Source organism: Ipomoea nil, unplaced genomic scaffold (genome assembly GCF_001879475.1).
Source record: "Ipomoea nil cultivar Tokyo-kokei standard unplaced genomic scaffold, Asagao_1.1 scaffold1250, whole genome shotgun sequence".
NCBI lineage: Eukaryota > Viridiplantae > Streptophyta > Magnoliopsida > Solanales > Convolvulaceae > Ipomoea > Ipomoea nil.
Window position 1 is genome coordinate 1878870 of NW_017617678.1, and position 72089 is coordinate 1950958.

A 72089-nucleotide genomic window follows, 5' to 3' on the forward strand; every position below is an offset into this window, starting at 1 on the left:
AGTTTTGGACATATCATTTGTGATTAATTGTATGTAATATGATTAAATTTAGCCCACAGGCAATTTCGTTATATTTGTATGATTAATCAGGATGAAATACTGGACTACGGTCATAATTTAGCCCACAGGCAATTATGTATCGGAATGTAGTTTAGTAGTTTTATCAGTGATGATAGAAATAAATAAATTTATTTACTTTATGGTTATTTGTAAATAATTTTCAATTATATCATGAAGTTTAGTTTTATGATGTAAACTTTAGATCATATTTCTTAATTTGCCCACAGTGATTAAGAAAAGGAACATGATCTCTTAAGTTTTTTATCATAATGATAGCAATGAATCTTATTGACTAAAACTTTAGCCTACAGGCAAGTTTTATGTCATTTGATTCTTCAACTCATTTGATAATGGTTTCATCATAAATAAATTTTTCAGTTGGATTTAATTGAGTAAAACTTTAGCCCACAGGCAAGTTTTATGTCTCTAGATTCTTCTGGCTATTTAGTAATTGAGATAAAATATTATCATAGGGTTTCTTAATTGGATATAATAGAATTAAAACTTTAGTCCAAAGGCAAGTTTTATGTCAATAAATCCCATCACCCATTAGATGATAATTTTATCACAATTTCTTAGAGTTATAAATTCAATTCAATTATAATTCTAAGTTTCATGGTTTGCATTGGCAAAACATGTATTCAGTCACTTCCCAAAATTTAGCAACTTTTTATTAATTGATCCACGAATCTTGCTTGGTTCTTCAGACTAACTGTAGTAAGTTACGTGATTTGACATACCTCTTTTGGATTCCATTAATAAAAAATGTATCTTTTGAGCCAAATTCTAACTTGGTTTTGGAAGATGTATTTTGTTTTTGTTTTAGTATGTCCAACTATGGTGGGGAAATATATCTTCATTATTTAGTTGGACTTTAATTGGAACCAAAAATTGATTATTTAGTATGCCCAACTAATGGTGGAGAATTATGTCTTCATTTGTTAGTTGGTCAATAAATCAATTATGAGTATGTATGTTATTAAGTTCATTTTATAAATTTCGCTTAAGAATGTTTTAATCAGTGGGAGTGATCATTTAGAAAAAGATCATTAAGATGCTCCACTAAAGATTATGGATTTAATTATTGGCTTCATACATTTCAAATTGGATTGTATGTTAAACAATAAGTCCAAAATATTCCACGAGTATTAATCTTGTATTTGTTCATATAAATTCAAAAGTTCAAATTATTGAACATTTGGTTGTGTAACATATTTATGAAAATGTTGTAACAATATTAAGGAATTTATTAGAACAAAAGCATTTAACTTGTGGTGCACTGTAATTTAATAAATTCTTCAGTGATTAATAGAGTCTTTAATTTCTTCAAAGTTGATCCTGTGTCATTTCGGTTGTAAGGCTCAAAACAATTTTGTGGGACATATAAGTAAGACTCATTATGTTCAGTTCATTTAAAATGAACATTGTAGTTATTTGAGAAGTTATGGTGTATGATTAAGAATCCAAATTCATGGACTTAAACCTTTGGTTTATTGTCTAAGTTATTGGAATGCTTCTGTGACTTGACTATCTTTTGGCTATTTTTGATGAGTGGGAGTGATAAACGTGTCAACTCCAAGCTCGTAGCTGTTAGAGATAGTACTTAAAGTTAACTTATAAAGAAGTCATGGAATATAGTTAGCATTATGCTAACATTAAGAGATCTCTACTTAAGGCATGCTTATAAAGTTTTAGAGATCATACAGTGTACTCTTTTGTACAATTTGGATGTGTTTTCTCCTTCAGTTGTGCACATAATGTATTTTGAGAAACATCCCTTAAGGTACCGAGAATAAACATAGGGTTTATTCATTATGGACCTAAGTTGGAGAATTAAAATGCATGTGACCATAATGGATATTACTCTGATTAAATAGAGGACATGTCACTATGATTCGTGTGTTTTGTTCTTTGACGAATGTTGTGCTAGTACTTGCACCAAGTGGGAGAATGTAAGATTTTCCCTAATAATATATATTATATATTATATATTAGGGCCTTAATTAAGTGGTGCAAGTTGACTAAGCTTATTAAGTTGTCTGGTTGGACTCTATGCCTAATATAATCCTGGATTGATGGGATACAGGATGATTGATGTTAGCACATTCAGTTACGGTACTCAGACTGCTCAGTAGATACCAATACACCATCTAGGGTTCTAAGTTAGGTCTGAGGCAAAACATGGCTAACGGTCTATCGTTAAGAGGTAACACAACAAGAACATCAACTATGGCTGGAGATCTACATGGCTACGCTTCCGCTATCATGGCTATCATACGAGATCAGGTTTCTCGTATACTATGGTTTATTATAGTTAGATTATTTAGATCTAACAGGTTTTTCCCAACAAAGTGGTATCAGAGCCTTGGTTGTTGATTAGGCATATTTGACATGGTATGTACGAGACTAGATATTACATATGCAGTGGGTGTTGTTAGCAAATTTATCTCAAATTTAGGTAGATAACATTGTGATACTGTGATGTGGGTTTCAAAGATGTCTTTAGGGTACTTCAAGTCTGAGTTTGTGTTTTGGTACAAGAAAAAAAAAATTGCTACCGGGTACACTAATTCAGATATTGAAGGAAAAATTGATATCAGGAAATCTACTTCAGGTTATCGGATTACCAATGCAGTGGGAGTAGCGGTTTGTTTCATTATCAACGGGACAGCGATATCTTCCGCATATATTTTGAAAGACGGTTCAGGTATATATATGAGACATGTCATAGCAAAAGAGCTCCATTAACAGTATATTCAATCTTTTACTACTTAATTGTAACACCCCGTATTACGGCCCTTAATCCCGAATTAATTATTCAATTAATTCCATTAATAATAATTAAAAAGGATTTAATTTGATTATAAATCCCTTTAATTAATTAATGTGGTCCACCACGGATCGTGGACCCTTGCCTAAACTAGAGTCATAAGCCTATTAGAAATAAAGAAAGTGTACCTTTACTATTTAGATTATGATTAGGATTCTCTTTAATTAATTAATATGGTCCACCATTGACCATGGACCCTTATCCCTAAAAGAAGCCCTTAATCCTATAAGGAATAGAATTAGTAAACCCATACCATTTAGACCCTAATTAGAACTCCTAAATATATATATATATATATATATATATATATAAAAGGACATAGGAGGCACCTAGAAGTCACACCACAATAATTATCACCACACAAGAATCCCCAAGGGACTCTCCACCACCAAGCCTACGGAGATCAAAACGGATGGAAATCTTAGGGAAGAACCTTAATAGCCAAGGGATGATTAATTAAGGCTAAGAGGTAACCCCCTGTCTCAACAAAACCTATTTTCTTCGCTATAATCTCCTTCCTTGGCCTCCTTCTATATGCTTGTGACTTGATTAATTCCTCTATGCTATTTGTGATATATTCTTGATGATTGATAAGATGATATATGTGCATTCTTGGAAATCTTGATGATCTTGATGATGAAAAGAGGTTCTTGATATTGATGTAATGATTCTTGACAAATCTTGATATTTCTTGATGTTAAAGATAAATTGTGATTTTGATGAATTGGGAGGGATTAGAGCCCTAGGGTGGATTGGGAAATTGTGTTGTTATGATCTTGATATATATTTGGGTGGGAATTCGCATGTTCGGGCGTTGTTTATGTTTAGAAGTCGTAATAGGATAAGTCCTACATGATTCTTGCTTTTGATCCGTTAATTGCCTACGTATTGTCGTTAAATGCGTTTTAAAGTGTCTAAGCATGGTTTCGGGTTTCACGAAGGTCCCCGGGACGAAATTATGGTAAAAGAGTCAGTGGGGTGTAGGTGGGGGTAGGGGAACCCGCCACCTACCCGCTGCCCAGAAATCACCGCCGGGCAGCGGGTAGCCGCCGGGCAGTCGTCTGCCCGCCGGCAACCCGCTGCCGGAACAGTGAATTCCGGCGGGCAGCCGACGAGTGACCCCCACCCACCGGCTACCCGCTGGCCCATACCCCACCTCGGGTCTTCGGCTTCCCCGTTTGAAGTTCCCCACTCCCCATGGTGTCCCAACGGACCCCGATTGTCGTGCTCAAGTCTAGTTTGATATTTCGGTTACGGTTCGTAGGATAAATGAGTCTTAGGAATTGCATGCTAGTTGAATTAGTAACTCGTTGACCTAGGTGGAAGTTATGTGAACCCTTAGGACTATTCTTAGTATGTAGATGATCACACGTAAGTTTATTTATATGTCTTTCCCTTCCCTATGTGCTACTACGTGCTACTATGTGTTATGTGATGCATGATGCCCCAATTTGGTTGCGATCAAATGGGATGTTCCTGAGCTGCGGTTCAGAAGTTGGCTGCGGTCAAATTGGTTACTTATGAGCTGCGGTTCATCCTCCTGGCTGCGGTCAGTGATTCACTTCTTGGGCTGTGGTCCACATGGGCCTCGGTGCTATGACTCACCAGACCTGAACGCGTCAGGACGGTGTGTAGGGCCAATAAGCCGACGAAGGCTGTGGTCCACCGATCCGAGTAATTGGGTGGTGTGTAGGGCTACGGCTGGCTGCGACCCACCGGGTGATAGGACGGCGGTGGGTAGGGCCATAGTCTCCGAGGATCTTCGCCCACCGACTGAGTATAGCTCCGCGGTGTGTCGGGCTTGATCCGCTATGGTCCATCAGATGTACCCATCGGCGGTGTGTAGGGTCGTAAGCCCCCCCTTGTAAAGGGGGTCGCGGTCCACCAACTGGGTGCGTCAGCGGTGTGTTGGATCGTGGTCCGACGTTGAGTTCGTCCGCGGTTCTTAATGGGTTGGTTGCGATCAACTCCCCTCATACCACGGTACTGAGGTAGGGTGCTGCGGGGCCGTGTTAATGCTATAAGCATTAACCCTCATGTTCGGGGCATGCAATTGGTCCCGTGGCGTTATCAACGATTATGTGATATGAATGATGATTGAATGATGATGTGTTTGAATTGAAAAAGTAAACTGTGAGCTTAGATGCATATTCCTTATGATGTTATCTCTACTTAACTGTTTATTATTGTTTGATGTGCTTATCCCTACTTGTCGAGTCTATTCCCGGTTTTAAAAGCTAGAGTCTCCTAAGTATATATCTTCTTGCTTCAAAATGGTTTTCCTATATCTATATCTATATATATATACCTATATTGTATTTCAACGTGTTGGAGTGGGTTACCAGCATCTCTCGCTGAACATATATATTTGGCTTTCAGGCACAGATAAGTAGACACCGGAGCGCGCTAGAGATCTGGAGCATAGAGTAGCTAGTTTCCCTTTTTGGTCTGCGTGCAATGCTTATGTATTGACATCATTGAGGATTTTAGTTAGTTAGCCTGTGCACCTGAGTTCTCTAGCTCAGGTGTGGCATAGCACCCCATACTTTTATGTTGGATTTCGGGATTTAATGAGGAATTACCTTTATTATATAAGTTTTAAAAGTTTCAAAATTTCGGAGTGTTACAGTTGGTATCAGAGCCTAAGTTTGACCCTAGGATAAGACTCGTAAGACCAGACTTTAGGACATTAAGCGTGAACTCTGGGTATTTAGGAACATAGGATTCAGGAACATAGGATTTAGGAATCCTAGGACGCGCGGTGAGATTGTGAGTCTGCCCATCATCACATAACCTCCCTCACTTTATCCCTCACTAATTTAAAGAATTTCCCCCTTCGCTTATCACACCAATGTAAGGGTACAACGCACTAACTCTTCATTCAACATACTTACCCTAGAAATCTATGATATCCGTGCATGTTTTTACCTGCTTTGTTGCTTATCACTCTTTTACCATACCTGTTTAGTTGCCTAAACATATGTTCATAATTGATTTTTAGACCAAGTTAGGAACTGCATATTATTGCTACTTGATAAAGTATTTTTGGAACTGCCAATTAGTAATTTTATTCGGCTTATAAGAGCTCAATTGTCCTAATCATAATTGACCAATATAGCTAACTCACTAATAGCCCGATAAGTACTTACATGAGTTGCATGAAGGCAAATTTTGGGGAACATAGCTTTAATTAAGAAGGGGAAGAATGGGGCGTAGGATCCTTATGATATCTAGTTGAAGTCTCCCATATTCCTTATTAGTATCATAATAACATGATCCCTTGAGTTCAAACCCCTTTCGTTGTTCACATAAGTATGGAATTCCTTGAAACCTATAATTGTGCATTCTCGGGACTTTTCCCGAGGTGATTCCTCCTTCACAATCATGTTCCAGTGGGGCCTTGGCAGGAGGTCGACCACCCACCACATGCCCACTGCCACATTCCAGTGGGGACTTGACAGGCGGTCGACCGCCCACCTCGCGCCCACTGGTCCGGTATGTTTTCTTGACTCCTCGTTTTATTGACCCATTGTGCCTTTGTGTGTCTCCCTTGATACTTCCTAGGTGTTTAACATATAAATAACAATCTAATGCTTGAACATGAAAATTGAATTATCTTCCTAATTGACTTGTTTCTATGTTACATAGAAATTCTAGGGACTAATTCCATTTCTAGAAATCTAAACCCTCAGATACATTGCGTATTAAGTTTCGACCCGAAATGCAATCTGAGTAAGACCATTAGAAACCTAAAACAAGTGGTCATCTAGAAATTTTCCTTGGAAAAATATATTGCATCCCCAAACTATCTTAAAACTATCCCTCTAGACCTTGGTCCATGTTGCATAATAGACCACAAGCTCCCCATACCCTGTTTAGGACCCTTTACCACTAAGATAAGGACCCCCCTAAAACATTTATACATAAATAGGTACATCACTACTATTCTAGATATATCCCCCTAAAACTCCTATCATATATATACATCTAAAAAAATATAGTAAATCCCAAGTACATTCATATGCTACACTTACACCAAATTATTATTATTATTATTATTATTATTATTATTATTATTATTATTATTATTATTATTATTATTATTATTATTATCATTATTATTATTTTCATTTTTATTACACCCTAATCCTAAACCACCTTGCCTAATTTTAAAAATGGTTGCGTCATGTACGGTACGTCCCTATACGCTTAAATCTATATATATGTGTGGGTATAAACTTGTGAGAATATAGAACATTCTCCCCTATTCATACGTATTCATATAAATTGTTACATTATATACAATAAATCCCTAGCCCCCAAACCATACACATGTACCCTAGCTACAATAATCTTACACACACCTATAAGCTTGCCATTAGCATGTCCTAACCCTGAAATATCATCCCGTACAAATTACATCACTATTATATATATACATATATATACACATATCTTGGGATAGCCCTAACTCTACTTTTCCCCCTCGCATGACCTCCCTGTTACCACTCCTACCTTCCCTAAATAATTAAAAAACTTTAACCTCATCATCAGGTCATCAATTGACTTAGGAATTAGCAACCAAGGGTCTTCAAACTCTAAAGTTGTTTAGGTATCCCGGGCTTCTAGAGGTAAGATTTATGCCTACCTAAAATCTAATTACCACCAAGATAAAACTAATTTTCCTGAGTGCTTGTGTGATTAAATTTTCAAGATAGAACCTCTAGTACTTGTGAACCTAGGCTATCTTACTCGTAATTACTAAAATATTTGCATGCAAATTGCATGGTCCAAACTATAGGTCGGAATTTATATTTTTCATGTGCATTACATGTCAAAACACATAGCTCACATGTTTACGTTAAAATACACACTTACCCGCATTCATGTATATATACAAAGCATGTTAGACAAAAACTGTATGTTATAAGACATCCCACTATACATATATGCAATATTATTAGTTACAAACAATCTGCATATAAGTGTCAATACTTGTTATGTGATCACCCACCGTAATCCATGGTATACAAAATAAAGATCCTAATTCTATTGTCTCCCTATAATTTATTTACCCCATAAAAAGCAAGAACCTTCCTCCTAGTTACTTATAATCTTTTCCTCAGAACCTAATTTCCGCTATCTGAATAATTGTTATATGATTTATGACCTTCCTGAATTTATATGACAAAAGTATGGTTATGCCACGATACTAAGTACGTGAATTTAATTGTTAATCATGCACTAGAATAACATGTGGAATAATACATGTGTGTGTTTTATGATTCCATAGGACTAATTATTATTTAAAGACTTGAAATAAATCCACAAACCTTCACACTCTATACCTATAGACTTAAGGAAATCGCATATTTAGCATAATTACAATTGAACACATATAGGCATGCCAACTTGCAAGTTTTGCATATAACATAAATAGTTAATTATCATACATGTTAGGCTTGTTATTTCGTAACTGTGAATCTTTGGTATAACCTGCTAAGCACAAAGATTAGACATAGATCCTACATAAACGGCACCTATGCTCACAACATGCTACACTACATGATTAAACGTCTACATCCATTCGTAAATGAGGTTCGCCTGTGTTGATATATGTGCATATACACTTTATAATGATTATGTGGCTATCCGAATCTGCACCCGCGTGGCATTTGCCTCTCATTTAGGTACATAAATAATTATATGATCGGTACAACTCGTGATCCTATATGTTGAATCATTATAAAATAATTAAATGAGGAACATGCGACATGTAAGACTTCTATGTTATATATCAGTCACCCGTAGGACTTACATATTGTGTGTTGCATATTCGTAACCTTGTCATTTGGTGCTTTTTGCTAGCACAATAGTTAGGCTCAAACACAGTAAATTTATGTGTGTATGTGTATATATTTCCCATATAATACTTTCCTTATGAACTACTATACTAATTCGGGCTCTTTACCCCAAAATGATTTCTAAGCTTCGGGGACGAAGCTTATTGTAAGGGGGGGGAGTGTGTAACACCCCGTGTTACGGCCCTTAATCCCGAATTAATTATTTAATTAATTCCATTAATAATAATTAAAAAGGATTTAATTTGATTATAAATCCCTTTAATTAATTAATATGGTCCACCACGGATCGTGGACCCTTGCCTAAACTAGAGTCATAAGCCTATTAGAAATAAAGAAAGTGTACCTTTACTATTCAAATTATGATTAGGATTCTCTTTAATTAATTAATATGGTCCACCATGGACCATGGACCCTTATTCCTAAAAGAAGCCCTTAATCCTATAAGGAATAGAATTAGTAAACCCAAACCATTCAGACCCTAATTAGGACTCCTAAATATATATATATAAGGACATAGGAGGCACCTAGAAGTCACACCACAATAATTATCACCACACAAGAATCCCCAAGGGACTCCCCACCACCAAGCCTAGGGAGATCAAAACGGATGGAAATCTTAAGGAAGAACCTTAATAGCCAAGGGATGATTAATTAAGGCTAAGAGGTAACCCATGTCTCAACAAAACCTATTTTCTTCGCTATAATCTCCTTCCTTGGCCTCCTTTTATATGCTTGTGACTTGATTAATTCCTCTATGCTATTTGTGATATATTCTTGATGATTGATAAGATGATTTATGTGCATTCTTGGAAATCTTGATGATCTTGATGATGAAAAGAGGTTCTTGATATTGATGTAATGATTCTTGACAAATCTTGATATTTCTTGATGTTAAAGATAAATTATGATTTTGATGAATTGGGATGGATTAGAGCCCTAGGGTGGATTCGGAAATTGTGTTGTTATGATCTTGATATATATTTGGGTGGGAATTCGCATGTTCGGGCGTTGTTTATGTTTAGAAGTCTTAATAGGATAAGTCCTACATGATTCTTGCTTTTGATCCGTTAATTGCCTACGTGTTGTCGTTAAATGCGTTTTAAAGTGTCTAAGCATGGTTTCGGGTTCCACGAAGGTCCCCGGGACGAAATTATGGTAAAAGAGTCGGTGGGGGGTAGGGGAACTCGCCACCTACCCGCTGCCCAGAAATCACCGCCGGGCAGCGGGTAGCCGGCGGGTAGTCGTCTGCCCACCGGCAACCCGCTGCCGGAACAGTGAATTCCGGCGGGCAGCTGGCGGGTGACCCCCACCCACCGGTTACCCGCTGGTCCATACCCCACGCCGGATCTTCAGCTTCCCCGTTTGATGTTCCCCACTCCCCATGGTGTCCCAACGGAGCCCGATTGTCGTGCTCAAGTCTAGTTTGATATTTCGGTTACCGTTCGTAGGATAAATTTGTCTTAGGAATTGCATGCTAGTTGAATTGGTAACCCGTTGACCTAGGTGGAAGTTATGTGAACCCTTAGGACTATTCTTAGTATGTGGATGATCACATGTAAGTTTATTTATATGTCTTTCCCTTCCCTATGTGCTACTACGTGCTACTATGTGTTATGTGATGCATGATGCCCCAATTTGGTTGCGATCAAATGGGATGTTCCTGAGCTGCGATTCAGAAGTTGGCTGCGTTCAAATTGGTTACTAATGAGCTGCGGTTTATCTTCCTGGTTGCGGTCAGTGATTCACTTCTTGGGCTGCGGTCCACATGGGCCTCGGTGCTATGACCCACCGGACCTGAACGCGCCAGGACGGTGTGTAGGGCCAATAAGCCGAGGAAGGCTGTAGTCCACCGATCCGAGTAATCGGGCGGTGTGTAGGGCTACGGCTGGCTTCGACCCACCGGGTGATGGAACGGCGGTGGGTAGGGCCATAGTCTCCGAGGATCTTCGCCCACCGACTGAGTATAGCTCCGCGGTGTGTCGGGCTTGATCCTCTATGGTCCACTGGATGTACCCATCGGCGGTGTGTAGGGTCGTAAGCCCCCCCTTGTAAAGGGGGTCGCGGTCCACCGACTGGGTGCGTCAGCGGTGTGTCGGATCGTGGTCCGACGTTGAGTTCGTCAGCGGTTCTCAAAGGGCTGGTTGCGATCAACTCCCCTCATACCACGGTACTGAGGTAGGGTGCTGCGAGGCCGTGTTAATGCTATAAGCATTAACCCTCATGTTCGGGGCATGCAATTGGTCCCGTGGCGCCATCAACGATTATGTGATATGAATGATGATTGAATGATGATGTGTTTGAATTGAAAAAATGGACTGTGACCTTAGATGCGTATTCCTTATGATGTTATCTCTACTTAACTGTTTATTACTGTTTGATGTGCTTATCCCTACTTGTCGAGTCTATTCCCGGTTTTAAAAGCTAGAGTCTCCTAAGTATATATCTTCTTGCTTCAAAATGGTTTTCCTATATCTATATCTATATATATACCTATATTGTATTTCAACTCGTTGGAGTGGGTTACCAGCATCTCTCGCTGAACAGATTTATTTGGCTTTCAGGCACAGATGAGTAGACACCGGAGCGCGCTAGAGATCTGGAGCGTAGAGTAGCTAGTTTCCATTTTTGGCCTGCGTGCCATGCTTATGTATTGACATCATTGAGGATTTTAGTTAGTTAGTCTGTGCACCTGAGTTCTCTAGCTCAGGTGTGGCATAGCACCCCATACTTTTATGTTGGATTTCTGGATTTAATGAGGAATTACCTTTATTATATAAGTTTTAAAAGTTTCGAAATTTCGGGGTGTTACATTAATCCTCGCCCATATCTTCATCCATGTCTTCATTTACTTTCATCAACACGTCCTCTTTCTCTTTGATCACATCCTTCTGCCTAAGGAGTTCAGCAGGAAGAATTTTGAGGGGAGAAGGGTGTAGCAGAAGAAGATGGATATGTTTAAGAAGATGGAGAATAAAGAGCCAGAATCAGTAACGACTAACGAGCTAGCAACAGTTTCTGGCCAAAGCTGCCACTACGTTCCTTCAAACGCAACGTTTTGCCAATGTCGTCTTCTTAATATAAATTGCAGTTGATACTTAATTTCATTGTTGAGTTAATAACATCTAGTGTTTTTGCCACGTTTAGTCCTTAACTTTAAATTTATTACCATATGTTGGGTTGAGCTTCCTTCCTATGTGGATAATAGCTCTGATACCACTTTATTGGGAAAAAAATCCCACTATTTGTGATTAAAAAAAAAAATCACAGACCCGACACAATGCACAAATATTCATGCAAGAAGTGGGTTTTTCCCAACAAAGTGGTATCAGAGCCTGGTTGTTGGTTTGGAATATTTGACATGGTATGTACAAGACTTGATATTACTCATGCAGTGGGTGTTGTTAGCTAATTTCTCTCAAATTCAGGGAGAAAAACATAGAGATGCTGTGAAGTGGGTTCAAAGATGTCTTTAGTATACTTCAAGTCTGAGTTTGTGTTTTGGTACAAGAACACATATTGCTACCGGGTACACTGATTCAGATATGGAAGGTAACATTGATATTTGGAAATCTACTTCAGGTTATTGGATTCACTATGCAGGGGAAGAGTGATTTGTTTCTCTATCGCTGGGACAGCGATATTTTCCGCATATATTTTCAGAGACGGTTCAGGTATATAGGTGAGACCTGTCGTGGCAAAAGAGCTCCATTAACAGTATATTCAATATTTACTACTTAATCGTCATCCATGTCTTCATTTACTTTCATCAACACATCCTCTTCCTCTTTGATCACATCCTTCTGCCTAAAGAGTTCAGTAAAGGGCTAAAATCAGTAACGGCTAACGAGCTAGCAAAAGTTACGGGCCAAAGCTGCCACAACGTTCATTTAAACGCAACGTTTTGCCCTTGTCGTCTTCTTAATATAAATTGTAGTTGATACTTAATATTATTGTTGAGTTAATACCATCTTATAGTGATTTTTCCATGTTTAATCCTTAACTTTCAAATTATTACCATCTGTTGGGTTTGGCTTACCTCTTATGTGGAAAATAGCTCTAATACCACTTTATTGGGAAAAAATCTCACTTCTTGTGATAATGAAAATCACAGACCCGATACGATGCACAAGTACTCATGCAGGAAGTGGGTTTTTACCCACAAAGTGGTATCAGAGCCCTGGTTGTTGATTGGGCATATTTGACATGGTATGTACGAGACTGGATATTACTATTACTCATGCAGTGGGTGTTGTTAGCAAATTTTCTCTCAAATTCAGGGACAGAACATTGAGATGCTATGAAGTGGGTTCAAAGATGTCTTTAGGGCACATATATATATATATATATATATATATATATATATATATATATATATATATATATATATATATATATATATATATATAATGCAACAATTCAGATATACATTGGTCATAATCATCTCATCATTTATCATTCAGATATTGAAGTCTCTATCATTTATGATAGTCATTCATACAGACCAACCTAGTATAGTGATCCAGTATAGACCAATCCAGTATAGTCATTCATACAAACCAACCTAATAGAGTATTTTATAAAAGAAGATGACCAATATTAAACATAGGAAGTAATTCATCATCTTATGCATAATAATTCTGCAATGCCGCTTATGGTTGACCAAGGTAGGATAGGATGCCACCACCCTCATGCAAGTGCTGCACCTCCATATGACCATTTTCAAATTTTCAAATCAGAGAAAGAACAGCTTCAATTGGTAGGCGGTTGGCTACAACAAGAAGCAACAAGGGAAGCAAGCAGCAGCAAGCAGATCTAGTTCCTCCGATGTCCGACGCCGCCATTGTTTACTCCCTGTGCACTTTCTCGACCCTTGATCGGATTTGCTTAAAGTCTTAGTTTGTGTTTTGGTACAAGAAAACATATTGTTACTGAGTACACTGATTCAGATATGGAAGGAAACATTGATATCAGGAAATCTACTTCAGATTATCAGATTACATATGCAGGGGAGCAGTGGTTTGTTTCTCTATCGCCGGGATAGCGATATCTTCCACATAGTCGGGGAGGGGAGTTTGTTGAGTTGGGCTTCCCTTCTGTGTGGAAAATAGCTCTGATACCACCACTACAAAAAAATACCTATACAGGGACGAATTTAGCGACGGAAATATTCCGTAGCTAAATTAGCGACGAAATAGAGATAACTTAGCGACGGATTTTAGTTTTTGTGTTAAATAGACATTTAGCGATGGATTACCGAGGGATTTGCGTTGGATATTGCGACGGAAATATTCCATCGTTAAATACGTAGTTAATTTTAGTGGGAAAGTTTGGCGCAAAAATATAGAGACTTTTCACGACAGATTTTTCGCAAGTTAACTCCAAAAATTTTAATAATTTGATCAAGAAGATGGAGAATAAAGGGCCAGAATCAGTAACGACTAACAAGCTAGCAACAGTTACGGGCCAAAGCTGCCACTACGTTGCCGCGTTTTGCCTTTGTCGTCTTCTTAATATAAATTGCAATTGATACTTAATATTGTTGTTGAGTTAATGCCATCTTATAGCGATTTTGCCATGTTTAGTTCTTAACTTTCAAATTATAACCATCTGTTGGGTTGGGCTTCCCTACTACGTGGAAAATAGCTCTGCTACCACTTTGTTGGGAAAAAATTTCACTTCTTGTGATAATGAATATCACAGACCCGACACGATGCACAAATATTCATGCAGGATGTGACTTTTTCCCAACAAAGTGGTATCAGAGCCCTGGTTGTTGATTGGGCATATTTGTCATGGTATGTACAAGATTGGATATTACTCATGCAGTGGGTGTTATTAGCAAATTTCTCTCAAATTTAGGGAGAGAATATTGGGACACTATGAAGTGGGTTCAAAGATGTCTTTAGGGAACTTTTTTTTTTGTTTATATATATATATATATATATATATATATATATATATATATATATATATATATATAGCAACAATTCAGATATACATTGGTCATAATCATCCCATAATTCATCATTCAGATATTGAAGTCTCTATCATTTATGATAGTCATTCATATAGACCGCCCCAGTATAGTCCTCCAGTATAGACGAATCCAGTAGAGTCATCCAGTATAGTCATTCATACAAACCAACCAAATAGAGTATTTTATAAAAGAACATGATCAATATTAAACATAGGAAGTAATATATCATCTTCCGCATAATAATTCTGCAATGCCGCTTATGGTTGACCAAGGCAGCATAAGATGCCACCACCCTCTTGCAAGTGCTGCACCTCCAGATAACCATTTTCAAATTTTCAAATCAGAGAAAGAACAACTGCAGTTGGTAGGCGGTTGGCTGCAGCAGGAAGCAGCAAGGGAAGCAAGCAGCAGGAAGCAGCAAAGGAAGCAGCAAGCAGATCTAGTTCCTCCGCCGTCCGACGCCGCCACTGTTTACTCCCCCGCGCACTTTCTCGACCCTTGATCGGATTTGCCTAAAGCCTGAGTTTGTGTTTTGGTACAAGAAAACATATTGCTACAGGGTACACTAATTCAGATATGGAAGGAAACATTGATATCAGGAAATGTACTTCAGGTTATCAGATTACCTATGCAGGGGAGCAGTGGTTTGTTTCTCTATCGCCGGGATAGCGATATCTTCCACATAGTCGGGGAGGGGAGTTTGTTGGGTTGGGCTTCCCTTCTGTGTGGAAAATAGCTCTGATACCACCACTACAAAAAAATACCTATACAGGGACAAATTTAGCGACGGAAATATTCCGTAGCTAAATTCGCGACGAAATAGAAATAACTTAGTGACGGATTTATTTTTTGTGTTAAATAGACATTTAGCGATGGATTACCGAGGGATTTGCGATGGATATTGCGACGGAAATTTTCCGTCGTTAAATACGTAGTTAATTTTAGTGGGAAAGTTTGGCGCAAAAATATAGAGACTTTTAACGACGGATTTTTCGCAAGTTGACTCCAAAAATTTTGATAATTTGATCAAGAAGATGGAGAATAAAGGGCCAGAATCAGTAATGACTAACAAGCTAGCAACAGTTACGGGCCAAAGCTGCCACTACGTTGCAGTGTTTTGCCTTTGTCGTCTTCGTAATATAAATTGCAATTGATACTTAATATTGTTGTTGAGTTAATGCTATCTTATAGCGATTTTGCCATGTTTAGTTCTTAACTTTCAAATTATAACCATCTGTTGGGTTGGGCTTCCCTACTATGTGGAAAATAGCTCTGATACCACTTTGTTGGGTAAAAATATCACTTCTTGTGATAATGAATATCACAAACCCGACACAATGCACAAATATTCATGCAGGATGTGACTTTTTCCCAACAAAGTGGTATCAGAGCCCTGGTTGTTGATTGGGCATATTTGTCATGGTATGTACAAGATTGGATATTACTCATGCAGTGGGTGTTATTAGCAAATTTCTCTCAAATTTAGGGAGAGAATATTGGGATACTGTGAAGTGGGTTCAAAGATGTCTTTAGGGAACTTTTTTTTTTTTTTGTAGCCCATCCGCCCCATCATATTTTTTCAATTTCATCTGTTTTTTAAGCGGCTTGGCAATGTCGATCGCAACACGAACACGATAAAACGTATGCATGGATCCATCGAAGTTTTTGTCATCAGAACGAACAAAGACGCCCAAGAATGAGCCAATAGCTGTGACAATTGCCTATGATCGAAAGCACGTTGGGAGATTGTGGAGCTATACCCAAAATTCTACTCGATGGAGATCAACCTCTTCCAAATCCTCATTTGGCTCAAGTCTATGTAAAACCAGTAAACTTTGCTCAAAACTCTAGGGACCATCGTTCAAAATCCTTGTAATATCTGCATCATGAAAGAAACAGATCAAGAACCTATGAGATTGTAGTTAACGCATAGTAAGCCCCAGACCAGGTCGCCACACTCCAGCCATGGTATCTTGGAAAAACTGGAATTTTATAGGCTTATCGGTGATTATCCGACAAACTACGTAAAACCCTTCTTCATTATCTTCCTGGTTTACCGGGATGTTTGGTAGTTGCATGGAGCCCTCATCGTCATCCACGTCCGCCAGAGTAAGATTAGCGAACAAATTAGCTATATCGGACGCCGCCATGATGATCAGCGACGGCAAATACGATGATACCAGCAAAACCCTAGAAAAACGCAAAAAAAGGCAGAGAGGAGGGAAATTCGCGAACCAGAGAGAAAAAAAAAATCCAAATTTCTTTATAAAACAACAAACATAAAAAATAAAATAAAAAAATAAAAAAAAATTCTCCATTGAGTGAGATTTATCAATCGTTATATCGCGGACAAGGATTCACAATGCACTGTGAACTCTGGTCCAATACACAAAATTCATGTTCATAATGCACAGAATTCATGTTCATAATGCACAGAATTCATGTTCATAATACACATACACATAAACATGATATAATGAACATGAATTCTGTGAATTATATAATTGAGCATACATAAACACTTAACATAATATACAGAATTCATGTTCATTATATCGTGTTTATGTGTATGTGTATTATGAACATGAATTCTGTGCATTATTATTTTTTGGTACATGAATTTTGTGCATTATGAATATGAATTTTGTACTTTATGAAGTCAAATTCTGTACATTGGACCAGAGTCCACAGTGCACTGTAAACCCTGGTCCACGATATAAATTGCCGAGATGTAGCAATTCAACATAATTATTGATCTAATACAGAAGTGATGATACAAAAATTGGAGGTTAAACTGGCCCAATCACCAAATCCTAATGTATAATAATCAATCGTTATGTTGTGCACGGTTGCAAAAATGATGTTATTTTGATTAAAAATGTGTGTCCCACTAAAAAAAAAAAATTCAATTTCGATTCCCGTCAACAGCATTATGTTGTGCTCATTCATTATGGATATTTAGTTTATTCATTATGGATATTTAGTTCATTCATTCTGGATATTTAGACGGAAATCGAAACTGATTTTTTTTTTCATTCATGTTAGATATTTAGTTCATTCATTCTGAATTTTTAGTTCATGCATTCTGGATATTTAATTTATTCATTCTGGATATATAGTTCAAATTATGCACAATATAATGTTGTTGCCGATAATCGAAACTGATTTTTTTTTTAAGTGGGACGCGCGTTTTTAGTCAAAACGACGTCGTTTTTGCAACCATGTGCACCATGCATGGTGCACATGGATGCACATCATAATTTGCCGTATAATAATTAAATCAACTAAACATGATTTTCTTTTCTACAAATCTAATAAGAGTTAATAATGTACCACTATAATACATATAAAAGATATTAATACCATAACGACCTAAATCATACCAATAATGTAAAGGTGTAATTGAAATATTGAGTTTTGTTCTGATCTAAATAATCAAACGAAGATTAATTAAACGAAAAAAAAAAAAAAAAAAAAAAAAAAAAAAAAAAAAAACTTAACCTAAATTTTTTTTTAAATGCATAAAAATCAAATGATTTTTAAAGTTATTGATTTATAAGCTTGGAATAAGGTTCAAATTGACCACTGAACGTAACCTGAAAATGCAATTAGGCCACTGAACGAAAAAAAGTGCAATTAGGCCACTAAACACTCCAAAAATGTGCAATTTCACCTGATAGCATGTTACCCTCAATTTTAGCAGGTTATCTGCTTACGTGGTAGCTGAGTTGGCATTTGTAATAAATTTTAATTAATTTTTAATAAATTTTAATAATAACTTTGTATTACAAAATTTTTTTAAAAAATAAAAACGACTTTATTTTATTTTTTATTTAATTTTTTCCAATTTTTTTATAAAATTTATTATTAAAATTAATTATTAAAAATTATTTAAAAATTATTAAAAATGCCAACTAAGCTGCCACGTAAGCAAGTAACCTGCTAAAATTGATGATAACCTGCTATCCGGTAAAATTGCATACGTTTGGAGAGTTCAGTGGCCTAATTGCACATTTTTTGAGTGTTCAATGGCCTAATTGCACTTTTTTTTCGTTCAGTGGCCTAATTGCATTTTCAGGTTACGTTCAGTGGCCAATTTGAACTTTATTCCTATAAGCTTTGATGCTTAACTTTGAATGTTATTTATTTAGTCGGACTAATTATTTGACCAAAGTTTATGTTAAATTTTATATATATATATATATATATATATATATATATATATATATATATATATATATATATATATATATATATATATATATATATATATATATAATACATTTTAACATATTCATAATATATGTTTAACAATTATGTCAACTCTAATTGGGATGGGGTTCGAACCTAAGACTTTTCTTATAGAAATTAATGAGTAAGTTAAAAATAATAAATAGTTAACGGAATATTCCGTTACTAAAGTTTATACTAACGGAAAGGTTATTTAAGGGAAGAAAATAATATAATAGAGGATAAATAAGGAAAATTATTAAAAAATAATAAAATCAAAATAATATGAACCATTCATTTTAAGAAATAATACTACCGACATTTTTTTGTTCCAGTTAAAGGTCTAACATTATTGGCTCTTATTAAAATTGTAGATGTAGATGTAGATAGAAATAAATTGGTAGCTACAACAAAAAATAATACATATAAATTTAATTAATTTAGAATTAGATGTCTATAATGTCTTTATTAAAAAAAATTATTCCTTAAAAAGAATTTAAAAAAAAATCTAATTTCATTAGTTATATTATCTTTATTTTATACAATTCAAAGATTTCTTACCTTCAAATTCATTAATTAATTATATTCACTACATTGTCCATTGTTTTCTTTTTACATTATCTTGTAATTAAATCTCAAAGTTATAATAAAAAATATGTTATATATTTATTTACCAAGTATTTTATAGAAATATAATAAATATTAATATTTTATTCAATACTATAATCTATGACACACATCTCACAACGCATTGAACATGTAGGGGAAAAACTAGATAAAGAGTTCATAGTACAACTAAGATCTCAGTCATATACACAGCAAGGCAAATCTAAAACTTCTAACACCATAATCTCATTTCATGATGATGCTCTCTATGCTACCACCAGTAACCCAATAGCACATGACACACTACCAATAAAAAAAAATAAAATTAAAAAAAAAAAAAAAGACATGTACCAAAGATAAAGACAATGACAATGCTACCTAAAAGAGAATTAAGAAAACTTAAAAAAATTTAAACCAAAAAATAGTATTTATTTAGACTATCACTTTTAGACTAAGTATTTAAACTAGCGTTATTACAAAATTACAAACATTTATTTTAGTGACAATTATAATCACTATCTCATATATTATTTTGTATTTATATGCTTTGAATTACCATTTTAAATAAACATATTCAACATTCGATTACCTATTCATATATGAACATCTTCTATATAATATTGCATTGATATATTTTGGAGTATTTATTTAAAAACAATTATAGGGCATTATCTCGCATATAAAAACTAGTACGAAGTATCTTTTATAAATCTTAATAATCTAATCATTCTCATTCCTCACCAAGACTGTGGTCCAATGATACCCGGGTTGAACTTCCATTTGGAAGGTTGTGAGTTCGAGCCTCTGTGGAGGCGTTATTCGCTCTTTGTGTTTCAGTAGGTTGAGAAAGTATATGAACAGAAGGGAGAGTTACCATGATTGAGTGTTTCAGTAGGTTGAGAAAGTATATGAACAGAAGGGAGAGTTACCATGATTGATTTACATCTTCCCAAATGTTCTGTGGTGGGAGGGGCCTTATGGTTGGAGTTCAACATTTTGGAAGAGAGACGAAAGTTTGAAAGAATGACCAAGGATCGAGTCTCACCAGCGGCAGTGTGGGAGCAACCTCTCAAAGTGAATGGGGGTTCCTACCTCTATGGTTCATGTTCAGTTGAGTTACCATGATTTACATCCTCCCAAATGCTCTGTGGGGGCCCTTAGGGTTGGGATTCAACCTTTTGGGAGAATGAATGAATTAAAGGTACATTTTACAAATTCTCATCCCATTCACAGAGCTGTTTCTACTTTCTATGGTAACATTATATATATATATATATATATAACTACCCGAAGCTAGCCTTCTTCAGTCTGGGTAGCTAGGTGATCACTTCATTTTCTTCTCTGTCGCACTGAATGAAGGCAAACTCAGCAGCCAAAGGCAAGTGATCACTACCCAATTTCTGTATGTATCATGAAATTAAGATTAAGTTAACAAGAGGTTGAGCAGCTCAAAGGTGAAAGGTCACCCGACTAGAAGAGCATGTTAGCACGGTTAGGTATGAAAAAGCAAATGGAGATAGAAATGCAGGAAAAAAAAAAAAATCATCGAGGCAATAACCCTATGACAGGAAAAGAAAAAATATTTGAGTTTCACTGTGTACTGTGATTCAAGAATCCATTGAGCACAGCATGAGAACCCAACAAGAAGAGCATGAGAGCAAGCCATTCATTCAAGAAGAGGAAATTGCGTCTCTTCTCCCCCTTTTATAGGTTTAGTTGAGGAAATCTTTTTTGAAAAATATATGTGGTGCTTTATTAAAAATATGCCGAAATAATGTTAGGTGGGAGAAGATCCCAATACATAGCAGCCGATTGCTGATATGCTGAAGTAGCTAAAGCATGAGCTATAAAATTGTCTAGTCTAGAAATAAAGTGGAAAGAACAAGACTGAAAATAAACTGTAGCTGCTCTGCAGGCATCAATTTTAACTAAAAAACCACAAGGGTGTAGTTTGTCTAGGGTCTAAACATACTCCTTCCTGAATAAAAATGGCCAGTATAATGGATATTTCATTTTTCAAATTATCTAATCACGATACTACTAGCTGAGGCAAAGATCATACCTTGCTTGGAAGGCTGCCTATTTTGACTAGTGCATTAATTGGTACAGTATCCAGAACTTTTGTAGGTACAAGGCCATCAGAGTACCTGCCATGCAGCGAGGACATCTTTCTTTAAATTACTTGTTGCTGGAACAGCTTCACCGAACTAATCAAACATAATAATTGTTTGAAATGCAGAGAAGTATTCTCACCACAAATAATCAACAGTTCCAAGGAATTTTGAATGGTAAGATGTTGCTAAAGGCTCATTATTAGAGTCCCTTGTTCTCATAGATCCCTGAGAGAAATAAAAGCATTCCGTCGTATGGGTGTATTAGTGTATATAGCAGATTGTAGAAGTCATGGCAAGACTATAAAACTCATACCTTAACTGCAGCATAAGAACTGTTAAGCTTCAGAGGATGCATAATTATATGGCTGTTAGTTCCAGTAGCAACATTAATCTCCTCATCAGTCCAACCATACTTAAGGTCGTTAAGCAATCTGAAATAAAAGTGAAACAGACATCAGGGTTTGAGTCCAAAAATATATGATGTGAGGCAGAATTTAGGAGTTCTTTCTTTAAGATCAGAACAAGATTGCACCATCGAAGAGACACATTCTGGTTTAAAACTGTTGTCATTCAAGGAAAATTTATCATTTGAAAAATTGAATGTGATTTTTTTGCTTCTCAATAAGCTGGCACTAAATCGCAAAAAAATCAAAAGATATTTAAAGGAATAAACAGAAACTCAAGTACCTATCCATTAGAACAAATAGAGTGTTCTTTTCTCTTCTAAGACGAAGAACAGTATTACGATTACGTCTTTGACCAGACAACTCTTTCCTGTCATGTAGCAAGATATTGAGCTGCAATGAGAAATGAAAAACATCAAAACCTGATTGAAGCAAAAATCTTTGTAATTGGAACAAAGTTGTATTTTTTATAACCAGCAAACTCTTGATATTGCAAACAGAATCTTAAGATGTATTCTATTAAAAGATAAAATATTCATATTACCTCAGAAGATGACAAGAATTTGTAGATTGCACTCTGTGTAAGGGTATAAAACCATACTAAGTTTTTACAAAATAATAATTCCGAAAGGGAGATATCAGAATAAATGATGTGAAAATATCTCACCCCAGGTGTGCTGTTATAGTCACCTGCAAGCACAACAGGTGCATTCTCCCACTTCTTTGAAAGAATGTATGCCCTTGATGTAAGAAAGCGAATCTGAAAAACAGAAAAAACATTAAGCTAAATAAAAAGGTAGTCAGAAATTTATGGATATCATTCAGAAATAGCTGAAACTGGTTTCTCATACACTTAAACGTGTCTTTGCCAAGATACCATTATCTTTCTTTCATAAAAAGTTAGTACTTATCATACTTGACCAAGTTTAACATCTCCTCGGTGTGGATTATAAAGAACATGGATGTTCCCAATTACTACTCTTCTTGAGCCAGTTTCACTGCCTTCCGGCATCTATCTGCATCAAAGACAGAAATTGAAAGGAGTCTAGTATCTGTGAGAAAAAATAATGCTATGATGTGGCTACAACACACCATCTGAGGCAGCTCTAGCCAAAATTCAGGTTTGTAAACAAAATAATGGCATATCTTTAGAAAATGGGTGCTAAAGCAATTTTCTTACAGAATTTGCATTCATTTTGAACCAGCTACAAAATCTGGAATTCCTATCCTATCTAGTGCATGTACTTCGCCATGTTGGCATATCTGATATCTACACAAAATCTTTATTGAATTTTCCATTGCATTTCATAACATCTGTTATTTTTTGGAACTTCACCCTCATATCTGCTTGGTTCACCCTATCCCATAATGTAAAGGGAGACCCATCCAAAACGTAAAGGGTAATTTAAGCCTAAAGGAGAAGTTTCAAGATAGCAAGTATTCAGTACAGTGTGCCATTGAAATACAGGAGCTTTTTGGATTCAGTATAAAGGGTAATAGTTCAGTTAAAAGGCCAGATATTCACAATTGCTACCTCAAAGACAGAGAGTTGAGCAACATTGTCCCGCAGACCAAACTGTTTAAATTCAATGCTCTCATCCTCTAATAACTGACATCTGACAAACAAAATTATCAGTGTTTTCAGTAAACTTTTTGAAATAGTCAGACAAACTAATTAAGAAGAACAGCTCCAATTTATCTAACTCTTACTTATCAGCTTTCCAAAACATAGCACAACCATCAACATAATCCCCAGTACGCCTCTAGCAAGATATATAAATAAATCGATAACCACATTTAACACACTGTCAAAAGTCCATCCCATCATTCCAAGTAAAAATAACAGCAGTACTACATTAAAGACAAACTGAGAACAGAAAAATAAACAAATTAACCTTGTAGGAACCAGCATATCCAGCTTTCTCCAGTACATTTAAGAGATCATAATACTTATCCACCTCCTAAACAGATAAGAATGGTGAAAATTTGAATGCTGACTAGTTTACTTCTCACCTAGGGTTCCAAAGATTAAAAGAAATGCAGGAATATAGAAGGTATAGAAAGCAAAATTGGGCATTATTTACTTGCAAGCAGATAATATCAGGGCTCAACTGGAGGAGTTCCTCGCAAATGACTCGTCTACGGTAGTCCCAATTCAAGTAAACAGAAGGAACGTTTCTATACAAATCTCCATGGTTCAGAGCATTTCTATCTCCCAATACGTTATACGAAACGACCGTGAACCTCTCTGAACCATTAAAGCTTCGCAATTAAACCACATTCAAAACTACCAGCAAGCGTTACTGAAGAATTACAATAGCAAATAGCAATGATCAGTGTAATAAAACGAAATGCTGAACCTTGAGGCGGGATTGAATGGTAAGCATCCGGTTCAACCCAACGGCGGACGATTTCCGTCGGCGGCTTGCTGAGGACGGGGTTGGACCAGCGGCGACCGTAGGAGGCCGACGACGGCGGCGTGGAATTAGATGAAGCATTGACGCAGCCGGGAATGGAGAGTGATCGGAAGCTTCTGGAAGCGGTTATTGGCCTGGTTGAGCATAGCCAAAAAGATGGGGCTCGGCAACAACCCATTGGAGGAGATGTTAAAGCGTAAAGAGAGCTACAAAAGTGGAAGTTAACTGAAAAAACTGATAGAATAATCCTTGCCTCGTTGGGTTCGCCTATCTTAGGTGGCAACGAAAGGTTACTATGGAGCCAAGTAGCAACATCACAATTCACAACTGTGCTGTTGATTTCTTTTCCTTCTTGGAAAAATGGAAATTCAAATAAAACGCCTCCTTTAAAACTTGGACTTATTACCTCTTACTGGTAGGTAACTAACTATTAGACCACCTGACAATCAATTTCTTTCATACAATATGACATTAGCATTCAGAATATATTATTGTAAGATTAATTCAGACTCAATTTAGGTAACGAAGGAATGTAAATGTTTTTCTTTTTAGGGTCACATTGTATAAACACCGTCTCACCGATCTTTATCCGTGAGATGTGTCGAATCAACATGCAAATATTATATTTGTTACTTATAAGAAAAAAATGTAATACTTTTGAGAAAAATGTAATACTTTTATATTTTGATGTAAAAATATTATATTTTCTATTAAAAATATTACATTTTCTTTATATTGACAAGTGTTTGTTACTTATAAGGGAAAATATAATACTTTTGAAAAAAATGTAATACTTTTAAATCAAAATATAAAAGTATTACATTTTTTTTTTTGAAAAAAGTATTACATTTTTTAGTAGAGTAATAAAAATTTTATTTATAATTAGTATTGCATTTGTGCATTTTAATCTTAACCCAACCTGTCTTACGGTGAGACGATCTCACACAAGTTTTTGTCTTCTTTTTAAATTACATGTGAAGTAAAATGTAAGATTAACATGAATTTGAGTCTTTTTTTTTTTTTTTTTTTTTTTTGGAGTGACGAAGGCTGACTCGAATTAAGAAGGTTAATAGGTCGCTTTTATTAGTGGTGGAACTTGTAATATTGTGGTCACTAAATTAAAAGTTAACTAACTTAGCTGAAAATTTGAGTCAAATTTTTGAATTTTTTTTTTAATTTTGAATTTTTTTAAAATTAATTACAAAAAAATATTTTTTGAGTTTTGAAATAGATCATAAAATTAGTGTTATACATACCCGTCCCAACCATTCAAAAAAAAAAAAAAATTGTTTTGGTAGCTTAATGATTTTCTTAGTTTGAGTCGGTCAATAAGCAACCTAAACTGGTTTACTTTTCTCTCTCTTATTAGTTAGGACTATTGCTTTACTTTCCTCTAGTCCTTTATTGTCTAAGATGGCAAGATATGTTTTATTTAGTGTAAACTATTAAATAGTAATTGTGAGTTTTCTCATCACAAATAAATAAATAAATAATATATAAAATTCGTGTGGTATTTTAAATTTTGACACTAAAAGAAATTGGAAATATATTTTCCCGATTTTAGCGAGTTTGGTGAGTAGAGAGACAAACAGAATCGGAGCTAGAGGGAGTGGTGCATTACAATGGAGACTGCGATTTGCGGTCGAATTTCTCTCTCTCCCAACCATTTCTCACACCCTAAACCCGGTACTCTCTAGCTCTCTCTGTACCAATTCTCAGATTGGATATATGCTTCATCTATTATTGTTTTGTTTTGTTTTATTTATTATTTATTTTTTGGAGATTTTCATATCGATTTTTGGTCTGTTTCTAATCTAATTATAGCTTTTTTGATCATGTGTGCTAATGTTTGAGGATTTTTCTTGTACTTGAGCTGGTGGATTGAAATTGGAGTTGAATTTAGTTGTTTTTCTTATCAGCAATTGCTGTCTGAATATTACCGTGAAATTATTTGCATGCTGACTTATTTACTCCGTAGTAAATTACTGTGGAGTTCACTTATTAAGCTAAATATGGGCTTTTGCTATCCACAAAAAAGGCTTTTTAATCTCGTTTTTGAATTCCTTTGTTGTACTCAATAATGTGAGTTGCACTTGGACACCCAAGGTACTTATGTTTATAATTTGCAATTTCCTGCAAGCTACTAACTTTGCTTGCGATGAAAATTTGTTTTGAAGGTAAAGATAAAAATTTGATTTGGCAGTAGTTATTTTAGGCCGTGCAATGGGAAGAAAATATACTCTGTATATGACTTTCACATTCTTGGGATTATCTGGAGATGTTCAGGAGTAGTAATTTGTTGATGTCTGTATTGGTTAATCACTTAAGCTTAGTACTTGTATGGTGTCTTGTTAAGTTTATCCAATATTGCTAGATTGTGCCTCTTTTTTCCCTTTGCCTTGTTCTTAATGAAAAAATAATGTTTTTGCTCTTTTTATTTTTTGGATGATGAGGGAAACCCACAACCCTTTCGAGTGTGAGTAAATCCCAACTTGTGATCCTAGCCGTCAAAGGACCACAAGGAAGTAAACCACCCTAAGTTACCCATAGCTGACCGGCTCAAACCAAGGGGGCAAGGATTCGAACTCATGACCTTGTGGTTACAAGCGCGGATCTCTTACTATCTTGGCTGGGGTTACCCCATGTTTTTGCTCTTTGGCTCTATATATCATTGTCATAGTTTCAGTCCATGAATGTTGTTGGCTGTGCTTATTGTTTGTATCAACTGTGTCCTTTTACTTTGCCATGTCACTTTTAAGCTTTCTAGTTTATATTGCAAGCTTATTAATCCCTTAAATGCAAAACGGGTAGTTACTTTGAGAAGCTTCAGATGGTTGGCTTAGTATTCTTCAGGTTTAGATGTTTTGTTGTCTCTGTATTTGTTTGTTTCAATATTCTCTCACTACTTCCCTTGCTTATCATTTTCAACTCTTTGTGAATCATTTAATTTTTACGGTGTATTTTTTTCACTACCTCAAGATTCACTTTCATGATGATGTTTCTACCTCTTTGTGAATCATTGAATTTTTACTGTGTATTTTTTTCACTACCTCAAGATTCACTTTCATGATGATGTTTTGACCTCTTTGTGAATCATTGAATTTTTACTGTGTATTTTTTTCACTACCTCAAGATTCACTTTCATCATGATGTTTAGACCTCATTGTGAATCATTGAATTTTTACTGTGTATTGTTTTCACTACCTCAAGGCTCAAGATTGACTTTCATGATGATGTTTTAACCACAGGTGATAAGAACCATTTTCAAAAACAATGGGCAATCCGGAATGTAATGGCAATGCCGATTGCAGGAGTGGGAAAAGGTGGTGGCTTGTTGGACAAGCCTGTAATAGAAAAAACAACTCCTGGTCGAGAATCTGAGTTTGATTTGAGGTATGGATATCAATTATGAATTGAGCTATTACCCTTTCACCTAGTTAGTCTCAAACCTCATCCTTCCAGGACTGCTACCACTCGTATTTTCATTCTCTTTGTGATTAACTTTTCCTGGGAATGAGAGAGAAGTATGAGTTTTGAATGTGGGATCAAAAGAAAGGAAGATTGAACTTAAGCAGCAGAAGTAGATCTGTAGATTTCTGATATCTATGCATAAGGAGAAGTGCAACAGGATGACAGGGCAGATATTGCCCTTTGTTGGTCAGTTAAGTCACCATGATTTACCCCTCGACAAATTGTCAGGCCGGGTGTGGCCTGTGGGGGCGCCTTGGGTGGGCGATTCCACCTTTTTGTTACAAGATATTGCCCTTTTAATAGTTGCATGGTGAATGTACTAGCATTTTATGTCCAGCTGTCATGATTTATTTGAACTTTCCACCTTGCTAAGTAGTCATTTTCCTATCTCATTTAAAAAACGAGGATAAAAATAAAAAGGAGAGGGAGGTAGACGGTATGCTATTTCCCTTATTCACATTGCCTTTTTAGGATGAAGAAAATAATTTTTGAAACAGGACCTAATTTATTCTCTTTTTTTCCACAGAAAGTCCCGGAAAATGTCCCCATCATATCGTGTGCTGTTGCATAACGACGATTACAACAGGAGGGAGTACGTTGTCCAAGTCCTTATGAAGGTCATACCAGGGATGACCGTCGACAACGCTGTAAATATCATGCAAGAGGCACATTACAATGGCCTCTCAGTGGTCATTATCTGTCCCCAAGTAGATGCAGAAGAACATTGCATGCAGCTGAGAGGCAATGGCCTATTGAGCTCAATTGAACCCTCCAATGGAGGTTGTTGACTTGTTGGAGTGAACAAATCTCTAGTAGAAAGAATAATCTGTATGAGATGTTAGATTTCACATATGTACATAGATTATTGAAAACCAAATAGTTTTGAAACATGGTTGTCTGTCTGTTGAATTAACCAATAAAAGACTTTACTCTTTTCTTCAGCTGGATATTGTTTGGACACTATAGTCATGTATAAGTCAGACAAATGATGCAATTCTCCCCAATCAATTTAGTAATAAATATATGCTCTTTAGCTCTTTTTTTTTTTTTTTTTTTTTTTTCCTTAAGGAAAAGACAAAACTTTCATTAAATCAAATGTTCAGTACAAGATGGAACAGAAAAAATCCAAATAGAAAGGACTAGTTCGCGAACGAGCAGCCCTAGCCAAAGCATAAATAGACTTTTTCATTGATCTAGGAATAAACTTAAATGACACTACTTCAAAGTGTCGTAGAAAATCCTTGCACTCACTAATACACAGCCTACATAAGAGAAATCAGTCCAAAAGAATCACAACCTTAGCAAAGCCTCTATCCTTGACCCACGAGAGAGCTTCCTTAAAGCCACGGCCTCCGTTAAGCAGTCCAAAAGAATCACAACCTTAGCAAAGCTTCTATCCTTGACCCACGAGAGAGCTTCCTTAAAGCCACGGCCTCCGTTAAGTGGGCATCATTCAAGCATCGAATCGGACCATTTTTTGCTGCCATAAAAACACTATTGTTACCCATAACAACAAGACCAAAATACGCCTGCTCGGAATCGGGGAACACAGCTACGTCAACATGAACCTTCACCACGTCTTTTGGGATCTCTAAGACAATAGGCAAAGGAGCTAAATGACCTCTGCCATTTGGAGCCATAGCCAAAGCCTCCTGCCAGTCATGAACAAGATGCTGCGCCTCCAGCTTAATACGCAGACTGCCAAGCTTTATTGTTCCAGATCGCATCATTCCTCCCACGCCAAATACACCAACATAGGCCATTAATATGCAGCTTACTTACCACGTCCCCATGGGCTAATCTCCCTGATAGCCATGCAGCGAAATCTTCATCGGCTTCTGGAAGAAGACAGTCCAATAGATCATGCCAAAGAGGAACAACCTGAACGCAATCACACATCAAATGCTTCAAAGTTTCAAGCTGCCAAATATTACGCCAGACCTCATTCAGAGTCTGCCCTTGCTCATGCGGACCAGGTATTTTCAAAATGCGACCCACATCTCGGAGCACAAATAAATCATTCAACAGCTCAATATTCCAGTCCTTTGTTTTAGGATTAACCAAAGCACTCAGCTTCAAGTTTTGATCATGATCCAAAGCCAAGGCTGCTTCCAAACACATGTAAAGCGCCCATTGCCGGAGCACCTCCTGACCAGCTAGTATAGACCGCCAGCAATAGCTCGAGTTAGCACCAATCCTCGCATCTAGAAATTCTCCCTGCGGGTAGTATCTTGCCTTGAAAAGCCGGGCAGCCAACAAATATAGGTTTGTTAGCAGCCTCCAGCCTTGTTTAACAAGTAAGGCAACATTAGAATTGCTTAAACTCTTGAAACCTAGGCTACCCTTCGACTTTGGACTACACATTCTGCTCCACGACATCCACCTTATCCCACCGCCTCTATTACCACTAGATTTCCACCAAAATCTATTCATCATCCGTTCAATACGCTCACAGAAGGTGCTCGGGAGGAAATTGAACAACACTTTTCAGTAGCACTTCCTTCCCCGCCCTCGAGAGAATTTTCTTGTTCCACCCACTTAACCGGTGTTTCAGCTCAGTCTCAATATAGGAAAAGACTTCCCTCTTATTGCGGCCAACACCCATAGGCAGACCCAAATACCTTCCAATATTGGCGTATTGATTCACATTAAACACCCCTGCCACTCATTCCTGGCATCCTCACTTGTGTTCAACTAAAGACTATGCATGATTTGCCAAAATTGACAGACTGGCCAGATATGCGCTCATAACTAACAAGACAGTTCTTTATGGCTTCAACTTCCTGGACCGTTGCTTTAAAGAAAGTAGACTATCGTCCCCAAAAAATAGGTGCAAGATGTCGGGTGCTCCCCTAGCCACAACACACGGCAAGACCAAGCCCTTGCTAATAGCTCTAGAAAGTAAGTGAGAGAGGCCTTCTGCGCACAAGAGAAACAAATAAGGAGACAATGAGTCCCCTTACCTCAACCCACACATTGGTTCAATGAAGTTGGTGAGACCACCATTAACGCCCACATTATGCCGGACCGTAGTAACACATCGCATGACAAGCTCAATCCAACGACTATCAAAACCCATATGGCTCATAATATTCTTAAAAAAAAAAAAAAAAAAACTCATTCCATTTTATCATACGCTTTCGCCATGTCCAATTTAAGCGCACACCACCCGTCTCTACCTTCTCTCTTACGGTTTAAGAAGTGAATGACCTCAGGCAATGAGCACATTATCCGTAATAAGGTACCTAGTTATGAAAGCACTCTGCGAAGCCGAGATCACTCCCTCAAGAATGTTTTTGAACCGGCTAGCCAGTATTTTCGAAAGGATTTTATACGTCACGTTGAAGAGCGAAATTGGCCAGAGATCCCCCATAGCAGCATGATTCGTCTTTTTTGGAACCAAGAGTAATGAACGCATCATTCATGCTAATCGGAAAACCCTCACTATTCGTGCAATCAATGATATGCGCCAAATCGTGGGCAATTTCACTCCAAAAATGCTGATAAAATGCCGGACTGTAACTGTCAGGCCCCGGTGACTTATCCAGTGCCATTGAGAAGAGGGCCTCTTTAACCTCCTCGATTGTGAAAGGCTGGACAAACGTTGAATGTCTAACTCAGTGATTCTCGGTACAAAATCATCAAGCGACTCATCCAAGTGGACTCCTTTAGACGTGAAGATATTTTTGGAAGTAACGCATAGCCAGTCCAAGTAGACCATCCCCCTCAACCCACTGATCGACCTCATCACGGAGATTCATGATTCTGTTTTTCCTCTTCCTAGCCGAAGCATAGAGATGGAAAAATTTAGTATTTCTGTCCCCATTCAAGAGCCAGTGTTGTTTGGTCCTTTGGTGCCAGAAGATGTTCTGGTGATCATAAAGACCTCTAAGCCTCCCGTCCAAGTCACGAAACATGGCCAGGGCAATCCCATCCCGTCTATCTCTCAAATCATTAAGACAATGCTATAAAAACACAATCTCTTATTCAACACGTTTTGCAAAATTACCACACCATCTCGTTAAAGCCGCACCACACTGCTGCAGACGACTAGGCAATAAATATCCCGCAGACACATTCCAAGACCCGAAAACAATGTCTTTACACCTTGTCTCCTTCAACTAGGCGTTCTCAAAGAGGAATTGTCTACGTTGCCTCGCAATTCGAGGCCCCTCAAATTCAATAAAAATGGTCGTAAGATCTGAAGTAATAACATCATGGTTATAAACTATTGCTTGAGGAAATAAAGTACACCACTCCGTCCAGCCACCACCCTATCCAACCGACCCAATTCTCCGTCCCCTTTCCACGTTCCCACGTAAACCTCCGACCTCTCATCCCATGGTCAAACAATTTACAATCCTCTAGCATAAGATTAAATCCTTCCATAAGAGACGTAGGATGAGGGTGAATACCTCGCTTTTCACTCGGAGATGCAATGTCATTGAAATCTTTGGCAACGAGCCCAGGTAGGTTGGAGTTAGACTAAAGAGAGTGCAAAAAGTCCCAAGATTGTTGTCAGCAACTCCTTTCAGGAAATCCATAAAAACAGGTTAATCTCCAAGGGTTGCTGCCAGGCAGCCTCACCTGAACATCAATGTGGTTCTTTGAGTAGCTTATCAGACTAGCAACACCTCTATCCCGCTATAACATTGTCAAACCTCCTCCAACACCACAGCTATCCACATAAAACAGACCTTCAAAATTTAACTTAGCCTTCAGCCAATCTGCATGATCACGACGGGCCATAGTTTCCATTAAAAAGACAAACATTGGCTTGACCATAGCATTTAAGGCCTAATTTCACGAACTATATGTGGGTCGTTGAAACCACGACAGTTCCAACATAACGAACTCATTGGGATGGGCGGGACTGGGCTACACCCAAGGTTGCGAAAAATCGTTAGGCGCCCGATTTACTTTTTTTATTTTTTATTTTTTATATATTTATATTTTGTTTGTTTTGGAGTTAGTGTTATACAAATGTCAAAATGTAAAGGTTTTGAATCAGAGTGAGAGAGACACGTAGAAAGGTAATTGAAAAAAGAAACATTCCTAGCCTTACACGTAGACAACCTATCTTTCGATTTTAATATCACACCATTCAATCCTGTGAGTTCGTGAGAAAACAGAGAAAACAAATGGTGAGTTTGTGAGCGGTCGTCGGCGGTGTATGCGCAGTGTGCTCCAGCATCAACAACCGTCGTCGTGAGAAGGAAGATTGTGAGCTGTCGTCGGCGGTGTGTTGTGCGCAGTGTGCTCCAGCAGTCCAGCAGTCTAGCTTCAACAGTCATCGTCTAGAGAAGGAAGATCGTGAGCTGCCGTCGCCGCCATTTCCGTCGTCGTCGTCATCGAAAGAGGATAAATTAGAGAGTGCTCCTCTTCCGATGGACTGTACGGGAACGTCCGGCTTCAACAGCTCCGGGAACGCACTGTTTGTTGAGGTGGAGATGGAAGGAAACTTATTGTTTGTTGCGTCGGAAATCAGAATAAGCTAAAAAAAAAAAAAAAAAAAAAAAAAAAGGTTTGCGCCGGTTAGGCGGGCTAGGCGCCGCCTAGACCGCCCGGCCGTGGAGGAGGCTGATTCTGGCCTTCCTCGCCGCGGCCGGGTAGCGCATAGCGCCTAGGCGCGATTTTTGCAACACTGACTACGCCAGCTCCCACCAACTACAAGTTTTTTGACACCATGCGCTCAATTTCCATAGGTACATTCGACACAACATTTTGGTCCTCCATAGGTACATTCGACACAACATTTTGGTCCTCAACTAACCCTGTGCGTCGTCGTTTTTGGTCCAAAATGGTAATACCATCCTCTGAGCCGTTCATGCACGCGTGGGATTCCATGCATATTCCAGTATCAATAATTTCCTTATTAGAGGAGGACTTACCATGCAAGGTCTTCGGGTGTTTCTCATTAACCCGGATGGCAAGTGAATCAACAACAGGAATATGAAGATTCTTTCCTTTCATGTCATGGTCAACCCTCCTTCTGGCGCAACCCACTGGCTACGCTCCGATGAGGTTTCCGGCGCGATCCATCTCTGCCCAGCCGTTGGGCTATTCCTCTGACCCCCCGCACGCGACTCAGGACCGTAAGGCTTATCAGTGTTCACATCCCACCCTTGTACCATCTTATGGAAGAATTTGTCACCATGTCCAAGCACTCCGCAGATGAAACAGAAGGCTAGCAAACGTTCACACCGGAATTCCACTTTTAGCCATTCACCATTATCCTTTTTCAGCTTCATACCCTTCTTAAGAGGCTTCAAAACCTCAATCTCTACTCGAATCCGAAAGAACACACACATTGCACCATCAAAGTTGCACTCGTCTATTTTAGTGACACGGCCTATAAATCCACCAATGGCCTGCAGAACTGCCTCCGAACAGAATCCAGTTGGGAGACTATGAACTTGAATCCAAAACTCTGCACTAGTGTTGGTCATGCTTCATTTTCCACTCAATCTAAATATTTTACATTGTCTAATGTTTTGCATGTTACTGGGCTTACTACGTCATTATTGTCTGTTCAATGTTTTGCCGCTGACAATGGTGTCTTTTTTTGAGTTTCACCCATCTTTCTTTTTCGTGGAGGATCTCAAAACCAAGGAGGTCTTAAAGGGAATCGCTCGGGGGTCTCTATTCGCTACTTGTGTCTCATTCTAGCCCAATTGTGTTGATGTCTGCTCGTGTTTCGTCTTCAACTTGGCACGATCATTTGGGTCATTCTGACCGTGGTGTATTGAGTCAGATTTTTAAGTCTTGTCTAATTATTTCGTCTTCTATTAGCTCTAATTCGTCTAAATCCTCCCGTTTTCCCTTACCCCGTGTTAGTTCATCTAGTTTGCATGTTCTTGATTTAATCTACACTGATGTTTGGGGCCTTGCGCGCCAATGTTATCTTTTAATGGTTATCGGTATTTTTTTTATTTTGTGGATAACTTCTCTTGCTTTACTTGGTATTATCCTATGTGTCTCAAGTCTGACTTATATGTTATTTTAGTAATTTTTGTGCAATGGTTGAACGTTTATTTTCTTGCAAAATTAAATCCATCCAATCTGACTTGGGTGTGAGTACAAGAAGTTGGGTTCGTTTCTTTCTACTCTAGGCATTATGCATCGTCAGTCCTGCGCTTATACTCATGAACAGAACGGCCGTGTTGAGTGTCAGCACCGTCATATTGTTGAGACGGGTCTCACTTTGATGGCTCAAGTGTCCGTTCCCTCTCGGTTCTAGGACTTCGCATTTGAGACCATTGTTTCTCTTATCAAAAAAAATGTCTACTTCTGTCATGGATAATATTAGTCTACACTTCAAAGTTCATCATTCTCATCCCTCTTATTTGTTTCTTCAAGTGTTTGGTTGTTTATGTTACCCATGTTTGTGTCCGTATAACCGTCATAAAATGGATTATCGTTCCGCTCCTTGTGTCTTCTTAGGTTATACTGAGCCGTGGTTATCGTTGCATGGACCTGAACACTAATAAGATCTTTGTGGGTAGGCATGTTGGTTTGATGAAAGTGTGTTTCCCTTTGCTAGCTCTTCTGCTCTACAGGTTGCTCCCGTGCCTCCGATTACGCCGTGGGGTGTAGTTCGTTTATCACGAGATGGTGTGCCTCCTCCGGACTCATCACAAGTTTCTCATCTAGCTGCGGTGGCGCCGGTTGACAGTGCGCCTACTGCTAGTGTGCCTGTAGTGGATCTGCGGATTGCTCCGGGCTCGCGGTAGCCTCCGGGTGCTTTTGGTCATCCAGCACGCACTCACCTGATGGTGTTGCAACACATGATTCTGGCTCGTGATCAACATGCAGCCTTGGTGTCTTAGGCGATTCCACCAAAGCCTACATGTTTTCACAGGCTGTGGCGTATCCTGAGTGGTGTGAGGTGATGGAGCTCGAGTTTAATGCGCTGTTGCAGAATAATACATGGCGGTTGGTACTTGCTTGGCCCGACATGAATATTGTAGGTTGTAAGTGGGTGCTCCGTACTAAACGAAAGGCTGATGGTTCTATTGAGCATCACAAAGTTAGACTGGTTGCTAACGGCTTTAATCAGTTGGCTGGTCAAGATTTCTTTGAGACCTTCAGCCCAGTTGTCAAGCCCACGACAGTTATGTTGTTTCTCTCACTGGCTCTTTCACAAGACTGGGTGATCCGGTAGCTAGACATCCATAATGCCTTTTTCAACGAGTGCCTGGCTGAGACTGTTTACATGTGTCAGCATCCAGGTTACTCGGTTGCATGATTTTCTAGTCTCGGTTGGTTTCTGTCCGTCTCAAACTTATGTCTCTCTCTTTGTTTATTCTGTTAACGATGTTCAGGTGTATATTCTATTTTATGTGGATCAATGGATGATATTCTCATAATGGGAAGTGACTCTACTCGTGTTTTTGAGTGGGTGTATAGGATGTCCTTTGTGTTCAAGGTTCGTGATATGGGTGCCTCGTCCTTCTTCCTTAGCATTAAAATAGTCTCGGTGACGAATGGATTGCTACTCTCTCAAAAGCGGTATATGTGTGACATTCTAAAGCGTGCAGGTTGACTATAAGGCCTTGGCTACCCCTGTGTCACTGACTCAAACCATTGAGTCCTCGGCTAAGCCGTATGCAGATCCTATATAGTACAGAAGTCTAGCAGGTGCTCTACAATATCTTACTGTTGTACGTCCTGATCTCTCCTTTGCTATTAATAAGTTGTGTCAACACATGCACTCGCCTACTATGGTGCACTAAGCTATGCTCAAGCGAGTGCTTCGGTATGTCAAAGGTACTTTGCACTACGATTTGCGTCTTCGGAAGTCTGTCTCCACGGAGTTGCATGCCTTCACTGATTTAGACTGGGTTGCCAGTCCTGATGATCGCAAGTCAACAATTGGTTTTGCTGTTTTTCTAGGAAGCAACCTGGTGTTGTGGATGTGTCAAAAATAGTGGACAGTAGCACGTTCACCTAACGAGGCTGAGTACAAAGCCTTAGCGGATGTGTCTGCTGAATTTTCATGGTTAGTGTCGTAGCTGGGTGAGCTTGAAATGCCTGTCTCGGTTCCGCCTAAGCTCTAGTGTGATAACCGAGAGCTACTTATCTCTCTGCCAATCCAATTTTTCTATGCTTGTATGAAGCACGTGGAAATTGACTACCACTTTGTTCGTGATAAAGTGGTCAATGGGGAGCTACATGTTAATTTTATTTCTACTAAAGACCAACTTGTTGATATTTTCACTAAACTGCTAACGGGTTCACGTTTTGCATTCTTATGTGACAAGCTCAATGTTGTGGCTAACCAAACTTGAGCTTGAGAAGTATTAAGAGTCTTGTAGTTATACTTGTGATAGGACTCTCATTATGTATTGTATTTATATCTTGTACAGTTCAATTGTTAATGTGATTCTCAGAATTCAGTTCTCATCATTGGAACTAGAACACAGGAGCGGGAATTTTAACAATTTGTAGAACAAGTCAATATTAAGGCAAGCACAAGTTATTTACCCAGAAAATAACTACTGTACTGCTTCCAGTATCAGTTGACAAGTCATGGAGATCAAGTAACTAAGTAAATACAAATGAACTCCAATGATCAAATTACACAGAGAAATCAAGTTTTCTACACTATCAATTGTACATTATGCCTCAATAAGTCTTGCGCTGTAGAAACTACACCATTAAAGGCAGATCAGTTTTAGATTGTTGAAGCTTCAAAAAATAACGCAGTAACCAAGTTCACAATGTCGTCTAAATGGGCTACAATGGTGCCCGGTTAGCAGGGAAACTACATCAATTTTTTGGATTAGTGTGAACTAAATGTACATGATTTTCTCATCAAACAAAGGAATGATGCATTGCAGGAATAGCAGTCCTGCTGAAACTGGTGCAAATTAAGGACATTTCCTTTGAACAAACAGAGCTCCATGTTCTTCATACCTGTTGACAAATTGAGTGGGTTATATGATAGGATAGTGCCATCTTTGTTGCAAGTGCACAACTATATCCCAGAGAATAAAAATACGGGAAATCAGTTTGTAACTAAAATGTTGCATAAATGAAATACTTACTCAGACTTTGAAAACCACATTTGCTGAAAAGAACCAAGTGATGCCAGTATACTGCCCCCTATCCATACACTGCATATACATATATGTTGAGAAAGATCCATTTAACTTGAATATTATGAAAAATTGAATTAAAACTAATTCCATTCAAACCTGCCTCATTAACCGAATCAGACACAAAATGGGATGGAGGGAGTAATTGAATTAAACAATAGTAAGCACAGAGTGAATTCAAAGAACTGAAATTTCTTTGACAGCCATCAAAAGAGGCAGAAAACGACCACTATTTGAAGTGGATTGATGGAAAATTTTTTGAAAAGAAAAAGCAATGAAGTTGGTCAAAAATAAGGACAGAGAGAAGGGATGTAAATCCCAACCTGAACCTCCTTTCTGTTGCATTTCCACTTGCCAGTACTTTGACTCTTGCTGCTTGTGGAGATTTCTGGAAACGCAAGGAACAAGAACAACAACAGTATGACCAATTCAGTCGAAATAGTTAAAATATAAAATTATTTCCATGAAGGGAACTATTGCACACCATATATGCAACCGGAGTAATTTCCTCAAGCAAGAGAAATTTATGTGGTTTCTGAATTTCCTCTAGTTTAACACACACACTGCCGTGTATGTCAATATATGACTACACAAATGTAATGTAGTGAAGAGAGAGCCTCAAGGGAAAACAATACCTCAAGCAAGTCTTTCTCAAGACGTTCTTTCAATTGTTGCATTGATGCTGTTCCACCAGCAAGCTGTACGAGAACAGGCAGCAGCATATAAGCTATACTACTATGTAATCAAAAAGTTCAAAACCGAAGAATGGGTAGCCACCAAAGAAAGGGCAGTCATAGTACCCTAGTTTTTACTTAAAAGCATTGTGATGGTAAAGTATACCACACCATCAACTAAAAATATGTTATTAAATAAATGAAACACTTCTAGTTCAGATATCAGGGGACAAGACAACCATGAAGGCACAAACTAACAATAGAGTCCCATAAAAACAAGAAAAGGAAAAGAAAAATTCAAAAATCAAAATGTGAGACAGTGAGAGTCCAAATAACGTTTCTACTACAGTCAACTTCCATGAAATAAAATTATGCGGAAAAAATATAAGAGAAAATACGAGGTCCATACACGTACAAGTAATTAGAAGATTATAAAGTACTAAAAGGTTTACCAATATACTGCTATAGAGTTCTCTTCGAATATCCACATCACTCCTATTTATACTCTCGATGACCTGAAAATTTTTAAGCGTAAATGATTTTTCCAAAAGGATGAATTAGTGTTTCTTTGGCAATCTTTGCTGTGCTTATCAAAGCTCATGTTGTTAGATATAAAGGACTTACCATTTGTGGCAGGCTCCGGAGGGAAGCAGCACTCTCAGCAAAACTTTCCATACCGGGAATGGTCTGAGATCACACATTGATCAAAAAAATCCCAAAATCACTATCCAAAATGCAACATATTGGTCAATTACAAAGTTAAGGGCAACCACATCTGTGGTTTTTTTGAGGTTTTTTGCAGAAAAAAAAATTTGCGAAACAAGAAGACAACTGATGTGAAGCATGGTTTTTGAACAAATTTTTCTCCTGCAAATTCATGGATTTTGCAGAAGGAAAAAAAACAAAAAACAAAAAACAAAAAAACGCCGCTTGGTGCACATTTGAGGCGCACTTCACGCCCACTGGGGCGCGGTAGAGTGGCCGCCAACTGGCAGCCACTCTGACTGAACCGTTGGTTTTCTTTTTCTTTTTTTTTTTTTTTTTTTAAATTGTCAGAATTTTTTTTTCCTTTTCTTTTTCTCTCCCATTTTTGTCTCTCTCCTACATGGCATTCTTAAAAATTGTGCAAAAACTCAACTAGTGTGGATGCTCTAAGGGCATCCTCAATAGTTGGGAATTTTACCCCTAATTTTTGTGGGCCCCAACATCCACCTCATCATCCACTATCTCACTCAATCACAAAATCTCTTCTTCCCATTAGTTTGAAGCTTTTTCACAACTTTTTGTGGACCCACCATTTTATCTCCATATTTTAATTATTTCTTTATTATTTGATTTAAAAATTTATAATTTTAGAGGTAAACATAAATGATACGTAAAAATAATACGTAAATTAGCATACGTAAAAATTGCAAGCTTTCATTTCCAAACTTATAATTAAAATAAACATAGTAAGCCTAATTAATAAATACGATAGTTATAAAATGAAAATTAAACAACTAATTGCTTAAAAATTAAATTACAAAGCGGTTAAAAATAAATTCAAACGCATAAAAATAAAAATACAAAGCGGTTAAATTAATTGTCGTTGTTGTTCCATATATGCTCAACCAAATCCGCACGAAGTTGATGATGCAAATTGAGAGAGTTGAATGAATTGAGAGAAATATAGAAATTGAGAGTAGGATGAAGTGTTAAAAATTGGTGAAAGATGTGTTATTTATAGCAAATAAAATGATAATTATTAACAAAAAAAAAAAAAAAAAAAAAAAAAAAACTTATAAGTTGGCAAAAATAAATTATGGCCGTTGCCAATACGCCTTGGCGGGCGCGTGTGAAGCAGAAAGGGTGAGACTCACCTGCGCGTCTCACCCTTCATTTGTTATTTTTTTTTTTTTTTTAAATTTCTGACAAATTTTTTTTTTTTGCAGGAGAAAAATGAAGCTTATTTTTTGCCATCCCATTAGTTCAAAAGCAAAAGTAGGGGATTTTACTGTTTCAAAATGTGGGTATGAACCCCCTAATGGGGATGCCCTAAGTTAAACTGACAAAAAGTACTACAACCTGTCAGCTGTCGCAAAGTGAAAAACTATTTATAAATTAAAAATCAAAATGCAAGTGCATCAGTAAGGAAGACTGAAGACATCATATAAAAATGGACTAGAAAAAAGAAAAAAAAAAATCATATCTCTAATAGTTCCCTGAACTCCTGAAGCATCTAATGAAAAAAATATGGCACTGACAATGATTGCCACCCTTCAAGATACAAAGAAACAGAAGAATAATTGGATCTTATGGAAAAGATGGAGCAAAACACAACCCTGTTTGGTAAATGGCTGTAAGCTGTTAGCTGATTGTGTTAATTAAAGGGTATAAATAGTTGATAACATTAGCTGATTGTAGAAAAGTGTTTGGTAAATTAGCTATTAGCTAATAGCTGTTTGGTATAATTTCTTTTCTCAAAAAGCTAATTGAAAAAGTTGCTTGGAGTAGCTTTTTGAATTTTAGCCTTTTGGAGTTGCAAAAAGCTAATTAAGCAAACATTTATATTGATATTTTAACTAAATCAAACAATTAATAGTGGTCAAATAAGCCAAAATTGGCCTATAGGCAAATTTTTTACCAAACAGGGCCATTAATCAACACAGCGTGAATCTTAATTACACCAACCCGAACCAATGATGGATTGAATAAGATGTCAGGAATCTTGAATCTGTCTGCACCAATTTCTATTGTCCTGGGACATAATACAAAGCAAAGACAATTTAGCGACACTAATACCAAGGATTAAAAAAAAAAATCAAACAGCAGTAAATTCATTTCTGGCAGAGGGCAAAGATGTCTCTGGCTGAAACCAACTAGAGATTAAAATAGAATCAAGATAAAAGTAGGACCAAGACACTTCAAACTTTTGGCGTTGAAAGAAAGTGAGATCCAAATGAATTGATAAATCACCCTCAGAGATCATTAACTTACTGCCCATCAGGAAGCTCATAAGGTGTCATCGGAATATTCGAGTATGAAGTATCTGCAGGATACGAAGTAACAAAAGTTGGAAGTTGTAAGACCAAACAAGGTATAACATATGTACAACAATGAATTTAAAATGAACCAATAAATACCAACAAACCCAAAATGTATCACCCTTTTTTGCTTTTAGGTTAAGTTCCAATTATATCAGGTTGTCATAGGTAGCACATGTACAATTGCATAATGCAACTAATTTTCTAATCTATTTTTCCCTTATAGTGGTCTGAGTTGGATGAGAACTATTTTAAACTTGGTAGGAAACTTGATATTTCCACTAGGGAACTACCAACTCTGATGTGAATTTACTTTATCATCAAAGAAGCATGCACCATCAGTTACAGAAGTTCTCACGGAAAATTGCTGATAAATGCATGATGATCAAATTAAAATAACAAATGACAGAAATTAGGAACAATCCAACATAAGAGGAGCACAAACCATCATATGGAGTATCTGGGGCTCGGCATACACATTCTTTGATGTCACCAGCAATCACTTTCTGTGATAAGAAAGAACATTTTAGTACAATAACAATTTTTATATATACATACACACACACACATATAAAATAAATAATTGCAATAATTGCATACAGAATTCCAACAAGTAAATTACCTGGTAATAGAGTTTGTAACTTTGGGTTGTATTAGGAAAATCAAGATCTACCATCTGAATGAATAGCAATAATAGGAGTGATTTAAGTTAAAAAGGAAAAAACAAATGGATTGATAGCACTAAACAACAATACTAGCTTCAGAATGCAAAGATTCCAATTAAAAGCTTTTGTTTGGTGAAGCATTATTTCAACTTCCAGCTCCCAATCACAATGAAAGTGTTATTTCTTAACCACGCAGTATGATTGTTTCCAGAGTCTGAATCACAAGTGTACGCACGCTTGAAAAAGAAAATAACTAGGCTCCCAAGTTTTCTTTAGTTATTTGAGAAGAGAACAAATAACTATAGCTTAAGAAAGAGTTCCCCTCTAGGCTCTAGGGGAGAAGTTTCAGAGTATAAGGTTGACATCATGTAGGCACACATAAACAAAGAGGAGCCAACCTAAACTTCAATGAATTAGAGGAACATAAAAGCAAATGCATAGTAAAATACGGGTGAATTACAGAATTAACAATTAAGCAATAATGAATAACCTGAAATTCTCCTGGCCGGATTTCTTTTCTCCTGAAAGAATATCGAGGTTTTATCTGTAGTGTTGAGCACAGGGAGAAAAAGGAAATGAGCTATCGTAGTAAGATATATCTGGATCATCTCAATTATTCATGTATTAGGATGTAAATTGAAGCAAACAAGTTACTCACAACAATGCCCTTTTGTTCCAAACTTCTCATCAAGGCTTCAGTAAGCACTTCACCCCCTATAGGAGATGTAGTAACAGCCTATTGTAAAGTATGAAGCATAGAGCATTCATTAAAGACAAACTTTGAAAAGAGAAATAAATTACAAGGTAGGAAAACAGATTAATAGAATTCTGGAATGATAGAAAATGGAAATCAACCTATAAGTCAGCATTTACAACCAATTCCACTCTGAAACACGTTAAGATTACTAGCTCAATAGACCTTGTGCCACACCCTCAATTTGCACACATTATCATCTTTTTAATTTATTTTAATTTAATCAAAATTATATTTATCAGGAAAATAGGAAAATGAAAGTATACGCAATAAACAAAGGAAATTTCCATGAAAAAAAAAAGATTATAACAGTGAAGGGGGGAGTAGATTCCTCAATTCCAACCCAATCCTTATTGGCATCTTTGATTCATAGAATTTACCAGGAATGGGATGGGAATCCCATGGAATTGCCAATACCTTTTGTTTTCTATTCCAGGGAATGCAGTCCAAACCCCTGGCTCAGATTTGCTATTTTATAAGACAAAAACACCCTCCTTTGTAAACCTTTCCTTTCTACCCTCCATCTCTTGTAATGCCAGGAGGCAGCTCAGGATGGCTAGAAGTCGAAAATCCTGCTAGTTTTGTTAATGTTTTTGTGGAGTTCACAATGGTCTCAATCTAGGTGGATTTGATGGTTGCAGTCCAGATTTGGTGTTTGCAGCAGTGGGTTTCATGACAGTCCAGGGCTCATTCAAGATGATTGGCAGAGGTTTTTCTGTGGTTCAAGGTGGCTAGGTTACATGCTTCATGCTTGAGACAATTCTTATATTCAAACAGTAATAACAAAAAAAAAAAGAGTATAAAATAGTGAATACATATGCATCTTTAAATGTATATATATTTCCCTTGGTTATCTATATTAAATAAATAGGATTTCTTCAATTTAATCTGTGTTCTCTAAAATATATTGAGGTCATCAGATTCAGTCTTGAATATGGGTATTTAGGCTATTTGATGGTATAGTCCTTTTCCATTCATTAAGCCAACCAAACTCTAGAATGTTATTCCTTGTATACTCCGTGTTATTTTTTATAAGTCGAACAATGAGATAGCCTTCCTTCTCTACTCTATTGACTTTGAAATTCTATTCATATTCCCCTTGTTTTCATTCTGTTGACCAAACAGGCTGTTAAATATTTTCACCTTTCATAAACAAAAAAGCACAGCCAAATGTTCATTCCAGGATTGGGAAATCTTATTCTCCCTCTTCAGGAATTCTGCATTGGTTCCTACCCTGAACTTTCAGTTCTTCAGTTTCAACCTCATTTCTAGGACTTTAACACCCAATTCACCTTCCATGTGTTCAGTCAGTAAGCGACCTCTATCAAATGCATTTATACATGTTAAAAGGAAATACCCTTTGAAGAACATATCCATCATGCACAGGAGCAATTGTAGTCGACCCTCCACCACTGAACAAATAGAATTAGAAAATGTTAAAGCAAATATAGCATAAGATATTAGTAAAATGATGTAAGCAAGAAATTCCATACCTACAGATAATTGTGTAACATTTCTGTTGGTGAAGTACTTAATTAGAAATTTAACAAGTTAATAATATGTTTTCATCCAAATAAGCTAATATATTCAAGCAATTTTGGATTTTATTTCTAGATAAACTGATTTGTGAGTAATTGATATGATTAAGGAAATATCTTTATTATTAGAATTGATTTATTATCCTTACTATTAGAATTGATTTATTTCCTATAGAGATGGGAAATAATTATGGTAAGGAGCTTTAATGATTCTCCTTTCCTTTTTATGTTTTACTAGTCTTTGTAACCCTCTTATATAAAGGGGATTTTCATTCTAATAAAATAACAAGCAAGAAAGAAGTTAAGTTAAAATCAAGAGGTGGGAAAACTCTCAAAACGTTCCTATTATCTTTGTTCCTTAAATTTATCACTCAACATAGACAACCCCAATAACCCTAATCGCCCTTTGACGTGTGCTTTCGCCCGAGAACATAACAGTAATGTCCAAGAAGTAACCAGGACTGTTGTTTTACAATAAGCTCATAATCTCCTACCTATCTATCACCAGAGAGGTGGCACGTCCTGATGCAAAAGATGTCAGAACCTGGCATTAACAGAAATACAACCACCCATGTAGCAGTCACACACTTGATCATAATCTCATACAAGATTAAGCTAAAATGAGAAAAGAAACAATCTGGTTTTAATACATCTTTGAGGCAATTTATGTCAAACCAAAACAGAAAGATGGAAGCATGAACTCACTGGATTTTTGGCCAAAAACAAAGCAGGGACTTGGTATTTTTCAAACATAAGCTCTGCTGCCCTGTTAGATAAGTTGTTGCTCAGCTGCAGTCTTTTATTATAAGAATAATATACCAAGGAAGAAATATATGCAAGCATTGGATAGCTTTGTTGAATAATGCTTAGTTATTATCTCTTATTTACAAGTTCAAGCATCAGGAATTAACAATGGGAAACAATTGCCTGAAGTAGACAGCATTATTCTTTAAGGTAAGAACCCTTTCAGTTAATCATTGAAATAATAAAACGATTTAGGTCATACATGACACAATGAAATAGTTTTGACTGCAAACTCACTTTTCTCTCTGTTGTTGAGTATTAGAACATGGCTCAGCCAGAAGCATGGGATGCTCTTTAGGATCTATCAACAAGCATTCCCTACAAGTGAGAAAAGTAAGGAACCTTGTGTTTTAAGCAAGAAGAAAATAGGCTGCCATAAATTTTCCAACGCAAGTAAGCAGTTAAACGTAGAAAAACACAGGGAGCTTTTCAAGAAAACAAATGGTCTAGTACCTAAAGGCATGGTCCCATATGTTTTCAACAATTTCCCAGTCAGCAACTATTCCATCTTTTATGGATGGTAATACCTAATGAAATAGCCAATCATATAATCAGATAAGATAAAAGTTATAACGTTTCCCAAGCATTAGAATTTTGCAAGCTGACCTCCATGTAATCCCTGCGGAAACCCAAGGCTTGTGATCCTACATACAATATGCCCTTACTCTTGGATTTAGAATTATTATCTGGATTATCGTGATTGTCAACTTCCATTTGATCAATTGATCCAACAATCTTTACAGAAGAGAAAACAGTTACCACTATTTGAAGAAAAACCATAGACTTATAAGAAACAAAATTTAGTATATAACTAAGACCAATCACAAGACAGTTCATATAACTGACAGTTATTAAATACTTAAAAGCCCTAGCTCTCACACTTGCATTTACGTATATACCAAAAAAAAAAAACAGTAAAATTGTTCGTGGGTGTAGCTGTAACTTACGGAAGGGAAGACGGCTTTGGGAGCATCTTCGCCGGCGTAACCAGCCTTGCAAGTGTGAGAGCCCAAGTCTACGACTATGGCCGAAACTTCATCTGCAGAATGTAAAAATGAAAACGTCAAATGGGTTTAAGCAAACACACAGTAGAAGTACCTCTCGGCCCCCGCCTTCCGCTGAATTACTCCTTTCTAGAGACTTTACCTCCTCCGTACATCACTGTAGAGCTTGAGCTCCCGGAGATTGATGGAGGTTTTTCTCTGTTCTTCTTCTGCTTCGGAAGCCCCTTCTTCTCTGTCGTGGACTATCAACGTATCCCGCAACTGTTATTGCATGGACCATGGTCCACACAAGTTGCATGGACCATGGTCCAAAACTACACCGTTTGATCTTAAAAAAATAAATAAATAAATAAAAGAATTCGCAGCTTTAGTTTAACGGCATTAGAATGCGTTTCCTTCTTTCACTGGTCATTGTTTCCCTTTCTCTTCTGCGATTTCAATCTATCAAGCACGATTCTTTGCTTCGTTCATCGACTCTGCGATTTGCTTCGTTCGCCGACTCGGCGATTTGCATCTTTCTCTGTGATTTTTCTCTTTCTTAGAATTACTTCTTCTCTGTCATTGAATAGGCATCTTGCATCATGGATAATATCAATGATTCAAACAATACAGTTAATGCGATTGAATTAGATGATGGTATTACAGGTATGTATATTATTTATATGTAATTTAGGTTCGTTTTTAATTTGAATTTTGATTTATATTGCGTATTTTTTATATTGTAGAAGATGTCAATGCTTTGATTGATGTTGAACCGATTTCTCCCATTGAATCAATTCCAGGTTTGTCTTTCACAATGCTTTGATCTATTGTGTCTAGGGTTTGTTTAGTTGGTTGTGTAAGAGTACATAATTTTTGTTCACAGGGTACATAATGTTTGTTCATAGAGTACATTATTTTCGTGCAAAATATACTACATTGTTTTTTTTTTTTTTGAAAAATATACTACACTGTTGAACATGCTTAACATAAATTATTTTCAGTTGATGGCACTTCTGGGGGTGTAGCAAATCAGAGTTCATCAATTGGAGTTCAAGCTAATTCTTCTAATGCTATGGATGAGAGTTCTTCAATTCCAGGTTTTTTTTTTTTTTTTTTTTTTAACTTTTTGATTATTATCTAATTATTATTAGTTCTTTTTTAATTATATTGATGGAATGATTCGTTTTTTATTATTGTTTTTGGTGTTACAATAAAGTATTTGCATGTTCTGTTGTGAATATATTGTATTTCTGTTAGAGGTACATTATTTATATGCATTAGGTACATTACTTTAATTAATATGGTACATTATTCTAAATATGATTTATGAGTACTTTCTGATTTGAAACTTGGGTTTCTGATATGAGGTACAGTATTTTTGTTCAGTAGGTACATTATTTTAACACATAGGGTATATTATTTTAATGTATCATTTCTATGTGTATTCATATTTGAAAGTTGTGTTTCTGATTAAGGTACATTATACTTGGTTATTAGGTACATTATTTTAATCCATAGGGTACATTATTATTATGCATGATTTATCTGTAAATTCTGTTGTGCATAGAGTTTATTCTTTTAGTGAATATCTTATTTCTTTGTAGAGCATGGATGGATTTATTCGGCACAGCCCACCCCCACCCCTCTCCCACCCCCCACCCTTCTACTTAAAAATCTGATATTCACTAAACATAATATCAATGTGTTATGCTAGTAACTTGTTAGTTGTATTGTTTTTTGAAATTTACAGTTAATCAGGAGTTGTTGGGGATTACAGTTATCTCAATTGAAGAAGCATATAATTTATATAATGACTATGTTTTTAGATTGGGATTTAGTGTTAGAAAGGGCAACCAGTACTATGTTTTTGGTAGTCAGACTGTTAAAATGAAGAAATTCCACTGTGCAAAGGCTAATTTTAAGGACAACACAAGTAAGTCTTCAAGGTCATATTCAAGGGTAGACACATGAACATGGTGTAATGTGTTTTGTCAGTTTGATTTGGCGTCTAATGGACAGTTGAGTGTGATAAAATATGTAAAGGATCATAACCATGAGTTGTGTCCACCTTCTAACAGCTATCTTGTTCGGTCACACAGAAGTGTCGTTGATACCCAATTAGATTATTTAAAAAACTTGAAAAGGAGTTGGGTTGCATTGTTGGATGGCATTCAATTTTTGAAAGACCAATCTAGAGGTTCACCTTTGGTTGGATTTATACCAAGGGATGTTTATAATAGCCTGCATACAGATATTCGATAAAGAGATTAGATGGCACCGATTCAAATTCACTAATTGAGATCTTCAGACAAAGGCAATTGAATGAACCTGACTTTTTCTTTGATTTTGAATTAGATGAGGGTGCAAGACTGTGTAGTTTTTTTCGAGGGATGCAAGAATGAAGGAGGATTTTGTGTTGTTTGGTGATTTGGTAGTACATGACACAATGTATCGTACTAATAAGTAAGATATGATTTGTGGTCCCTTTGTTGGCATGAATCACCATTGTATGAACATAATGTTTGGGTGTGGGTTTTTATTGAACGAGAGGATTGAATCATTTATTTGGTTGTTTAAAATATTTTTGCGAGCTATGGGTGGTAAGTGTCCACAAACAATCATGACAGGTCAATGGTTCAGGTTCAGGTTCAACAAGTTCAGGTTCAACAAGTTCTTCGGTGATTGTGACTGCCTTTACCAATGCTTCCACTGTTGCCTTTTCCAATGATGCAACTGCTGAAGATTGGATCATCGTCCAATAACGTCGAAGTCTTGTTAGGCTGGGATGTTGAAGCAATGTTCAGCATATCAGACATCTTGATGAAATTTTTCTTTATAATTTCTTGCCCAGTGTTTTTACTCCCAACTCCAGCCATTACTTCCCCAAATTCAACTATAGCTGCAGTCAGTTTCTTCATTCCCATAGATATCTTCTTTACATCGCTCATTTTAGCTTTATCACCAACTGCCTGTGTCTCCACCCCATCTCCAACAATGTTCTTGTTTTCAATCTCAGCAACCGATTTCCTAACTCTATCCAAGACTTTTCCCCTTCCATACCCACCAAAATTCTTTTCATCTACTAATCTTTTTTGGACCATATCCATTGTCAAAACTAATATGGCAGGGTATTTCCTTGGGATTTGCTGCCCTTTAAATTGTAGCCTATCAAGGTATGAAACCTAAATAATAATAAAAAGCTAGTATAAAAGCAAAAAAATGCATTAATAGAATAAACAACATAAATTGAATTAAAGGTATTACCATCAAGAAGAACAATGGTCCAGTGAAGAATGTACTTTTTGACTTCTTCCATTTCTCCATTGTTTCAGTAGGACTATTTAAAATGTACCTACACCAATTCAAATTCTTGATGTTTTTCACGTCTACCAATGAGTACAAGTCTTTGAAGTTTGATGTCCAATTAGCGTGGCCCTAACAAACTAGAAACAACAAACACCACAAAATCCCTTTTGAACATGTCACCGTGGTCTTTCTTCTCAATTATGCCATGGGAAAGTGTTTTCACCAATGGAGAACAATTGTCTAATTCCCAATGTGTTCTCCATTCTTTCAATAGGGTTTTGTATTATTTAGTTGCATTTGAGTTGTTCCCTTTAACAACTTCAACCTCACCCTTGGGGAGACCTAATGTGCTCTCCATATCATCTTCTGTGAGCTCCATCTTTGCACTCTCCAACATTAGAGTACAACTAAAAACATCATAGTTTTTTACCAAATATGCATTTAGTGTATTGTCCATGTTGGACAATCTAAACTCTAGTAATGATCCAAACCCAATCTGACAGCGTTTTTTTGTTCATCATTGAGATTTGCCAACATTTTGTTAAACTCCATTGGTGACATCCTAGTCTTGATCTGAATTTTCTTTTGAGCCTTTTCTTTCTTTACAGTCCTATTAGTAGCCTTTACTTTCTTTCTGTCTTCCTCATTTCTTGTAGATCTTTTCCTTTTCGGATAGGTTTTAGTATCCTCTTTTAATGATAAATATACTTCTTGGCTAGACATATTTGCTGCAAGTAAAATGTTAGTTAAGGGAATAAATCCAGTCATGCTCTACAAAGAAACAAGATATTCACTAAAAGTACTCATAAATCATGAATTAAAATAGTGTACCCTATGGATTAAAATAATGTACCTAATGCATATAAATAATGTACATATAACAGAAACACAATATTAGTGCCTTTAGAAGTTCAAAACCAGCAATGATCAATATATTAAGATATTTTGATAAACAACTTCAAATAAGTTCATCTACCTACCACTGCTTGCTTATGTATGCTAGTGAAAGGGTTGGTTGGTGCAGAATTTCAAATAAACAACTTCAAATTAAGGACAAAAAGTGCTCATTCCCTTAACTATTTACATATACAAGATCGGCGTCAGAAATACAATCCAAGTAAATACACATTACCAAAACAAGTAAAAAGAATATCATATGTTATTTAACCTTTTAGAGGGGAATAGCCATTTTGACTTCTGAGGCTAGTTAAAATGGCAATTCCCCTCTAAAAGGTTAAATAACATATGATATTCTTGTTACTTGTTTTGGTAATGTGTATTTACTTGGATTGTATTTCTGAGGCCAATCTTGTATATGTAAATAGTTAAGGGAATGAACACTTTTTGTCCTTAATTTGAAGTTGTTTATTTGAAATTCTGCACCAACCAACCCTTTCACTAGCATACATAAGCAAGCAGTGGTAGGTAGATGAGCTTATTTGAAGTTGTTTATCAAAATATCTTAATATATTGATCATTGCTGGTTTTGAACTTCTAAAGGCACTAATATTGTGTTTCTGTTAGATGTACATTATTTATATGCATTAAGTACATTATTTTAATCTATAGGGTACATTATTTTAATTCATGATTTATGAGTACTTTTAGTGAATATCTTATTTCTTTGTAGAGTATGGCTGGATTTATTCCCTTAACTAGCATTTTACTTGCAGCAAATATGTCTAGCCAAGAAGTAGATTTATCATTAAAAGATGTTACCAAAACCTACCTGAAAAGGCAAAGATCTACAAGAAATGAAGAAGACAGAAAGAAAGAAAAGGCTACTAATAGGACTGTAAAGAAAGAAAAAGCTCAAAAGAAAATTCAGCTCAAGACTAGGATGTCATCAATGGAGTTTAACAAAATGTTGGCAAATCTCAATGATGAACAAAAAAACACTGTCAAAGAGATTGGGTTTGGATCATTACTATAGTTTAGATTGTCCAGCATGGACAATACACTAAATACATATTTGGTAGAAAACTATGATGTTTTTAGTTGTACTCTAATGTTGGAGAGTGCAAAGATGGAGCTCACAGAAGATGATGTGGTGAGTACATTAGGTCTCCCCAAGGGTGAGGTTGAAGTTGTTGAAGGGAACAACTCAAATGTAACTAGAGAATACAAAACCCGTTGAAAGAATGGGGAACACGTTGGGAATTAGACAATTGTTCTCCATCGGTGAAAACACTTTTCAATGGTATAATTGAGAAGAAAGACCACGATGACATGTTCAAAAGGGATTTTGTGGTGTTTGTTGTTTCTAGTTTGTTCAAGGGCCACGCTAATTAGACATCAAACTTCAAAGACTTGTACTCACTGGTAGACGTGAAAAACATCAAGAATTTGAATTGGTGTTTGTTGTTTCTAGTTTGTTCAAGGGCCACGCTAATTAGACATCAAACTTCAAAGACTTGTACTCACTGGTAGACGTGAAAAACATCAAGAATTTGAATTGGTGTAGGTACATTTTGAATAGTCCTACTGAAACAATGGAGAAATTGAAGAAGTTAAAAAGTACATTCTTCACTAGACCATTGGTTTTCTTGATGGTAATACCTTTAATTCAATTTATGTTGTTTATTTTATAAATGCATTTTTTGCTTCATACTAACTTTTAATTATTATTTAGGTTTCATACCTTGATAGGCTGCAATTTACAGGGCAGCAAATCCCAAGGAAATACCCTGCCATATCAGTTTGGACAATGGGTAGAGTCCAAAAAAGATTAGCATATGAAAAGAATTGAATTCTGGTGGGTATGGCAGGGAAAAAGTCTTGGATATCATTAGGAAACCGGTAACTGAGATTGAAAACAACAACATTGTTGGAGATGGGGTGGAGGCACATGCAGTTTGTGATAAAGCTAAAATGAGCGACGTAGAGAAGATATCTATGGGAATGAAGAAACTGATTGCAACTATAGTTGAATTTGGGGAAGTTATGGTTGAAGTTGGGAGCAAAAACACTGGGCAAGAAATTATAAAGAAAAATTTCAGCAAGATGTCTGATATGCTGAACATTGCTTCAACTTCCCAGCCTAACAAGACTTCGACGTTATTGGACAATGATCCAATCTTCAGCAGCGAGAGTTTTCTTGCAGCAGTTGCATCATTGGAAAAAGCAACAGTGGAAGCATTGGAAAAGGCAGTCGCAGTCACCGAAGAACCTGTTGATCCTGAACCATTTTCACCACCATGTTTCAATTTGTTAACACCTACCCCCCCCCCCCCCGGATATTCAAAAACGAAACGAAACAGCTACTGCACTCCCTGGTGAGGAAAGAAGCACAGAAGAGGAACAAACATTGTTTGACATGTAAGTTAAACTCTAAAATTTAAACTTTTACTCTTTCTATGAACACGGTTGTCCTCTGTTTTAGTATTTTATGTGTGCATTTTATTTGGTTGAGATCTCAGTATTAAAAGCAAGACACCACTCCTCCATAATATCATACATTTTGTTTAACCAAATATTTTTATTGAACATATAGTCTATCACCAACCTGAAAACATCAAACCTAAGTGTGACTGCAAAGGTACATTTTCAGCATATGTAAGGTACATTATTAAAACACATAAAGTACATTTTCTAAATACTACAATTTCCAACTTAACATAAAAGGTAAAACTTTATGACAGTTCATTTTATTAGTACAAAATACTACATGCTACAAAAGAAATACACATAGAGAACAAGGAAAAGATCTAAGTTCTAAATGCAACTGGAAAAACAAGGAAAAAAAATTATCAAATTGCTACTGCAAAGGTACATTTTCAGCATACATAAGGTACATTATTAAAACACATAAAGTACATTTAACACTAAAATTTTCAACTTAACATCAAAATTAAAACATCACGTTGTTGATTTTATAAGCACAAAGTAATTCATGTCACAAAGCAAAAATGACAAAACACAGAAAATGATAAATTTAATAGCATACGTACTTACGTACCTATTCCAATAAAATTCAAACTCAGCTTCTGTGTCCGTGTATTTCAATAGAAAATTAAATAACTCCATAAAGCCGTTTTGACTCCTTAAACATTTGATATGTTTCTTTAAATTCTCTCCAATATGCCAAATACAAAGCATGTGCCTTGCACTTGGGAAAACTTGAGAAATTGCAGCAGACATAGCAGCACATTGACTTGTCATGATTGTTTGTGGACACTTACCACCCATAGCTCGCAAAAATATTTTAAACAACCAAATAAATGATTCAATCCTCTCGTTCAATAAAAACTCACACCCAAACATTATGTTCACACAATGGTGATTCATGCCAACAAAGGGACCACAAATCATATCATACTTATTAGTACGATACGTTGTGTCATGTACTACCAAATCACCAAACAACACAAAATCCTCCTTCATTCTTCCCTCCAAAAAAAAAAAAAAAAAAAAAAAAAAAACTACACAGTCTTGCATCCTCATCTGATTCAAAATCAAAAAAAAAAAAAAAGTCAGGTTCATTCAATTGTCTTTGTCTGAAGATCTCAATTAGTGAATTTGAATCGGTGTCATCTAATCTCTTTATCGAATATCTGTATGCAGGCTATTATAAGCATCCCTTGGTGTAAATCCAACCATAGGTGAACCTCCAGACCGGTGTTTCAAAAACCGAATGCCATCCAACAATGCAACCCCACTCCTTTTAAAGTTTTTTAAATAATCTAATTGGGTATCAACAACACTTCTGTGTGATAGAAGAAGATAGCTGTTAGAAGGTGGACACAACTCATGGTTATGATCCTTTACATATTTTTATCACAATCAACTGTCCATTAGACGCCAAATCAAACTGACAAAACACACCACACCCTGTTCGTGTGTCTACCCTTGAATATGACCTTGAAGACTTACTTGTGTTGTCCTTAAAATTAGCCTTTGCACAGTGGAATTTCTTCATTTAAACAGTCTGACAACCGAAAACATAGTACTGGTTGCCCTTTCTAACATTAAATCCCAATCTAAAAGCATAGTCATTATATAAATTATATGTTTCTTCAATTGAGGTAACTGTAATCCCCAACAACTCCTAATTAACTGTAAATTTCAAAAAACAATACAACTAACAAGTTACTAGCATAACACATTGATATTATGTTTAGTGAATATCAGATTTCTAAGTAGGGGGGGGGGGGTGTGCCGAATAAATCCATTCATGCTCTACAAAGAAATAAGATATTCACTAAAAGGATAAACTCCATGCACAACAGAATGTACAGATAAATCATGCATAATAATAATGTACCATGTGGATTAAAATAATGTACATAATAACCAGGTATAATGTACCTTAATCAGAAACACAACCACACACAGAAATGATACATTAAAATAATATACCATATGTGTTGAAATAATGTATCTACTAAATAGAAATAATGTACCTCAATCAGAAACACAAGTTTCAAATCATAAAGTACTCATAAATCATGAATTAGAATAATGTACCTAATGCATATAAATAATGTACCTAATGCATATAAATAATGTACCTCCAACAGAAATACAATATTCACAACAGAACATGCAAATATTTTATTGTAACACCAAAAACAATAATAAAAAATGAATCATTCCATCAATATAATTAAAAGACAACTAATAATAATTAGATAATAATCAAAAACTTAAAAAAATCTGGAATTGAAGAACTCTCATCCATAGCATTAGAAAAACTAGCTTGAACTCCAATTGGTGAACTCTGATCTGCTGCACCCCCAGAAGTGCCATCAACTGAAAATAATTTACGTTAAGCATGTTCAACAGTGTAGTATATTTTTCAAAAAAAAAAAAAAAACAGTGTAATATATTTTGCACGAAAATAATGTACTTTATGAACAAAAATTATGTACCCTGTGAACAAAAATTATGTACCTTACACAACCAACTAAACAAACCCTAGACACAATAGATCAAAGCATTGTGAAAGACAAACCTGGAATTGATTCAACATCAATCAAAGCATTGCCATCTTCTATAATCTATAATATAAAAAATACGCAATATAAATCAAAATTCAAATTAAAGACGAACCTAAAATGCATATAAACAATATACATATTGGTAATACCATCATCTAATTCAATCGCATCAACTCTGTTGTTTGAATCATTGATATTATCCATGATGCAAGATGCCTATTCAATGACAGAGAAGAAGCAATTCTAGGAAAGAGAAAAATCGCAGAGAAAGATGCAAATCGCAGAGTTGTCGAACGAAGCAAACGCAAAGTCGTGCTTGATAGATTGAAATCACAGAGTAGAAAGGGAAACAATGGCCAACGAAGGAAGGAAACGCACGCTAACGCCGTTAAACTAAAGTTGCGATTTTTTTTTTTTTTAAAGATCAAATGGTTTAGTTTTGGACCATGGTCCATGCAACTTGTGTGGACCATGGTCCATGCAATAACAATTGTATCTCGCTTGCCTCTTTAGTTGAATTTCGAGTTTCCGTTGGGCCGCGGTTAATGGACTAGCCTTTCTAATGGCCCTTTCCCCCTTTAGTCCGCAAATTATACCGTGAACCAGGGCGCACAATGCATTGTGCGCCCTGGCCCAAAACAACGTCGTTTTGGACCTTTTCGCGTGTTTGCTGTTAATTCTTTAAAAAAAAATTATTTTCGAATGTACAGAATTGTATAATAGAATACATTGAATTTTATAACTGAAAATTCTTATGTTCTGAATGTACAGAATTAATGCACAGAATTTTATACCTGAAAACACAGAATTTTATTACTGAAAATTATCATGTTTCGAATGTACAGAATTATAGAATAGAATGCATAGAATTTTATACATGAAAATACAAAACTTACCAAAACAACGTCGTTTTGGGAGGTGCTGGCGGAGCGCACATTGCTAAGTGTGCCCTGGTGCACGGTATAATGATTGGCAAATTATATCGTGCACCGCCGAACTTCTAAACGACGTCGTTTTGTTTAATGAAAAGAAATGGCACTCGTTTTGCGTCGTTCTGCAAAAAAAGTAACTCTTTTATTCAGTTTCATTTTGTATACACTGCAGTTTCATTTCAACACAACTACAGTTTCATTTCGATATAACTACAGTTTCATTGGATATTTATGCACTCGAATATGTGAAAATGTTATTTTATTTTATTTTATATACACTATAGTTTCATTAAAACAAAACTACATTATCATTTCAATATAACTACAGTTTCATTGCACAATATACACTCAAATATGTAAATGTTATTTAGTTTCATTTCAATTCAATTGCAGTTTCATTTGATAATATAAAAATAATACGTGAGGCAATGTCAGTTTAGATACACTGTAGTTTTAGTTGGTAATTAATACACCAAACATGCGAGCTCCGTCAATTGTAAGTCTGTAACGGCGCGCCATTTCTTTACTTAAAGAAACGGCGTCGTTTTTAGACCGCGTGCCACAAAGCTTTGTGGACCACGGTTGATGCGTAGTATATTTGCAAACAAATAATACTTGGAGTACGAGTTATTGATCCACAGGGAAGTGGTTGTATCAAGCACTAGTTACTAATTTATTCATTAGAGCTAATCCTAACAATTGTTTAGATGATTGAGTTGCATAAAATAAATAAAATAAAGCAGAGATTCAGGATTTTGAAAACAATTAGAGAGAAGATGAGATTCCTGAATCACCTAATGCCAAATCTTATGGACAATATTAAAATCTGGGTTTCACAAGTGTGAGGATGCAATGTGGTATAGAGCTACTCTCGTAGTCACTAACACCAGTGAATTTCCACTCCCGTGGCTTAAACACCCCATAAAACAAGATCAAGCATCATAAATTCCTAACTACTACCATCTCTCGATGCGCAATAATCAAGAATTAAACTCCCTAACAAAATTACCCTTTCTCAAGGTACAACAGTTATGTGCAATTGTGTGTGCTCTAAATTATGCCCAACTCTCGTTGTGACACAAAGATAGCAAACGAAACAAGTAATTGTGGCCACTAATTACAAGCATCAAACAATAAAATCACAATTGCAACACAAACATTAAACCCAATAATAATATATTAAAGAATCTAAGAGCTTAGACACATAGGTTCATAAACACTTTTACCCAAGAATCTCTAAAGAATTTAGCCAAGCATGGCTAAATTATAGATAGCAAATATTAATAAAGAAAATATAAATTATCAAAAGAGTACAAGAATAAACCAGACGATTTTCTCGAATCTCTCTAGTCTTCTTCTTGCTTTTCAAGATAACTTGTAGCTCTTGATTTCTCCCTGTCCTGTCTCCAAAGATCTCTGAATTCTAAATTATATCCATTAAAATTGAGGAATGATGGATTTTATAGTGGGAGCCGAATCAGGACGAAATAGAAATTTCCTTATTTAATTAGAAATTTGCCGTCTCTATTTTTATCAATGAGGAGAATGCTACCTATAATTAATTTTGGAAACAGAACCACCTTTCATCAATTTGGAGATTCGCACCTTAATGATTATTGGAACCCGCGCCCTTTATTTTGGAGAAGAATTCCGCATCTTGAATTTGGAATGCAGCGCCTTTATTTTCCTTCGGCGCATTCTCGACGCGTTGAGCCCTGATGATCTCGACCGCGATTGCTTCTGTAAATTTTTGACGCGTCGAGCGCTGTTGTGCTCAAACATATTACTTTCGGAAAAATTTTGACGCGTCGAGCCTTTTAGACTCTAACTTGTCCATTTTGGCTCCAAACTCGCCCTAAAACTTCCTTTGCTCATAGAATTGACCTACAATGGTTCAAAAACACTAACAAACACCGTAAAACATTCAAAACAAGTGTGAACCATAAATAATAAAATAAAGGATTATGCCAATAAATTACCAAAAACATGAATTCAAACTTATCAAATATAATTAAATAAATACTAGAAATGTGCACAATTGGGCTCACATCAATGGTCCATAGTATAATTGCTGCCTTTAGTCCATCGTTATACTATAGACCATGGCAATTTATCTCATGGACCAGAGTCCACATAGTATTACGAATCATGGATTGAAACAACAAGGTACATAATTCATATTCGTAAGATACATAATTTTATAACATAAGATACATAATTTTATCACATAAAATACAAAAATCACAACACAAGACACATAACATAGCATTATGGATCCAACTGGATTAAAAAAACGAGGTACAGAATTCATACTCGTGAGGTGCAAAATTTCATAACACAAGACACAAAAAATCATAACACGAGACACATACACATGTTATATATTTACTTATTTTTCAAATCTAATTTAGGTACATAATTTGTGTTCATAGGCACAACATTTCACAACACAAGACACAAAAATGCATAATATAAGACACAATTACTAATTTGTTTTAAGTACATAATTCATACTCATAAGGTACAAAAATTTATAACGCAAGACACAAAAAGTCATAACACAAAACACAAACACATGAACCAATGTCCATAGTGCAGTGTGAACCCTAGTCCTTGGTATAACGATGGATAGACCAGGGTTCATATTGCATTGTGAACCCTATTACAAAAATTATGCAATCCTTGTACTATGAACTGTGCATATGTATGTGTCTTATTTTGTAAGTTTTTGTATCTTGTGTTATGAAATTTTGTACCTTAAAAGTATGAATTCTATACCTTAAACAAATTAGTAATTGTGTCTTATGTTATGAATTTATGTGTATTTGTGTTGTGAAATTCTATGCTTATGAACACAAATTATGTACCTAAATCAGATTTGAAAAATAAGTAAATATATATATGTGTGTATGTGTCTCGTGTTATGACTTTTTGTGTCTTGTGTTATGAAATTTTGTACCTTACAAGTATGAATTTTGTACCTCGTCTTTTTAATCCAGTTGGATCCGTAATGATATGTGAACCATGGTCCATGATATAAATTGTCAAAATTATGTGTCTGCAGTTGTCACATTCTATACCTAAGTTAACAATTTTTGGACAATATATATCATGGACTAGAGTTAACATAGCATTGTGGACCCTGGATCAAAACAACGAGGTACATAATTTATAGTCGTAAGGTACAAAATTACACCAAAAATCACAACACAAGACACATACACATGTTATATATTTACTTATTTTTCAAATCTGATTTAGGTACAAAATTTGTGTTCATAGGCACAAAATTTCACAACACAAGACAAAAATTCATAGCATAAGACATAACTACTAAATTGTTTCAGGTACAGAATTCATACTCTAGTGCAAGATTTCATAACACCAGACAAAAAAACTCACAACATAAAACACATACACATGCACCATGGTCCACAATGCACTGTGAACCTTGATCCATATTATAAGGATTGTAATTTTTGTACCTATAAACAAATTGAAGGCACATAGGCGCGGCCCCACAGTAGAGACAGTGGGGGTAGCTGCCCCCTCCCCCACCCCACCCCTTATATATATGTATGTATATATACATACATATATAACAGTAACTTATATATATAATCTAAATTTATGCATAAATTGCTATATGTTTGAGTAGCTTAGTTAGTTAGAACTAGGGATGGCAATGGAGCGGGATGGGTGCGGGGGATAATTAAGTGTTTACTCATTATGTTATTTGTGTTGTTCCTATTCAATTTTCATTAACAAAAAACTAAGAAATTTAATTCATTATGCATTTTTAATTCTAAAATATACATAAACTTATATAATAAACGAATACTAATAACAATATATATAAGTTTGGGTGCAGGTGCGGGGCGGGAATACCTCCCCCCGCACCCGCCCCATACCCGCGCGGGTATACAAAATTCTCACATATCCGCACTCATTACCCAAATTGTGCGGGCATTTCAAAACTCGTAGGGGCGGGGATTCATCCCTAGTTAGAACTCTAAACATTATATCAAATATGAGATATGTTATAGGTTCCAATATCACTAGCAGCATTTGCCCTTGACTTTTCTCTTTTATTTTAACTTCATCCCTTTACAAGACAAATTAAATGTTTTTTAGTTTACTTTTTATGAATCATTTAATTAACGAATTAAATGTTTTTAATCTACTTTTTATAAATCAGTTAATTAATGTAATATACAAGTTTATATTATATTTCGTCGTATTCGAATTAATTTAGAAAATTTTAAAATTAATCTAACTAAAAGAAATAAAATTAAAATGTATTTATGAATATAGTGTCTTTTTTTTTTTGAAAGCATATAGTGACTTTTCTATTCAAACTATTTTATATAATTAATTAGGTTTCATAGTTTGTCATAATTATTTTTATAGCATTTCAAAGTGTTTTAAAATTTCACCCACTCAAGTATATTTTTGGCCCCTCCCCTAACTATCATGTAGTCTATAATAAACATTGTATTGTAATTTATAATTTATTTTGTATTTGAACCTTATTATGGGTGTCTAATATTTTGTCATTGACATTTCTCACGTCATTTGAACTTCGGCCCCACTCAGATGATTTTCTTGGTCTGACCTGAAGGCACATTACATGATAATTACAAACACATAATATAACATGATAACTGCATACACATAAATTGTCAACTGCATGTATAGAATATGTTAATTGTAAACAAATGAGATGTTGGTTAACATGTTGTGTCTGTAGTTACCATATTTTGTATATGCTATTAACAGTTTATGTGTCTGTAGTTATCATGTTATGTGTTTGTAATTACAATATGTGTTCCTTCAATTTGTTTACAGGTATAAAAATGATTAATTGTAGGTATAAAATGTGTCAACTACATGTTCACAATGTAAGGTAGACCCTGATCCATTGTATAATTTCCCCCTTTTAATAATGTTTTGTCATTTCTGGCCCCTCCTCTTATATTTCCAATTGCCCATCATGTTTTTTTTAATGGAGTAACTAGTATGCTACATGTGCATTGCATGGCAGTATTTAAATTCAAATAAAATTAGAGTTAATACATCTAATGGTCCTCCGAGTATTAGCGTTTTACCAGGTGTGGTCATCCGACTTTAAAATGACCACGAGACATTCTTCAAGTTTAAAAAAATAACCACCCATGGTCCTCCCATTATGTTTGTTGTCAAATGGCTGTTAAGTGTGAGGGCAAACCTGTCATTTCTCCTATATTATCTAAAAAACCAATCAAAATTAGACCCATTGTTGATTTGTTGTACTCATCTTCTTCCAAAAAGTTTTCTTCTTCATCCAAGCTCATGCACGAAACGGCGCCCACTACAAGAAAAATCGTGACGGAAACTCGCGACGGACTATATTCCGTCGCCATTTAGCGACCGAATTTGCGACCGACTACATTCCGTTGCAAAATGGCTACGGAAACGGCGACGGAATTAAATTCCATTGTGTATCTTGGCGCAAAGATAAAATAAAGTCCGCGAAATATTGGCGGCAAATATTCACGACCGAATTGGCGACGGAAGTAATTTGATGTACAACATGAAATTCAGAGTTTGAAGGAAATTATTCTCCTTATGCAACAACGACTTGATGCTATTGATGTCGGGAGAGAGGGTACTTCATCATCTCCATCTCAAATCAATTGATTTTAATGGTTGTTTGTTAATGTTGTTTAGACTTGAATTGACTATTATTATGTATTAAGTGTGGATTGATAATGTATTATTAAGTTGTTTAGAGTTGAATTGACGATTATATTATGTATGAAATGTGGATTGGTAATGTATTATTAATTTAACTTAATTTACAATTATGTTATCTTTTATTTTAAAAACATTCATTACTAGTTGAAATCACAATTTTATTTTAAAATAATTCAAAAACTCAATGGAATCGCAACGGAATATTTGTTGCAAATGATGCGACGGAATTACGACGGAAAATATTTCCGTTGTGAAATGGGCAATGGAATTGGCGACCGAAAATATAATATGGCGACGGAATATTCGGCTAAAAAATAACGACGGATTTGCGACGGAAATAGTTCCGTTGCAAAATCGGTGACCGAAAATATAATATGGCGACGGAATATTCGGTTCAAAAATAACGACAGATTTGCGACGGAAATAGTTCCGTTGCAACATTTGGCGACGGAATCGCGACGGAAAACTTCCGTCGCAAAACGGTGACGGAAATAGTCCGTCGCGAATTCCGTCGCCAAACGTTGCGACGGAATTATTCCGTCGCCAAACGTTGCGACGGAATTATTCCGTCTTCTATCAGAATATGACAAGGTGATAGACGATGGAATAAATTCCGTCGCCATTCCGTCGCGAAACGCGATTCGCGACGGAATATTGCCCAATCGCGACGAAAAATTCTGTCGCGATTCGCGATTTTTCTTGTAGTGGTCGTAATGCTTCAACCATGGAACATTCTTCTTTGGTTGAACTTGAACGTAAGCTTTGGGGTTAATGGCGGTCTTGAATTAATCTTTAGTGGTGGGTAAACTCCCATGCCGCTTATACGCTTTCTTTTCATCTCCCAAAAATTTCCAGATTCTGATCTTGCCGTCTTGGTAGCCGGCCGGTGAAAATCTTGTCACCCCACACAACAATGGCTTTAACGAGCCCGCTGCTATACTTGAATCCTGCTTATTCCTTGGAGTTTTTCCAAACCCGGATGTTCTTGCTATCCAAGCCGGTATATAACAGGTCGCCGGTGGCAACTAAGGAATAAACATGACCTTTTTCTCGGACAAGTGAACCGATGAGGCCGTTGCGTGTTTTGCGCGGGAATTCTCACTTGTTTCGTCGCCGGGCGAGCAGAGAGGCGGGCCGCGGTGGTGAATCCACGGGGACTTGACGTATGGGGAGCCGATAGAGAGGTTCCCGCCCAGGCAGTACTCGTTGCTGTTAGGACTGCTGGCGGAGAAGTTTCTGTTGCTGTGATGGAAACTGAGGGACGGGCTTAAAGTTAAGGAGTTGGTGTCACTACTAGGCGACGAATCGTCTTTGTTTCCTGCCGAAAAGTCGTGTGAGCGTGTGACCTTGAACGTACATGGGCGCCACCGCTACGCATACATCTCTCCAACAAAAACAATGTTAGACCTTTGTTTTTTCTCTTTGCCATTAATTGTAAATGCGGTTTTTGAATAGTGAATGAGGGTATAGAAAGGTAGTTGGGATCGGAAGTCCGGGAAGTTTTGCCGAAAAATATGTTGAGGGTTGAAGGTGGCTGTGGAGATGGAGGCGTATACATATATAAGTACCAGCGAAGAAGAATGCACTGACAATTTCAGTCCATTTTTGGTACACATATTTCGCCGGGTAAACGTTACAGGATGATCAGTGCAACACAATGCCCTCGTCGTCTCCTTCGTAGCTCTCCTCAATTCTCGCAGGTCATCAAAGCCAAATTCATTTGCCGCCGGTGTGCGATCATCAATGGGAACAACGACGAAGGTTCCCGAAGATCGACGACGAAGGTTACTAAAGTTGGGTTGCTACCAGAGGCTTGATAAGAAGATTTATGGAAGAAATATAGGTGAAATGACATGTTTGTCCTCACATTTAACGTCCATTTGACACCAAACTTAACAGAGGACCACGAGTGGTTATTTTGTAAAACTTGGAGGACGTCTCGTGGTCGTTTTAAAGTCGGATGACCACACCTGGTAAAATGCTAATACTCAGATGACCATTGGAGGTATTAACTCAATAAAATTAGAGCATAAGCAATTAATGTTAAATTATTTAAAATACTAGTATTTTCGTCCGTGCGTTGCACGAAATGGATTCGTTATAATATTTTAAGAATATTTGGATCGATATACAATTATATAAATTATAACAACGAATATTATATAGTGTAATTGATGAAACAGGTTTGATCCATTATGTTTTTTGATGTTTCCTTGCTTGAATTCGAGTAAATAATTGTCTAATTACCTGTGCAATGCACGAATAAATTTTTTTATTATATATTTAGATAATAAAATTAAAGATTAAATTATAAACAATTCTAATATTTGAAAGTGTATATTTATTTGATTATAAGATTAGTGCAAAGTATTACTAAATTAATTGAATAATATATGACTCGTTTGTCAGCAATTATCTTAAAAAAATCGATATGTAATATTTTTTTTTTTTTGAAAGGAGCCTGTGCGGCATTTATTCGAAATATGCTGAAATAGAATCTGGCGGGTCTAAATCCGCATACATACTAGATAGCTGATTAATCGCAGTAGATGCTAATGTATGAGCTAAATAATTGTCTAGTCTAGGGACATAATGAATTAAGCAGTACTCTAAAGGCGATATACTAGTTCTGCAACTATCAATGGCATAGCCTAAATAAGATCGCGATGAGTGTGTTGTAGACGAAAGATATTGTTGAAGCACCAAACAATCCGTGTAGAGGTTGATAGCTGTTTCTCCTCGATTTCTGAGCCATGACAAGGCTTCTTTGCATGCAAAAGCCTCCGCCATTAAGGGCGAAAAACAGTGTAAGATAGGGGTGGTCATAGCCGACACATAGCCTCCTCGTGAATCCAAAATAATAGCCCCCATTGCTGCCTTGTTTGTTCGTGGATCGTACGTCGCATCGAAATAACACTGATTCCTCCTGTTCTGCGTAGTATTGTGTGGGACCATTGGTGAAGATACTTGTGGTGATGGCAGCATACCTGCATAATTTTAATATGATTTATGTAATTTTAATAAAATAAATATTGAAAAAAAAGAAATAATTTAATTGTACTTATTATAAAAATAAATCCAACTACCCATGTTTAGCTTAATAACGGTAATAGTTATTAGGTAATTATACTAATTGATAACTGTGTTTATGTCCCTAATTCTACCCCATATATAGACCTATTTTGATTGAAATATACTTTGGTTTTATGCAAAATGTGCCATAATTCATTTGTTTATATCCTTAGGTGCATAAATTGTTGATTTGAAAGACAATCGTATGCCTTTCGGGGGTATTTTGAGTGAATCTCAAGTCAATGGGAGTCAATGTGAAGCTAAGGAGGTGGCCAAAATGTTTCAAAGAGAGTCAAAGAGTGATACTTTCAATGGATTTGATCACAAGAACAAAACAAGGGAAAAGTGGAGCAAATGACCAAAGAGTTGTAATTCTCGCACAGAATGACGACAACTTAGTATTTTGATCATATCTCACTCTAGGAATGTCTGATTCAAGTGATTTTAGCTCCATTGGAAAGAAGACTCGAAGGGATACAACCTATGATGAAGCAAAAAACTCGACACATCGAGAAATTTCAGAATCGCAAAGATTATGCTGAAAACTTGACACGTCGAAAATTCTGGGCAAATTTTGGAAAGTTGAGCGGAAAATTTCCTAATATATTTCTATTGAGCTTCAAATATAAAAAGCCCATCTTCCCTCAACCCTAGAGACTTAGAATCTTCGTTTTGGAGACAAGAAAGAGGAGAATCAAGAGCTACAAGTTGTCTTGGGAAGAAAGAAGAAAAGCTAGAGAGATTTGAGAGAATCACTTAGTCTATTCTTTTACTCTCTTTGATTACTTGTAAACTCTTTATTTTATTGCAATGGATTCTAGTTTAGACATGTGTGGCTAAATACCCTTAGAGATTCTTGGGTAAAAGTGTATATGAACCTGTGTGCCTAGTTCTCAGATTTCTTTAATATATTGACATTTGGGTTTTATAACTTGTGTTGCAATTGTGATTTGTATTATTGATGCGTGTAATTAGTGGCCATGATTACTTGTTTCATAGCTATCTTTATGTCATAACGGGATTTAGGCATAATTTAGGGCACACACAAAATTGCACTTAACTTTTGCACCTTGGAAGATGGCATATTGGTTAAGGAATTAATTCTTGATTATTGCACATCGGGTGATGGTAGTAGTTAGGAATTTATCATGAATGCTTGTTCTTATATTGTTTGGTTTTTATGTCACGGGAGTGAATATTCACTTAGGTTAGAGATTACAGGAGTAACTCTTTCCATTGTTTGCATTCTCACCCTTGTTTAAACCCATATTTAATATTGTTCTTTAGATTGACACTGGGTGATTAAACACTAGAGTCCTAGGAATCTCATTCTCTCTTTATTGTTTTCACAAACCTGCTACTTTGCTTTTTAAATTAGTTTTAATCAACCATCCATGTCTTTCGTTAGGATTAGCTTCACAAGAATAAATTAGTAGCTAGTACTTAATATGTCTCGCTTCCCTGTGGATCGTTAACTCGTTACTCCAAGTAATTATTTGCTTGAAAATTATACTACAATCACTAATATTTATGCAATTATACTTTTATACCTTAAGTATATTCCTTTTTACCATATCGCCTTTACTTTTTTTATTCATCCTCCATATCTAAATGAGTAAATTGTAATTATTATTATTATTATTATTATTATTATTATTATTATTATTATTATTATATATATATATATATATATATATATATATATATATATATATATATATATATAATCCAACGACCCATGTTTAATTGTAAATATACTAATATCTGTTTAAATATATTATTAGTTTAATTAATATAATAATTATTAGTCAATTGTATTAATATTTTTTCAATTAATTTGTTAATTACCATAATAATTATAAGTGATTTTACTAATATTGTGCAATTATAATTTATACCTTTAGTGAGTGTGGGTATATATATATATATATATATATATATATATATATATATATATATATATATATATATATATATATATAATCAAAAAAATTAATTGTCAGAATTATAAAAAATATCCAACGATCCATGTTTAATTGTAATTATACTATTATTATGAAAATATTAGGTTAATTAGCATAGGAATTCTATTTTAATGTTTTTGTATTGTATTACAAATAGGAATTTTAATGTGGAATTGTAGTACGAATAGGGAAGTAGAAAATAATATATTATATTAAGAATTGTATTGCTCTATTTTATAATTTTACGCAAACCTTAATAGTATAGGACTGTTTTGGGTGGAAACTTAAAATGGAGGATTCATTGTAGTACGAATAGGAAAGTATGAAACAATATATTATATTAGGAAATGTAATGCACTATTTTACAATATTACGCAAACCTTAATAGTATAGAACTATTTTGGGCGAAAAGTTAAAATGCAGGATTTTGTTTTTATTAATAGTATAGAGGTGGTGGAAGGTAGCACTGGAGAAGTCAGACGCTCCAGAGGCAGTAAATCTGGTAGCTGCCACCCCAATGTGTTGAAGGAAGAGAAGCGCCGCTCCAACTTACCGTACAAATACTGCTGCATATCCCGTCGACCCATGTAGAAAGCGGTCTCCCCCTCACATACCACACGACCCCTACCTTCATCAGTATCCCGTAGCCATACCTCAGCAATAGGCCCCATAGCAGCCCTACCCCTAGAGTCCTAGCCCAATCTAGATGTATCTGTATGGACAGGGGGCTAGTGAACTGGCGGTAGTCTTGCCCCTCTTGCCAATCACCTAGGGCCTCCACCATAGGCTCACCTAACATATAAGGAGTGGTGAGCCAAGTCTGTAACAGGGTAGGCATGTGGGTAATGGTGTGTGCATCCTCCGCACGCACAAAGTCATCGGAATCCCGCTAGTCCCGGATAGCATCCTGAGCAGAATGTTGAAGGTCTATGGCATGGCCGTCCTCCTGCCTCTTGCATTTATCCTCCAGAGCTTGGTGTTCGCATTTTAGGCGCGAATGGTTGTTTCGAAGACTATTGTGCTCTTTTTGCAAATCCTTGTGGTCTACATGAAGAGCCTCAAGGTCAACTTCCAATGTTTGGCGGGCCTACTCTGCCTGAGCAAATGTAACAACTCGAAAATTTTTCCTTCAAATTAAACCTATTTTATAAAATCTAGTCAATTTTTTTTCAATATTTTGTTCCTAAGTTGACTAGTGACTAGTATAAACAACATACTTATTTAAAGCCCCTTATATTGAATAATTTAATACAAACGTTTATTTATATATTTAAGTTTTCAAAACTCAATTTGGAAGAAATATTCTCTTATCAAAAAGTCAACCCAAAAGTCAATATGAGAGGAACCTGTGAACTAGATAGCCAAGTTTTCTTCCAAAACTTAATTTCAAAATAAACCTATCATATTCCTATATTTATTATATTGTATTATAGTCCGAATTTAACCCAACTTTTAACCCAAAATTATAACCCAAAGTTTAAAACTCAAATTTCCTAAATTACACTTCATTTTGGCGTTACCTTATCTTATGCAAGACCTCGGGCTTTGTGCCCTAGGTATAAATATGCACTATTCATTCATTTGCCTCTCAATCCCTCCCCCATCTGTTATTTCCTTCTCCCGAGAAGCTAAGAAAACAAGAGACAATACTAGTATAAGGTTTCCTTCATATCTTTCTTTCATTTCCAAACACTTCATCATCCCCCCTCTTCTCTATAGCTAAGACAGATGTAGTATTGAATATGTCTTGTGCATGTGATTGATACATTGTATGTATTTCTTTGGTTTGCTTGGTTATGGGAGTCTAGGGGGTGGAGAAGGCAACCATCCTTGAGGCTTAGGGAGGAATTTTTGCTTTTGGAGCATCAAGCTTGAGGTATAACCCATGGATACCCAAAAATATATTATTTTCCCTTATGTGTCTGATAAATGTGTATTTGATGTTGTTGATGAAGTGTGAGCCTTAGAAATGATTCTAATCTTGTGTTTGATGTGTGGAATATGTTGGAGGATGTTGTGTTGTTGATATTTTGCTATGGTGGTGTGATTTGGGAGTTGTGACAGGTCTGAAAGTGGGCAAAAATGCTCAGAGGCGAAACAGAAGAGAAAGGAGAGGCTACTGCCTCGCCTCACCCCGAAGATGTGTGGGACTAGCCGCGGGCCTCCCGCCAGGCCTGCATGCCCGTAGCAGGCCCTTGCAGCCTGCCACCTTCACCTAAGCTGTCGCGATTGACGCGGCAAGGCTCCCAAGCCCCACCGCCAGCCCGCGCGGCTAAGTGCCCTACATCAGAACATGTTCTTCTGCAAGTCCAGCTATTTGTTGTTTTGCGGGTTTTGGTGGCTCATGAGACTCAGGGAAATTGTTCTAAATGCTATTATGTGTTACGTGCTACGTGTACAAAATTATTTTTCCAACAAAAGCATGATTTATCCATTTATTTGATGTTTGAACCAACTTTGAAATTATAAGTGTTAAGCATGATTCTTAGCTTGTATATTGATTTGATATGTTTCAAGTAAGTTTGTAAGTGTAACCCGAACATGCATAAATTGTCAAAGTACGTGGATAATAGTATGAAGTGATTTGCATCTACATAAGTTGTATCTCTCATTTTTGTGATTTTGACTATGTGGCTATATAAACCCTTACCTATGAGTCTATGAATAAGAACCACATCGTTTTTTTTTAAATAAACTTTATATCCCGAATACTTATCCATTGTTCCCTATTTTCTCAAGACTAAACTTATTATCTATACTTAGTATGCCTTTTTAAACAAGACCCATTTTGAAACAGTATGACACTTGTGTGCTATGTTGTAATATACTATTATGTGAGGAAAATATTTATATCTTGGAGGTGGTGCTCAGACTTCGGTTACTTGAAAAGAATGATGAAATGAGATCCGGTATAAAAATCCCGAAAGTATGAAAGTAACCTGGTCAAAAAATTCTGGGTTTACTAAGGTGCTTGAGCTATTACCCGCTGGGCTTGGAATCCCAGTTAGGGGGTGTGCACACTTAAGGTAGCAGTCCCGATTCCATGTTACTTATGAGATTTGTGGGCAAGACGTTGTTAGGCCAGTAACGAGTTACTGAGCCCGGATAGGTTCATTCACTCATGGTGAAGTTCCTACCTCCCACCATGATGATACAGTTGAGATTGATGAGACGATTATGATTCATGGGAAGTATGATGGTCCATCCATTACTACAATCTCTATAAATATAAAAATATTGTTTTTTTTTTTCTCGAGAGAGAGAGTATATTATTGATTCTATGCTTAGTGCTAGTTTTACCATGTTATTCCATTGTTTCATGCTTATGATTGAGTCGATTATGTCACTTAACTTCGAATGATATGCATGTTATAGTCTTACAAGTTAGCAAGTCTTGCTTCCCTTCCCGTTATCTTTGTTACCCTCTAGATCACATGTCACCTCACTCTTTCCTTAATCTATTAAATTGAACTTGATTCACATTTTGTTAGTGAGTAGTAAGTATGTATGCTTGAGTATGAATTGCATAAGTGTTCATATATGAATTACGTGTGCATTTGAGTTTAATGTCAATTCTTTGGAAAATGGTCCTACCGTTTTAGAGTTCAGGTGTAGTTGTATTTCTGATCAACAACTTTGTAGTTAGGTCGCGCAAGTCTGACAATGATGTAAGAACAATTTTGTACGGTAAAAAATGTAATAGAATAATATTTGTAAAGTAATGTAAAATTGTACCATTATAGAAATACATATAAAAAATATTAATACCATAATGACCTAAATCATTCCAATAATGCAAAAACATAATTGAAATATAGAGTCTTGTTCTGAATACTCAAAAGAAGATTAATTAAATGAAAAAAAAAAAATAAATTTGTTTTCTTAAAAATGCAAGAAAATGATTTTCAAGGTTCCTGATTTATAATCTTTGATGCTCAACTTTGAATGTTATGTATTTAGTCGGGCTAATTATTTGACCAAAGTTTATATTAAATTTTATATTGTATTTTTAATACATTTTAACATATTCGTAGTATATGTTTAACAATTATGCTAACTCTGATTGAGATGTGGTTTGAACTTAAGATCTTTCTTATAGAAATTAGTGAGTAAGTTAAGAAATACGGAGTAATAAATAGTTAACGAAATATTCCGTTACTAAAGTTTATACTAATAACGGAATGCATGGTTATTTAAGTGAAGAAAATAATATAATAGAGGGTAAATAAGGAAAATCATGAAAAAAATACTAAAATCAAAATAATATGAAATATTCATTTCAACCAACAATTACACCAACATTTTTTTTTTTGTTCCTGTTAAGGGCCTAACTTTATTGACACTTATTAGATTTGTATATATTTTAGTGTATTTTTTTTTAAAAAAAATTCCTACTTTACCCTATATTATATCAATTACTTTTCCTAAATACCACTGCATTCCATAAGTGTAAATTTTAGTAACAGAATATTCCGTTAACTATTTATTATTTTTAACTTAATTATTGATTATTGATTTTCATAAAGAATGACTTAGGTTCGAACCCCACCCAATCAAAATTGACATAATTATTAAACATATACTATGAATATGTTAGAGTGTATTAAAAAAATACAAATATAA

The 72089-nt window shown here is 36.0% G+C and overlaps 3 protein-coding genes across 3 annotated transcripts; 1 reads left to right on the forward strand and 2 right to left on the reverse strand.

Annotated features, from left to right (window-relative positions):
* Positions 1 to 20743: 20743 nt before the first annotated feature.
* Positions 20744 to 24842, reverse strand: LOC109184176 (carbon catabolite repressor protein 4 homolog 3). Its single transcript, XM_019334224.1, has 13 exons — positions 24446 to 24842; positions 24170 to 24333; positions 23981 to 24046; positions 23796 to 23848; positions 23620 to 23701; positions 23002 to 23097; positions 22753 to 22845; positions 22630 to 22662; positions 22369 to 22478; positions 21995 to 22112; positions 21821 to 21906; positions 21630 to 21714; positions 20744 to 20967 (listed from the first exon to the last, which is right to left on the reverse strand). Exons 1-13 carry the CDS (start codon positions 24678 to 24680, stop codon positions 20884 to 20886), a joined length of 1305 nt encoding a protein of 434 aa, XP_019189769.1. The 5' UTR covers positions 24681 to 24842; the 3' UTR covers positions 20744 to 20883.
* Positions 24843 to 26061: 1219 nt separating this feature from the next.
* LOC109184178 (ATP-dependent Clp protease adapter protein CLPS1, chloroplastic-like) lies at positions 26062 to 28914 on the forward strand. The gene is made up of 3 exons (XM_019334226.1): positions 26062 to 26188; positions 27751 to 27895; positions 28500 to 28914. The coding sequence occupies exons 1-3, from the start codon at positions 26125 to 26127 to the stop codon at positions 28759 to 28761; spliced, it is 471 nt and encodes a 156-aa protein (XP_019189771.1). The 5' UTR covers positions 26062 to 26124; the 3' UTR covers positions 28762 to 28914.
* Positions 28915 to 37435: 8521 nt separating this feature from the next.
* LOC109184177 (actin-related protein 4-like) lies at positions 37436 to 46785 on the reverse strand. Its single transcript, XM_019334225.1, has 20 exons — positions 46678 to 46785; positions 46479 to 46570; positions 46138 to 46266; positions 45985 to 46058; positions 45769 to 45849; positions 45433 to 45493; positions 45222 to 45271; positions 44547 to 44601; positions 43094 to 43171; positions 42926 to 42979; positions 42393 to 42446; positions 42216 to 42276; positions 41724 to 41775; positions 41418 to 41484; positions 39372 to 39434; positions 39200 to 39262; positions 38709 to 38771; positions 38397 to 38461; positions 38023 to 38091; positions 37436 to 37891 (listed from the first exon to the last, which is right to left on the reverse strand). Exons 1-20 carry the CDS (start codon positions 46688 to 46690, stop codon positions 37846 to 37848), a joined length of 1290 nt encoding a protein of 429 aa, XP_019189770.1. The 5' UTR covers positions 46691 to 46785; the 3' UTR covers positions 37436 to 37845.
* Between the last annotated feature and the right edge of the window lie 25304 nt (positions 46786 to 72089).

Excerpts from the sequence above, each read along its gene's own strand:
- LOC109184178 (XM_019334226.1), top strand. The coding sequence starts at position 26,125 with ATGGAGACTGCGATTTGCGGTCGAATTTCTCTCTCTCCCAACCATTTC. Across the intron at positions 26,189-27,750 it reads TTTCTCACACCCTAAACCCG|GTGATAAGAACCATTTTCAA; the intron begins GTACTCTCTAGC and ends TTTTAACCACAG. Across the intron at positions 27,896-28,499 it reads GAATCTGAGTTTGATTTGAG|AAAGTCCCGGAAAATGTCCC; the intron begins GTATGGATATCA and ends TTTTTTCCACAG.
- LOC109184177 (XM_019334225.1), bottom strand. Across the intron at positions 46,267-46,478 it reads CCAAAGCCGTCTTCCCTTCC|ATTGTTGGATCAATTGATCA; the intron begins GTAAGTTACAGC and ends TCTTCTGTAAAG. Across the intron at positions 39,435-41,417 it reads TCAATCCATCATTGGTTCGG|ACCATTCCCGGTATGGAAAG; the intron begins GTTGGTGTAATT and ends GTGTGATCTCAG.
- LOC109184176 (XM_019334224.1), bottom strand. The coding sequence starts at position 24,680 with ATGGGTTGTTGCCGAGCCCCATCTTTTTGGCTATGCTCAACCAGGCCA. Across the intron at positions 24,334-24,445 it reads CCATTCAATCCCGCCTCAAG|AGAGGTTCACGGTCGTTTCG; the intron begins GTTCAGCATTTC and ends TTAATGGTTCAG. Across the intron at positions 21,907-21,994 it reads GTTCTTATGCTGCAGTTAAG|GGATCTATGAGAACAAGGGA; the intron begins GTATGAGTTTTA and ends TATTTCTCTCAG.